The 72,089-nt window shown below is 39.4% G+C and overlaps 1 protein-coding gene, 1 long non-coding RNA gene and 1 pseudogene across 7 annotated transcripts; 2 read left to right on the top strand and 1 right to left on the bottom strand.

Moving 5' to 3' along the window:
- Positions 1 to 31,968: 31,968 nt before the first annotated feature.
- Positions 31,969 to 56,182, top strand: LOC143852508 (pentatricopeptide repeat-containing protein At2g22410, mitochondrial pseudogene; annotated as a pseudogene). 5 transcript variants are annotated; one of them, XR_013236775.1, is made up of 2 exons: positions 31,969 to 33,987; positions 53,499 to 56,182. The product of XR_013236775.1 is annotated as a pentatricopeptide repeat-containing protein At2g22410, mitochondrial pseudogene, transcript variant X4 (transcript). The 5 variants fall into 5 exon arrangements; XR_013236773.1 differs by having other exon boundaries at positions 53,555 to 56,178; XR_013236772.1 differs by lacking the exon at positions 53,499 to 56,182 and adding an exon at positions 41,606 to 41,891.
- LOC143853275 (uncharacterized) lies at positions 39,305 to 39,999 on the bottom strand. The gene is made up of 3 exons (XR_013237066.1): positions 39,976 to 39,999; positions 39,827 to 39,874; positions 39,305 to 39,713 (listed from the first exon to the last, which is right to left on the bottom strand). It is a non-coding gene; the product is annotated as an uncharacterized LOC143853275 (long non-coding RNA).
- A 9,782-nt stretch (positions 56,183 to 65,964) lies between the features above and the next one.
- Positions 65,965 to 68,936, top strand: LOC143853342 (putative ubiquitin-like-specific protease 1B). Its single transcript, XM_077363081.1, has 6 exons — positions 65,965 to 67,716; positions 67,840 to 67,927; positions 68,034 to 68,129; positions 68,211 to 68,429; positions 68,516 to 68,613; positions 68,698 to 68,936. Exons 1-6 carry the CDS (start codon positions 67,610 to 67,612, stop codon positions 68,843 to 68,845), a joined length of 756 nt encoding a protein of 251 aa, XP_077219196.1. The 5' UTR covers positions 65,965 to 67,609; the 3' UTR covers positions 68,846 to 68,936.
- The last annotated feature ends 3,153 nt before the right edge of the window (positions 68,937 to 72,089 follow it).

Here is a 72,089-nt window from a genome sequence, read left to right as displayed (position 1 = left end):
CGAGCCGAGCCGAGCCGAGCCTGGCCTAACTCGGGCTCGGCTCGTTAAGTTTAACGAGCCGGCTCGGCTCGGTTCGTTAAGGATTCGAGCCGAGCTTTTTTTCGAGCTTCCGAGCTCGAGCGAGCTTCCGAGCCTGAGCCAAAATTGACACCCTTAAACCACACTCATAGTATTTTCCTCTAAATTGTGAAAAGAAAAAAAATCTTGAGAAAAAAACTTTTGGTCAGATATTTTTTGAACATGGTCATAGTAGACGCAATTTTGGTTTTTTCCCAAAAATGGCATGATGGGGACTTTGAAATCTTCAACATTTATGGTATGAAACCATGCGTTACACAAATGATTTAATGTGCCAGGTCATGCTGTGTATGAAAGGATTCGCAGTATCTTTAACAGATTGTGGTTTAGGATACGATGGGTGAGGCTCGCGCTTGGCTTTTAGCATCCGTCCTAAAGTTTCAAAGAACTACCCAAATGCCCCTGCTGCACTAAAATAGTCAAAATCAATTTAGAAGTTAAACTTTTAGTTGACAAAATTTCCCTAAGCTTGCTCTTTGCTAAAATGTAAATCTTACAAGGTAAATAATTTATTTTGCTTTAGTTAGCTAAAAATGAGAGTTATTAATTCTAATGAGCCTATTTTGAAAATTTCAATATTCAAACAATTTTAAACTTTTACAAAGAAATAATGGCAGGCCCGTAATTTAGGTAATATTGAAGAGCACTTAGGGATTGATTCGTGTATATAAGAACACAAGAGAAGCCAAAGCCCATATCATTGAATTGGTGTACAACATTTCCTCCTGTTGCTCCTCCTCCTTCTCTCTCTCTCTCTCTCTCTCTCTCTCTCAGAAGAAAAGAATGCAACATGAAGGAGAAAAGGGCAAGACTATTACTAGCAAAAATGGTAGCAGTCTTTTGTCCGTGGACTTTCTCTTTATTTGATTCAGAACAAAGAGAGCTTCGAGAAGAGTGGGAATCCGGTCAAGATCATCTCCTTAGTATTGCATGGCTTCAGGGAGGTTGAATCTCGAAGCACCTTTGTCTTCGCCACCATAGCCCTCAGCTCGCTCTTCCATTGATGCTTTAAAGTGTTGAAGCTCGTTCAACTAAAGTTCATCGATGGTCCCTCAAAAACCCATCCCTCTTCTCAGCCTTCGAGGCCTCTTCAAGCTCGATCCTCCTCTTCTTCTCAGCCTCCACCTGATTTAAAAGCTCTGAACACTTGAACACTGCAGATTAAGCTCACATGAAAAAGGTGATTTGAACCCCTGAGTATAGTTTTATTTCCACGGACCTTTTATTTATAATGATACCCGTAAAATTTATCATTTCCCTTTAGATTATGGAAATATAAAAAAATCTAGGAAAATATTTTCTTCAATAAATGTTTTTCATGCAATCCACTATTACGTACTGGGACAGCATGTAATTTCACCATTTTTAGGAACTCTTGGGTAAGGAAATGATATGATTATGGTTAATTTGGATGGATTTTATCATAAACTTTAAGTCCATCTAAATAAAATTTGAGTAGGGTTGGTTCCAATTATCTTTTTCGTGTGTAAGAACACAGTGGGAAATTTTACTATTAAAAAAAGAACAACAGAGCCATAGGGAAATCATATTTCCACCAATTTCGCACTATTTCCACCGTCTTTTGTTTGTCTTTTCCTTAAAATGATGAAAAAAGACAGAAAACTGGACATGAAAAAAACAGCCATTTTTTGTACAAGACAAAGAAATTGGGGTGGAAATATCATTCCACTTTAATATATATTCTGCAGTATATATGTGGGGGTCAACTTTCAATGCATCAGTAGGTTGTAAATAGCAGAGCAAGAATTGTACGATAGGCTGAGTTTCTAAGGAATGGTCTTACTTAGGGAAGTATATTAGATGAAGGGTAGCGATTACAACAATCGAAAATGGAACCATTTCCCTTTTATTGGTAGGGATTTGCTAGCCTCCATCACGGATGGTCTGTTGCATCTTACAGCAGCCACCTCGTGAATGAAGACAAAATCTGCTGAAAAGTGAGCCTCTGTGGCTGCTGTTAGATGCAACATACCATCCACGAAATGCCTTCTGACACGCTAGCAAATCCCCTATTCATATTATTTTCTGAAGGGAAGTGACATATCCACCCCTGTTGATTACTTGGGACACCCAGTAGCAGTGTATGTGGCAATCAACCCCATTGAATCCTTCTGGCATGAAGTACATCAGCTCCTCTGCAATCATTGATACACTGCTACTGGGTGTCCCAAGTAATCAAAAGGGGGCGGATATATCACTTCCCTTCTTTGAAATAAAATTACATGCACTCATGTCATCATTCCTATTTTAAGGGGAGTTCAATTTAGGGGTGAAAATATCCATTATTATCTATGCGTATATATATATATATATATATATATATATATATATATATATATATATAGAGGAAAGTGAAGCTACACCACCGGTGTAGCTAACTTAGCTACACCGCCGGCTTAAAATACAATGGGCCCACATTGTTTTGGTGATCCAAAGAATTCATTTGATTGGCCCTCACATAGATAGGGTGTCCACCAAAAATCAGCTCCATAGGATCATCCCAACCCTACGATTTGTGGAGGCAAAAATGAACGTGTAAAAACCTTCACAAATTTGTCCATTTTTGCCTCCACAGTTTGAAGGGTTGGGATGATCCTATGGAGCTGATTTTTGGTGGACACCCTATCTATGTGAGGGCCAATCAAATGAATGGTTTGGATCACCAAAACAATGTGGGCCCATTGCATTTTAAGCCGGCGGTGTAGCTAAGTTAGCTACACCGCGGCGGTGTAGCTTCACTTTCCTCATATATATATATATATATATATATATATATATATATATATATATATATATATATAGAGGAAAGTGAAGCTACACCACCGGTGTAGCTAACTTAGCTACACCGCCCGCTTAAAATACAATTGGCCCACATTGTTTTGGTGATCCAAAGAATTCATTTGATTGGCCCTCACATAGATAGGGTGTCCACCAAAAATCAGCTCCATAGCATCATCCCAACCCTACGATTTGTGGAGGCAAAAATGAACGTGTAAAAACCTTCACAAATTTGTCCATTTTTGCCTCCATAGTTTGAAGGGTTAGGATGATTCTATGGAGCTGATTTTTGGTGGACACCCTATCTATGTGAGGGCCAATCAAATGAATGGTTTGGATCACCAAAACAATGTGGGCACATTGTATTTTAAGCGGGTGGTGTAGCTAAGTTAGCTACACCGGTGGTGTAGCTTCACTTTCCTCATATATATATATACCCATTATTATCTATGTAATTCTCTCTCTAGGAGAAAAAATGCAGCAGAAAGGACGAAATGACACGGAGAGTTCTCTTCTTTTGCTTCAGAACAAAGGCTGCTTTGAAAACAGGAGTACTTCTCTCCTTTGGATGAAGAAAATCAATCTTACAACCGGCTTGAAATGATCCATCGCATGGAAAGATATGATCAAGGGGTAAGATTGAGGTAAACATATGTCCACCTCAAGCATGTATCCCTACTCAAACATCAGCCTCAAAAAATTTCCTCTTCTTACCCCCATTTTCTACAGTGTTGGAAGAAGAGGGAGGTGTCCCCATTTCCATTTGCATTAGCATGTACAACAAATTGAGCCCCTTCAATTCGTGTGGGCCATTTTCATTACTATGTAAGATTAGTTCTTGTAAAGCAAGATGTAATATCTAAGAATTATCATTATTAAGTAGGATTTAAACCAGAAATTGAGGAGAATTTCCAGGCCATCATACGATGAGGATGCCCGATTTGTAGATGATGCTCCATTTCAACTACTGACATCACTTGTCACAGATCTAAATACATGTTGCTTGGGGATCCACATGTAAGCTCATTCCTTGATATGAAGGTTCTTAAATAAAATTATGTTCATCTCTATTTTTTGTTCATCCATTTGTATTTTCCAGCATTTTAGTACATTTTTTGTGTTTCCAGCAATTTCAAGCAAGTTACTAGTTTTGGGACTGTTTTGATTAGAATTTCCATATCTTTATTGTTCCTTCACTGATCTGAACTGGTTTTTATCTTAATTGACCAATTGGAAGTAGATCTACATCAAATTTGATATCAAAACTAGATCCGGAAGAAATCCTCATTTCTCCGCAATCCAAAACTCAAATTTCCATTTGATTTCTTCTTATGATTGTGCGAAGAGTACGGGAATCAGTAGGGGTGTCATTACCAATATAGAGAGTGTGAAGAGAGAGGAAAGAGATGAAGAGAGAGAGAGAGAGAGAGCAAAGCACCATTTTTCAAGATTTTTCAACCAAAATTCTCTCTTATATATAGAATTTGCTTTGAAAGTGTTAGAAATTTTAACCAAGTTGAAAAGTCAAGGGCTTCTTTTGCCTTTGTTTTAAAATTTGGAGGGAAAATTCAAAAATGGAAAGTTCCTCTCCTTTTCAAAGCAAGTGCCTTTTGTGTTTATGGGGACGTGAACCCAAGACCTTAGGATGTGTGGAGAAGGCTCTAAATGACTATGCAAAATATTTAGTCCCACATCGGTTAGGTCGAGAGAAAATTGCATCCACATAAGAGGTTGTATTGGAGCAAAGGCTTGAACCTTTCAAGGGGCATTGGAATTTGTTGGGTGACTTGGTATTGTATGAACACAAGTTCATGTGAAAACACACACACACACGCCGGACCGTGGCCGGAGTCCGGGTTTGGGTATGGGTTTGCGTAAAAATAAAATAGCCTTTTAGAGCAAAAAATTTTAATTTTTTCCATTAATATTCCTGTTAGCCCAAGGGTTCCCCATGGGTTCATTCAATCACCTTGTTTTGATGATTAACAAACGCAAATTGATTAGTCTTTTATGGACTAATTATTTGCCTTGAGTGTTGTGCTATGGACAGGAAATTCACAGGTCAATTCGTGCTAGCACACACCAATGATGGCCTATGCTTGAAAATGAACCAAACATGTGTCAAATGAGCTAGAGCATAGAAAGGATCCATTCATGCCTTAGAGGTACCAAGGAGAAGCACATCATCAACCATCTCAAAGAATTGAGCAAACAAAGGAAGATTAATGAAGGCCAAAGCTTGTGGATCAACAACTTGCAAAGGAGCTTGAACCAAATGGTGGCATCATCCTTGGAAGGTGTCAAGCAAAGAAGCTCAACCTTGAAGATGCCAAAGCAAGCCATGCACTCAAAGAGAAGATCAAGCAATGGCTACCTCAAGAGTTCATTCAAGAGAGTGGTAAAAATGGTAGATTGTATCACCTATCTCTCTTGTGTTTTCTCTTTATCAAGGCACATCTTAAAACCTCTTAAAAATATATTTTTCAAAGAGACTAGCACACCCTTTAAGGACTTAAATGGATAAGTGAATGGTCATGGTGGTGTACCAACATGTTGGGACCCATATGGCATTTAACACAACATTGAACAAAACAGAGTTCCGAAGAAATAACCTGGACCAGCAACTAAATCTTATCAAAACTTATTTAAAATATTTTCAAATATTTTTAAAAATATTTGTAACACTTAGCTCTCATTTTTCTCATGTCCGTAGAGTAAAAAATGTCAAAATCCGACAAGAAACGAATGAGATATGAATTTTTCAAGTAGGAAGCAGATTGCTGAAAATCCAGTCTCGGAGCTCCGAGAAAACAACCAGGGATAAAAAAAATATACCCATTGTGGCCCAACGGCTAGTTGACTGTTTGACCTAGTTTTGACTCTTTTGCCCCCCAAACGGTCATATTGAGTTGGGACTTCATATATACCCATTCAAAGGGTTTAAAATCATGAATGAACATGATCCAACTCTACCAAACCCTTGAAAATTATTTGGCCATCATTTTTGGATTTTTATCTCCCACTTCTCTTTGTGCCTTGATTTTGAGAAATCATTTGAGAGTGGTTTAGACTATACTTTGTACATCTATTTCAGATATTTGTAGTGAACTTCAACTTGTATTGTAGCCTACATAGAGGCAAAGCTTTTAACTTCTTCATCATTGTAAATTTGGCGAAAGGAACGCCGTGTAAGTTCTTTGGAGAGTTTGGAATCGGTGGCAAGGGCATCCGTGTTTAATTCCCTTGGGTGAAGCACTTAGAACTCGGTGAAGTAGGAGAGTCGGTGTAAAGGTGGCAAGGACATCCTCATTTAATTCTCTTGGGTTGTAAAAGCTTTGGAGCCGGGCGTGGTGAAGACTTCAATAATGGAAATCCTCAAGTGCGACCTTGAGTAGAGTGGAGTATGTCGTTGGCCGAACCACTATAAATCTTTGTGTCACTTGTGATGGTATTTCTCTATCTGACCCCTCTCTCACTCTCTTATGTGTGCCTTGCATTACATACTTAGAATTGAGTGAGTTAGCATTGGCATTTTACTCAAATACCTCTACAATGCTAATTAGCCCACTAAATCTCCTAATTAAGTGTGCTGTTTAACAAGGGTTTTTAAGCTTATATAAATTTGTGATATTTGATTAAGCTTCACTATTTCAACTTAATTAACAAGGGATAAAACTAGGGTGATTTTAGTAAGAGTTTTCAAAAGGAAAAGTTTTTATAAAGACACCCAATTCACCCCCCTCTTGGGTTGCCTAGTGGGATTTCACTTGGTATCAAAGCTAAAGGCTCTTATATAGAATTTTGAACTTTCAAATTTCTTCAAGAGAAAAGATATATTTTGGCAACCCCTATGGATTTTGAGAGAGGCCAATCCTATCTCGCTAATCTATTCTTTGATGGAACAAGCTATGGATCATGGAAAGTTAAAATGTTATTCTTTCTCAAATTCCTAGATTGTGAAATAATGCATATAATTAAAGAAGACTTCACCTTGCTTAAAAAATGCAACAAGCTTGCTTTGAAAATATTTTCTTTGAATTCTAAAGCTATGATTGCATTGTGTTGTGGAATTTCTAAAGATATATTTGCAAAAATATCTTCATGTGTTAATGCAAAAGAAATTTGGACTACACTTAAGAACATCTATGAGAAAAATGTTTGTCCTAGTGCATCTATTGATGAAAATGTTATTTGTGGACAAAACAAAAAATTTCAAAACTCTTTTGCAAATGAAAATAGTTTCAATAAGTCAATTTCCGATTTGCAAAATCAAATTGAAAATTTAAAAATGGAAGTTGATGAAACCGTTTCCAAAAATAAAAAATTAGGTCAACTGAACAAAATTTTGATAAACAAAAATGTTGACTTAGTTCAAAGATGTAAAGATTTGAAAAATGAGAATATAGAGCTTATTGAAAATTTTAATTATTTTAAGGAAGATGAAGAGGAATTAAGAGAAAATTCATCTCATGAAATTGATCGCTAGGAAGATAAACTTGAGGAGATGAAATTAGAAAAACAAAAACTTGAGTTGGAATATAAGACCGTACAAGAAAAATGTGCTAAACATGTGTGTGATTATAAACATTATTGTTGTTCATCTAGTCCATCTACACATGCTTCTATTTGTTGTGATTATTGTGGAAGAATTGGACATTACAAGTCTAAATGCATGTTTAGATTTGTAAAATCAACCAAATTTGTATGAAAAATAAAGACACATCACATTGAATAAAATTGGTTGGACCCAAAGTCGTTTGGGTTCCTAAACCCCCTACTTGAGTCATTTCATATACTTAGTAGATTTAGGGGATGTGCTTAATTGAAAATCATTTGAAAATTTGCTTGCATAAATACCATGTGCTTATTCTTATTTTGATTCCATGTATCTATGCATGCTTGTGCTTTAATGATAAATCTCTTTTTGGAATTCAAAGTCTATGTGCTTCAACTTGTTTTACAATAAGACTTTGATACTTTGAGCTTAAAATGTAAATATCTTTTAGAGATTTTGATGGAATAGATACCATATACTTATTTGCTTGAAAATCATGGATCCTTATGCTTAATTGTCATATCTATTAGAAAATATTCCCTAGATATTCTATGCTAATATCTAGTTTATATTAGGGCAAAATTGTTAAATCTTTTGTAGTTTTAGATGCTAGATGTTGTATTCCTAAAGTAGATTGATCTCCTTGCATCTAGCCATATGTGCTTCATGTTCACATCTTTTGAGAAGAAATAAATTATAGATACAATAAACCTATCTTGTTTGATTCTTATGTATCTATATGTATTATGCTAAGTGCACACACTATGACTTAAATCTTATTTCACTTTGTACTCATCCACATGACAAGCCACAATAGAATACTTAATGTGAAAACCATAATTGATCTTAAATGAATATCAACCTCTTCTTTGCCCATGAGTTCAAGTTAAACTCATAAGTGTATATCTTTCATAGTTGAACTCTAGTTAGGATAAAATTGGCTTTTGCTATATTATTTTGTATTTAAAGTGATTTATATATCATTTCTAGCAAAACTAAGAAATTAATCATGTCTAGAAAAATGATCACCTCTTAGACATCTTTAATGCTCGACATATTGCTTAGCACTTAGTTGTCCTCTCAATCCCCACACAAGACTTTCTTATTATGTGCTTAATAGTTATCATTAAAAGCAATAAGAAATCTTTGATAGGTTTAAAGCATTTGTATTCCCAAAAGCTTTAATTGGATATACTCTCATGACTGGTATGAACCTTGAAAGTTAGATGATATCATATGTATTTAGTCATGGTAGTTCTCTTTGGAATACATGTGTCCAAGGTGTTATCACTTGATAGGTACTTCCTTAGAGTCCTTAGATTCTTCTCTTAAAGTCATATAAGATCACATTATGTAGGAAAAGTTGACAATGAATCTAGATTCAACATGTAAAACTCACTTAAGTAAAATTTAAAATTTTATTTGAATCTAGTACCTTATTTGGGCATCTACACACTATGGTGGTTGGTACACTATACTTTGTGATGGGAACACTTGTCTCCCATACACTTTGGTTTTCCATGGGATTATGCACTTTGTGCTTAATGCCTTGTCATTACATAGGTGGTTGTGGATGTATGATGTAGATGTTTGGACTATGTACCTCATTTGTCCTGTTCTTATGTCCAAACATGGTAGACTATCCATGGATGTGTTTGATATGGATCATGTCTTTCTCATGAGGTATACTCTCACCTTCATGAGCCATGGATGTCTCTCTAAGACATGGTACTTTATTCACCATTCTTACTATGTCTTAGTCCTATAGAATTGAGCTCAAATTGGTTTATATATATTCTATAGTTATCACCCCTTGTTTGATAGTATCTATATTTATGAGATGTCAAACCTTAAGTTAAAAGTCATTCAATCGGTGCTTATGCCCTCTTAAGGGACGGTACCATCATCATAATTAAAATACTTAACCAAGTGGTCTTGTGCCAACATCTCAAACATGAATAGGTATACATTTATATATGATCTCCCTAGCTAATTATGTATGTTACATACTTAGGAAAGTAAAGCTTGAATTTGAAAAATATGATATCACATTTAGGGGGGAGTATGAGCGAAAGATTGAAAATCCTTTTTGCTATGCTTGTTTATCATGTAGAGCTAGATTATGGCTATAATTTTATTCATGATAAACCGACACATAGAGAGTAGAGTGTTATTGTATCCTAAGGGTTGATCTAAAATTGTTCATTTGAAGATCCCTTGGAGTCTATGTGAGACAACCCTTTGGATTTATGCATTGCATGATCCTTTTTCAAAGGGGGAGCTTGAAAGTTAATCTTGTCATTTATATCTTATCATATGATTCTAAATGTGTATATCATTCCTCATATAATAAGTACACTCATTTGGAGCATGGTTGCTCCATGTGTGTTGTTTTGAGCTTGTCTTGTGTTCTTATTTTGGTATCATTTTCTTTTTGTATAGACAAAACGCCCATAGCCTAAACCTTAGTGTTATACCATTTAGGCCTTTGACTTATCTTGGATGATCATACATATTATCATATATTCTAAGCATAAGTATTCTCATTCTAGAGCTCTATGTTGCATAGTCTCTAGAATTTCTTTCATAGGATCTCTCTTATAGATGATTATCACATTCCCTATGAAAATATCTCCTTATCAAGTGCTTGTAAAGTGATTTATTCTATATATTCATGATAAGTTTTATTTGTTATGTATTCACTTTTATATTTTTTGCCTATTATGCCTTGTCATGCCTTACCTCATAGGTTTCACCTAAAGTCAATGACAAATCTTTAGGGGGAGAGCTAATTATTGCTATCTTTATGTTTGTATGGATCATTGTGAGATGCTTACATTGTCCATTGAAACATATACCCACTAGTTGTGCTCAAACCTGCATATTTTCACAAAAAAATGGAGCTTAAATGATCTATCATTTTAAACAAGAGCTAAAAATTGCATATCTTTCTAGATGTACATTCATAGAAGTAAATCAAACTTGTTTATCTCAATTTCTATGAATTTGAATGCTTATCATGTGTATTTTCACTTGGCTATCCATATACCCATGATAGAGCTCACTGTCATGTCATGAAAGTAGTAAATGGTTATCTTTATGCATGACAAATTTAGAAAAGGTTCTTAACTTGATAATCATCTATTCTTGCTTATCATGATATTTTTTACATCATAATCAATCCATCACCTAATGATAAGATTCTATAAGGAAATCATAAAAATAAAAATAAAAATGAGGGCTTATCATGCTAAGTCTAAAACTTGCTTAATTTTTTTCATGATAAGTAGAATATAAGCTTTAACTTGCTAATCTATTATTGTTTTATGGGTCATAGAGTAGATTTATATTGGATTTATACATATACTAAGATATACCCTAAAAATTTGTGCTAAAATTAGAATGTTTCTTTGTTTTTCTAACATAGGTTTGATTTGTATTAGTTTATTCGTTTCCTATGTTGTTATGCTCTTATCATGCCATATATACTTTGATTTTAATTGGTAAATTATGTTAAGAAGTTAGGGGGAGCATCTAGTCTCACTAAATATCTATGATGCTCTATGTATTGTGCTTAAATGTTTACCTTCCCTTTTTGCCGATGCCAAAAGGAGGAGAATTTATGTAATTGATTAGATCCATAATCATATGCATTCTTGTACTATAATTTGTTAAATATAACTTATGCATATGTTGAGAGGGAGTAGTCACACTCATCTTGCTTATCTAATCCTCATAAGAGGGTCCTCCCACTTCTCTAATCAATTTGGTTTGCCATCATAAAAAATGGGGAGATTGTTAGCCCAGGGGTTCCCCATGGGTTCACTCAATCATATCGCAGCTAACCACAATCAGCTTAGCTAGAAATTAAACGGAAAATACAATACAGAAAGTAAAGGAAACAACAGTTATCCTGATTCTGATCGTATGCAGTAAAACGAGTCCCGAAAGATCTCTCAGCTGACCACAATCAGGTTAACTGGTTTAAAGAAAGGCAAAGGGGTTTATATTACAGGATCTGAGGGCAATGTGAGCTGGAGATCCTATAACGTCACCACGTCGTACCTGACTATGTAATGAAATTACAGAAAGCTGGGAAATGAATGTAAATTTACCAGAATCTATAGAGAAAACGGCGGCGTAACAGCGCTATTCTGACAATGGGGCTATGAGGTTGTCAAGATTTCAACGGCGTAACGGCTCTATTCGGATGAAAGGACTCTGAAATTGTCAAAATTTCGGCTGCGTAACGGCGCTATTCTGACGAAGGGGTTCCGCAGTGAAATTCCACTTAGCAACCCAAGAGGGGGGTGAATTGGGTTTCTTTTTAAATTTTAAGGATTTTGAAAACTTTGTTAGCACTAATTTTAGATTTGAAATTCCAAGGGTAGTCCCGAAATGGCAACTATGAGGAGTGAAAATTATTAGGTTGCTAGCAAGTTTTAACCTTTTGAAAAACTCAAACCTAATTTGAAAATTAAGAGATCAACAATGAAATTCAAGCACATAGGTTAAATCTAAAGGTGCAATGCAAATAAAGAGCAAGAGTTTAAGAGAGAGTGCACCCGAGATTTAAAGTGGTTCGGTCCTCAAAACGCGAGGCCTACTCCACTCCACCAACCAAACCCGTTGATGGCTTCACTATGTGATCTTCTTAACTTCGGTGAAGACCGGTGCCGATTACAAATTCCGATTACCTTTAACCTTGGTGGCAATCTTCACCACGGAGAGTGGGCTACGCTTCTCCGAACACTCGCCCGAATACAATCTTGATAAAGAAAGAAAGAACTAAAAACAATCCCTCACAAGGGTTTACAACTTTGTAGAAGATGTACAAATTTAAGCCTATGATCCAAATCCTAATCTTAGAGGATGAGAGGCATAATCAAGTTTGATTCACTCTTTGGATGTTCAAATGAAGTTTTAGAGTGTTAGGATTGATCATTGGGAAGTTTAGAATGCCCATATATATAGAAAAACCAAATATGACCGTTTGAGGGGCATAGTGGTAATTCTAGCAAAAAACCAAACGGCTATTTTTCTTCCCGTTATAGTGGTCTCGGAGTTCCGAGAAAAAATCTCGGAGTTCCGGGAATACAAACAGAAAATGGAAAAATGCTACTGGACCATTTCTCGGAGCTCCGAGGAATGTCTTGGAGCTCCGAGGAATGTCTCGGAGTTCCAAGCTCGGAGCTCCGAGAATTCTCTCGGAGTTCCGAGAAGCCTATGTCAAGCAGATTTTCATTTCTTGTTTCTTGGGCTTCCAACTCTACACTAAGTTGGGATTGCTATGAGGGTTCCAAGGTGTTGGAACTCCACAAAGACAATCTCTTCTACATTTAGGGTGTGTGAGATTAACTTAATTATGCCTCTAAAATCTAATTTAAGATTGGATCTTTTACAATCTACAATGACTTCGATCTTCAATGCGATTCTTCAAGTCTTCATTCGTCTTGGACTCCGATGACTTTGGCCTTCATGATGTGGTCCAATGAGATCTTCTTGGCCTCAATCCAAGCAATGTTGTCTTAGCACCAATGTGATCTACAACTTAGACAATCAAACACATTACTGATCATAAATCACTTGTGTATTGGAATCATCAAAATAAGATGGGAATGCCAAGGTGGAAACCATTGGGCTTACAATCTCCCCCTTTTTTATGATGACAATCACAAGAGATTTTTCAATAAAAGCATACATATTTTCCTTACACTAGAATTCTCTCCACCTTTGGCATCAATCAAAAAGATTGGAGTAATAGAGAAACAAAGGGATGAAATATACAATTTAAGCTCCCCCTTTTTCAAGGAAAAAGACAAACAAAGAAATCCCCCTATTTGGAAAACAAATTCAATACAAGAGGGTCTATTTAACCATAAAAAGATATTCAATATTAAGCATAAGCCCCTAATCTAAGCACATATGAAGAGGATCATATGGGGGCTTTGGGAACCCAAGATTTCTTGGTTCCACCACAAACCCTAATTTTAGATGCACATTGGAATTGGTAATGACCATTTATTCCACAATAATGGCATCTAACATGAGAGTTAGATAAGCTAGTCCTATCATAATATGCATGAGTAGGATTACGACTAGTTTTCTTTAAGATTATGTCAATTATTTTGTCACCATTTAGGAACACATGGAGACATAATCTTAACCTTTCATTTTCATTATGAAGATGTGTTATTTGATTTAAAGAATCATTAAAATCATCTTCATAAAATTTGGAAGAGCTTGCCGCAATTTGAAATTGTGCTAATTGGCAAGTTTTCTCATCCAAACAACCCTTAAGGGTTTTAATCTCAAGTTTAAAATTTTCAATTTGTGCTTGAGATTTAGATATGGAAGAAGATGATTCATTTTTTAAAACATCAAGTTCATTTTCTAATTTAGAAATAGATTTTTTAAGAACTTTGTTTTTTAAAATTTGAGAATGCAAAGTAGAGCACAATTCATCATAAGATATTCTTTCACTATCACTACTTGATGAATAACAAGAGGGGTTAGAATTTACCTCAACTTCATAAGAGAGAGCCATGAGGCAAAGATCATCCTTCTTTTCTTCCCCTTCACTTGAGCTTTGTCCCTAGGTGCTCAAAGCATCCCAACCGGCGGCAAGAGCCTTGTGCTTCTTCCAATCCTTCTTTCCCTTATATTTTGAGGAAGATGACTTGAGAAGCGGACACTCCGGTCTTTTGTACCCCGTCTTCTTGCAATTGTAGCATCTTATTACTCCCTCAACATCGCTTTCTTCTTTTTTCTTCTTTTTATCCTTTTTATGTTTCTTTCTCCATAAGCTTTTAAATTTTCTTAAAGCTTCTTCTTCATCACTATCCGCCTCACTTGAGGATGATGAGTCCGCTTTTACCTTGGAGACCTTTAGAGCTAGAGATCGGCTTTCTTTTTCCTTCTCTTTTGGCTTCTTGTCCTCTTGTCGGCTAGTGAGGAGCATCTCATGGGTGATGAGAGATCCTACAAGCTCTTCCACGGTTAGCGCCTTGAGATCCTTTGATTCTTGTATCGCGGTGACCTTTGGATCCCAATGTGGAGGAAGTGACCTAAGCAACTTACTCACAAGCTCATCAGTAGGATAAGATTTACCAAGATTAGCTAGTTCATTAGAAATTTTAGAAAATCGGGTATACATTTCGAAAATGCTTTCATTTTGACCCATTCTAAATATTTCATATTTGCTCTTTAACAAGTTAATTTTCGAATCCTTGACTTGTGATGTTCCCTCGTGGGTAATGGCAAGTGTATCCCAAATAACCTTGGCGGAATCAAAAAGAGCTACTCGATTAAACTCCTCCGTAGATAGGGCGCAAAACAAAGAATTTATAGCTTTGTAATTTAAATTTGCATGCCTTTTCTCTACGACATTCCATTCTTCAAATGGTTTGGAAGGCAACATGTATCCATTTTCAATAATGTGCCAAAGCTCCACATCTATCGAAAGAAGATAGATGCGCATCCTTGTCTTCCAATGTCCATAGTTGGACCCATCAAAGAAGGGAGGTCTAGTTGTGGAATGGCCTTCCGGAAGTCCGGTTCCATTTGTATTTGCCATTTCACAAAATAGAAAGTTGCCAAAGATCTTATGATCTTTCCCTTGTTAAAATTTTTAAAGAAAAATTTACCAAAGATTTAAAAAAAAGAAAATCTTTTAAGAGCCAAGGCTCTGATACCAAGTGAAATTCCAAGGGTGGTCCCGAAATGGCAACTATGAGGAGTGAAAATTATTAGGTTGCTAGCAAGTTTTAACCTTTTGAAAAACTCAAACCTAATTTGAAAATTAAGAGATCAACAATGAAATTCAAGCACACGGGTTAAATCTAAAGGTGCAATGCAAATAAAGAGCAAGAGTTTAAGAGAGAGTGCACTCGAGATTTAAAGTGGTTCGGTCCTCAAAACGCGAGGCCTACTCCACTCCACCAACCAAACCCATTGATGGCTTCACTATGTGATCTTCTTAACTTCGGCGAAGACCGGTGCCGATTACAAATTTCGATTACCTTTAACCTTGGTGGCAATCTTCACCACGGAGAGTGGGCTACACTTCTCCGAACACTTGCCCGAATACAATCTTGATAAAGAAAGAAAGAACTAAAAACAATCCCTCACAAGGGTTTACAACTTTGTAGAAGATGTACAAATTTAAGCCTATGATCCAAATCCTAATCTTAGAGGATGAGAGGCATAATCAAGTTTTATTCACTCTTTGGATGTTCAAATGAAGTTTTAGAGTGTTAGGATTGATCATTGGGAAGTTTAGAATGCCCATATATATAGAAAAACCAAATATGACCGTTGGAGGGGGCATAGTGGTAATTCTGGCAAAAAACCAAACGGCTATTTTTCTTCCCGTTATAGTGGTCTCGAAGTTCCGAGAATATTTCTCGGAGTTCCGAGAATACAAACAGAAAATGGAAAAATGCTACTGGACCATTTCTCGGAGCTCCGAGAAATGTCTCGGAGTTCCGAGCTCGGAGCTCCGAGAATTCTCTCTGAGTTCCGAGAAGCCTATGTCAACCAGATTTTCATTTCTTGTTTCTTGGGCTTCCAACTCTACACTAAGTTGGGATTGCTATGAGGGTTCCAAGGTGTTGGAACTCCACAAAGACAATCTGTTATACATTTAGGATGTGTGAGATTAACTTAATTACGCCTCTAAAATCTAATTTAAGATTGGATCTTTTACAATCTACAATGACTTTGATCTTCAATGCGATTCTTCAAGTCTTCATTCGTCTTGGACTCCGATGACTTTGCCCTTCATGATGTGGTCCAATGAGATCTTCTTGGCCTCAATCCAAGCAATGTTGTCTTAGCACCAATGTGATCTACAACTTAGACAATCAAACAAATTAGTGATCATAAATCACTTGTGTATTGGAATCATCAAAATAAGATGGGAATGCCCAGGTGGAAACCATTAGGCTTACAAGATTGAATAGAAAATCACAATTAAGATTCAAGGCAAGAGTTAAAAGGCTTACCACAAGAGAAGACGAGAAGAGATAATATGTAGAGACACAGGGATTTTTATGGTGGTTCAGTCTTCACCAAGACCTACTCCACACTTTTCAAGTTACTTTCCTTAAGGATTCTACTATCTTCTCCAATGAACTTAAATACGGCGTTCCTTCCGCCTTGTACAAACCGAGCTTCGCGCTGAAATTCCAATGATAGGCCCAAGTATTCTTATTGGCAACTTAGAAGGAGGGCGATTAGGTTTTTATAAAAACAAAATTTAACCTTTTGAAAACTTTTTAACCCAATTATTTAAACTCTCCAATTAAGAGACCAAAAATAATTTAAGCAAGCAAGTTAAATCTAAAGTGCAAATTCAAATGAAAAGAGCAAGAGTCAAGAAAGAATGCACCCGAGATTTAAAGTGCTTCGGTCATCAAACACGAGGCCTACTCCACTCCACCAACCAAACAAGTTGATGGCTTCACTATATTGATCTTCTTAATCTTGGCGAAGACCGGCGCCAATTACAATGTCCAAATGCTTTAACCTTGGTGGCAATCCTCACCATGGAGAGAGGGCTTCGCTTCTCCGAACACTCGCCCAAATACACGGTTTATCAAGAAAGAAAGAACAAAGAAAAATCCCTTCACAAGGGTTACAATCTTGAATAGGATGTACAAATGAGAGCCTATTATCCAAATCCTAAATCTAGAGGATGAGATGCATAAACAAGCTTGATTCACTCTTAGGATGTTGCAATATAGTTTTTGAGTGTTAGGCTGCATAATGGTGAAGTTTAGAACACACATATATAGAAAAACCCAAATATGACCGTTTGAGGGCATAGTCGTAATTCTGTGAAAAACCCCAACGGATATAATTTGTTCTCGACATAGTGTTCTCGGAGTTCCGAGACTTTCTCGGAGTTCCAAGAAATTCTCGGAGTTCCGGGAATACAAACAGAAGTTGGAGAATAGTCCCTGGACCATTTCTCGGAGTTCCGAGCTCGGAGCTCGGAGAATTCTCTCGGAGTTCCGAGAAGCCTATTTCCAGCTGGTTTTCAAGATTGATTTGCTTATTTGTTTTAGGCTTCAAGGACTTCCAATTCTATACATAGATGAGATTGTTATGAGGGTTCCAAAGTGTTGGAATAGCACAAGGACAATCACTAAAACATTTTAGTCCATTTAGGGGTGTGTGATTTCTTTATTTATGCTTCTCAAAACCTAAACTATGATTGGATCTTTACAAACTTATAAGACTTCAAATATATGGTCTTCACTTACATTGCTTTAAGTCTTCTTGCTTCTTGGATTTCCAATGACTTTGGCCTTCCGAATGTGGTCCAATAAGAGCTTCTTGGCCTCAATCCAAGCAACTTTTGTATAAAACAATCATGATCTACAACTAAGACATTCAAACACATTAGTGATATCAAATCACTTGAGTTTGGAATCATCAAAAGAATATGGGAATGCCAAGGTGGGGAACCATTGGGTTTACAATCTCCCCCTTTTTTATGATGACAAGCACAAGGGATTTTCCAATAAAAGCAAACATATTTTTCTTACTCTAGATTTTTCTCCCCCTTTGTCATCAACAAAACGATGGGTCAAAAAATCAAAGACATAAAATTTTCAATTTTAAGCTCCCCCTTTTTTTAAAGAAAAAATCAAACATTGAACTCCCCCTATTTTGAATACGAATACAACACAAGAAGGGATTTTAAAAACCATAATTGAATGATATTCAAATTTAAGTGCTAGCCCCTAATCTAAAAATAAATATGAATAGAATCATGTGGGGGCATTGGGAGCCCAAGCCTTCTTGGTCCCACCACAATCCCTAATCTTAGATGCACATTGGAATTGATAGTGACCATCAATTCCATAATAATGGCATCTAACATGAGGGTTAGATAGACTAGTCCTATCATAAAACTCATGCTTAGGTCTATAACTAGCTTTCTTCAAGATTATGTCAATGATTTTATCACCATTTAAAAATCCATGAAGACATAATCTTAATCTTTCATTTTCATTATGAAGATGGGTTATTAGATTCAAAAAATCATTCTTGTCATCTTCATAACATTTGGATGAGCTTGCCACATTTTGGAAATTAATTATTTGGCAAGATTGCTCATCCAAACTACCCTTAAGGGTTTCAATCTCAAGTTTAAGATTTTCAATTTGCACTTGAGCTAGAGATTTGGAAGAAGATGATTCATTTTTCAAATTATCAAGTTCATTTTCTAATTTGGAAATAGATTTCTTAAGAATTTTATTTTTTGAAATTTGGGAATGCAAAGTATTACACAATTCATCATAAGATATGTTTCCACTATCACTACTAGATGAACTATGAGAAAGGTTTGAATTTACCTCATCTTCGTGGGTGAGTGCCATGAAGCATAAATCATCTTTATTTGTTTCCCTTTCACTTGATCTCTTGCTTGACGCGCTTGAAGCATCCCAAGCGGCTACAAGACATTTGTTCTTCTTCCAATCGTTCTTCTTTCCTTTGAACTTCGAGGATGATGACTTGAGAAGTGGACACTCCGGTCTTTTGTGTCCCGTCTTCTTACAATTGTAGCATCTTATTCCACCCTCTAAGTCACTTTATCTTTCTTCTTCTTTTTATCTTTCTTGTGCTTCTTTCTCCATAAGCTTGTGAATTTACTTAACGATTCTCCTTCTTCACTTGAGGAAGATGAGTCCGCCTTGGAAGCTTTGAGTGCTAGGGACTTATTTTCTTTCTCTTTTGACTTCTTCTCCTCTTGTGGGCTAGTGAGGAGCATCTCATGAGTGATAAGAGATCATAAAAGCTCCTCCATAGTGAGCTTAGAGAGATCCTTCGATTCTTGTACGGCGATAACCTTTGGATCCCAATGTGGAGGAAGTGACCTAAGCAACTTACCCAGAAGCTCATCATTCGGATAAGATTTACCAAGATTAGCTAATTCATTTGTGATTTTAGAAAATCGGGTAAACATTTCGGAAATGCTTTCATTTAAACTCATTCTAAACATTTCATATTTGCTCTTTAACAAGTTTACTTTGGAGTCCTTGACTTGAGATGTTCCCTCATGGGTAATGGCAAGGGTATCCCAAATAACCTTAGAGGAATAAAAAAGAGCTACCCTATTAAACTCCTCCGTACATAAGGTACAAAATAAAAAATTAATAGCTTTGTAATTCAAGTTTGCTTGCCTTTTCTCCACAACATTCCATTCTTCAAATGGCTTGGAAGGCAAAGTGTATCCATTATTAACAATATGCCAAAACTCCACATCTATCGAAAGAAGATAGATGCGCATCCTTGTCTTCCAATGTCCATAGTTAGACCCATCAAGAAAGAAGGTCTAGTTGTGGAATGGCCTTCCGGAAGTCCGGTTCCAATCATGTTTGCCATCTCACAAATAGAAAAGTTGCCAACGATCTTTCCCTTGTTAGATTTAGAAAAATCTTACCAAAGTTCAAAAAATCTTTTCTAAGAGCCAAGGCTCTGATACCAAGTGAAATTTCAATGATAGGCCCAAGTATTCTTATTGACAACTTAGGAGGAGGGAGATTAGGTTTTTATAAAAATAAAATTTAACCATATGAAAACTTTTTAACCCAATTATTTAAACTCTCCAATTAAGAGACCAAAAATAATTTAAGCAAGAAAGTTAAATCTAAAGTGCAAATTCAAATGAAAAGAGCAAGAGTCAAGAAAGAATGCACCCGAGATTTAAAGTGGTTCGGTCCTCAAACACGAGGCCTACTCCACTCCACCAACTAAACACGTTTATGGCTTCACTATGTTGATCTTCTTAACCTTGGCGAAGACCGGCGCCAATTACAATGTCTAAATGCTTTAACCTTGGTGGCAATCCTCACCACGGAGAGAGGGCTTCGCTTCTCCGAACACTCGCCAAAATACACGATTTATCAAGAAAGAAAGAACAAAGAAATATCCCTTCACAAGGGTTACAATCTTGAATAGGATATACAAATGAGAGCCTATGATCCAAATCCTAAATCTAGAGGATGAGAAGCATAAACAAGCTTGATTCACTCTTAGGATGTTCCAATATAGTTTTCGAGTGTTAGGATGCATAATGGTGAAGTTTAGAACACACATATATATAGAAAAACTCAAATATGACCGTTTGAGGGCATAGTTGTAATTCTGTAAAAAACCCAACGGATATAATTTGTTCTCGACATAGTGTTCTCGGAGTTCCGAGAGACTTTCTCAGAGTTCGGAGAATTTCTCTCGGAGTTCCGGGAATACAAACAGAAGTTGGAAAATAGTCCCTAGGCCATTTCTCGGAGTTCCGAGCTCGAAGCTCCGAGAATTCTCTCGGAGTTCCGAGAAGCCTATTTCCAGCAGGTTTTCAAGATTGATTTGCTGATTTGTTTTGGGCTTCAAGGACTTCCAATTCTGTACATAGATGGGATTGTTATGAGGGTTCCAAAGTGTCGGAACACCACAAGGACAATCACTAAAACATTTTAGTCCATTTAGGATCATGAGGAATGATTGAATCAATCAATCTGACGAGGGAAAGAGGATTGGCCAAAGGAAGATCAAGACAATCCAGATAGATGGGAGATAGTCATAGTGCCACCCGCTTCTTTGCCCACCCGAAAGCGTGCCAATCCCTATGTTGTGCGGAGCTGAGCATCTTCTATTTGCTGGGATAAAGCTTTTCCTCTGCAGGGGCCTTGTGCAGTAAACCCCCTACGGGCGGTCGTCCGTCGTCGTCGACGGTCCCCCCTCTCTCGGGAACACTTGCCAGGGGGAAGGGTCCCCCCTCCATCTCTGTTTCGGAGAAGGGCTCTAACAAGACCTGCATCTCGATTGAATCATCAATCCACGAGGACGAGCTTGATGGGCCGGAAGGGCCATACTCAACAATGGCTGATCCTGCAGGTTGTCGTTCACCCATGCGCTTAACAAGTTCTTCATTTTGCTTGTCAAATGCAAATAAAGTGAAAGGCTCCCAAAAGGACCAGACGTTAAAAAAAAAGAGGAAATAGATCCATAGGTTCCATACCTTGTTATAGAACTCATGCTTCATAGAAATATCAGATCAGATAGAGTCGACGAATGAAGCAGGTTCTTTCTTCTAAATAAATCTCTAAGATTCTTTTTCTTTATATTTATACATGATTTGATACCTAACGATAGCAGCAAGTCCAACTATTGATTGCTCAAAAGTCGGATTCTCGCTTTGATACCGGTTTCACCCCCCCCCCCCTTGGGCATAGTCAGGGTACCATTATCTCTCGTTATCAATTGAATCAATCAAGAATACAATCAAGCGTTTATCGCCTTTGATCGCTCCCGGCTCGCATTCGGGGCGAGCCTGTGTTCTAACTCCTCGTTAGACAACATCGAATTGAACCGCCATTTTTCCATAGAGCCTTCCTGTCCCCTATTTGAAAATACAATAAAATAACAATAGATGAATAGTCATTCGATGAATAATCATTTTACTATTTTATGTATCTAACATTCATTTACTAGATACAACATGAATACACACTAAGTATAATGTATCTAGCATGCAAGACTATTAGAAATATAATCCTTTAAGCACACAGTGAGTAGATACAAAATGTGAGGTATCTAGTGAACCTTTTCAAAAGATATAACAATTAAGTGCAAATAAGATACAAGGTAATAAACTTCAAATACATATATCTTTTCAACATTTTTCAAAAGATTTGACAATATGAGCACAATCCCTAAATCTACTAAGCATATAAAATGCCTCAAGTAGGGGGTTTTGGAACCCAAACCATCTTGGGCCCAACTAAGTTTGTGTGATGTAATGAGTCTTTTCTAACCCATACAAACTTAGAACTATTTACGAGTCTAATTTGTATTTAGATTTGTAATGTCCAATCCTACCACAATAATTACATAAAATTGAAGAGCAAGTAGATGGATTAAAAGAATATAAAGATGAACTACAAGAGCATTTACAAACATGTTTAGTATTTTCATCTTGTAGTCTCTTATATTCCAACATGAGTTTTTCATTTTCTAATTTCATCTCTTCTATTTTGTTTTCAAGATGATCTATTTGATGAGATGAATTAGTTCTTAGTTGTTCTTCATTTTTACATAAAAGTTTGTTTTCTTTTTCAAAGGCATTACACTTTTGTATTAAGTCATCATTTCTGCTTATATCAAAACTTTGCTTAATTGACTTAATTTTTCATTCATTTTTAAGCTTACATCAATTTCCATTTTCAAGTTATCAATTTGATTTTTCAAATTGGAAATTGAATTTTTAACTCCATCTCTGTTTGCAAAAGATTTTTGAAATGTCTCATTTTGTCAAAGGACAATATTTTTATCGATTGATGTGAAGAGACAATAATTTCTCTCACAAATATTTTTAAGAGTAGTCCAAATATCTTTTACATTTATATATGAAGAAATTTTCTCAAAAGCATTTGGAAATATTCCACAACATAGCACAATCATGGCTTTTCAGTTCAATGAAAACAATTTATTGTGAAATTTACTACATTTCCTTAGTGGAGTACAGCCTTTTTCAATGACATTTAAAATGTCAAAATCTATGGATTTGAGATAGGCTAACATTTGGATTTTCCAAGCTCTATAATTCGTTCCATCAAAATATTGAGGAATTAGAGCGGATCGACCTTCCTCAAAATCCATTAGGGTTGCCATAGATCTTTTCTCTTGTAGATTTTTGAATTAAAAATCTCTTTAAGAGCCTAAGCTCTGATACCAAATGATATGCAAGTGTGGCAACCCAAGAGGGAGGTGAATTGGTTAATTAAAACTTTTGGCTTAATTAGATGTGGTATTAAAAATTAATTTACCAATTAAGCAATTATTAATCTAACCCTAGTTCAAATATCAAGATTATAAAATTAGGGTTCGGATATTACCAATCATTTATATTATCTAACTCTTGTTCAATAATGTATAGACACAAGTAAATGTTAGAATTTACCAATCCCCAAGTGTAAGAGGGAAAGCAAGAGAAGAAGAGAGACACCAAGATTTATAGTTGTTCGGTCTATCAGCAAGACCTACTCCACTCTTCCAAGTTTGACTCCTTGGGTACTCCACTAATGTTGAGATTTTACACTCCTAATCTCCAAGCGTTGCAAACACCTTCTCCGCTTCCGAGGGAACAAACCCTCTAGCTCCGAATTCTCGTTTCTTAATGGGCCAAATCGAAGACCCTCTTACAACCAAGCTTTTCCTTAAGGCCAAGTGAAAACCCCACTCACAACTCCAAGATTCACTTTTCTTATCAGGTCGAATCGGAGACCCTCAATACAAATGAAAAACGAAAAAGAAAAACTCTCTTAGCCTCTTAATAGGCTTGATACAAAGATATAAGCTCACAATCACTCCGAAAGATAAACAAATCAAAGCCCTAAGGAGTTCCTCTTGATAAATGAAAATGCACAAATCGAGGCATGAAGAGGATAAACTAAAAACCTTTTATATGAAAGTGTAAGCTCACAAAGATATGAAAATGAACTTTAGTTAGGTTTGGATAGGGTATAAATAACCCATTTGAAAATATGACTGTTTGGGGGTAAAACCGTAAAAAACTAGGTTGAAAAAGTCAAGCCCCGCAAGCCCCAACGGCTACTTTTCGAGACCGTCACGATCGCCCCCCTATCGGGCGCTCTCTTTTTTATTTTGAAATTTCGATCGCCACAGTCGAACGAGCTTATTGCGGTCTCCGGCCGAGAGCAACCTGGACTTTTTTTTATTTTTCTCCAGATCCCTATCCGCGGTCGCCCGGCCCTATGGCGGTCGACCGGTCCGACCATAGTGGATTTGTTTCTGATTGACAGAAACATATGCGCAGTCGCCCAGGAGATCCCGGTCGACCGGCCCGCTATGTTTTGGCAAGTGCTAGATTTCCACCCACTTTGCCGCGGTCGACCGGCCCTGTTTGAAAATTCAATTTTAAACATAAAAATTTCAGGGCCTTGGGCTATGGTCTTTGGACTTTTGTCCAAAATTTTCAAACACCTTTTGGGGAGTGTTGATGGTTTCTAAAGATATCAAATTTGTTTTACGAAACCATTTTGAAAACCTTTGAAAGTGCAAATACATTTAAAACAAGAGGACTTCAAATACAATCTGAAAAAGATAAAATCTTGAGTCTTCTTGGAGTGCTTGGCTCCTCCGCACTTTCTTGGACATCTTGAACTTGCGAGTGAACTCTTCGACTTGATTTGGCTCTTGTGACTTCCTCCATTCTTCGAACATCTTCTATGTTGCATGAGGTGGTCACCAAGGCTGGTTCATCTTCAAGCTTCTATTGGCACTTTGCTAGGCAACTTGTGGGATCTTTGATTTGAGCTCTTTGACTTGAACATCTTCCACGGATGATGTCTCCAATGTATGTGCAAGCTCTTTGGTCCATTGTGCATGTTGATCCTCAAGCCATGTGTTGTGTTGAGTTGTGTAATGGCGATATGACATGTCAAGTTCCTGTCTAAGACACAACACTCAAAGACAACACATTAGTCCATAAAGACTAATCAATTTAGGTTTGCTATCATCAAAACAAGAAGGTAAAGGTGAATGATTGAACCCATGGGAACCCTCGGGCTTACACTTTTTCTAATAGTTTTCTATGGATCTTTAGTTGTTCCCACCACGCCGAGGTATGCTTTTTTAACTTGATAGCCAAAATCTTTACCTTTTAATGATCCAACATCTTTTTGTAATAAAAAAGACTCGTTCAACCGTGTTGAGCCAATCAATGAACTCATAATGCTGCACTCCTCATCGTTATCATACATTTGGGAATCTTCAGATGTTGCACTATTACCTTCTTTTTTCTTCTTCTTTTACCAAGCACTGATTTTCTCTTTTTCTAATAGTTTTCTACGGATCTTTAGTTGTTCCCACCACGCCGAGGTATGCTTTTTTAACTTGAGAGCCAAAATCTTCACCTTTTAATGATCCAACACCTCTTTGTAATAAAAAAGACTCGTTCAACCATGTTGAGCCAATCAATGAACTCATAATGGTAATCAATCCACCCTTATATCAATGAAACATGGCTCACCCCCCGCGTATATCCACCCTTATAGCCAATCAATCCACCTTTATAGCCAATCAATCCAAGACCTCTTCCCTTCAAACTCCGGTATATCCACTCTTATATCAATATCACGCTAGGGCTAATTAGAACCCATCCGATCTGAAATCCCCTATCACCTGGCTCACCCCCCGCAGAGCACGATTATGAAAAGGGTTAACATCCTCCGATACGAGACTATCGTCATCGCGACAAAGAGTTTCGAAACTTGTTTAAGATTTCATGAGTTGCTGGACTTGCCATCTTAATTCTTCAACTTCATTGGCTTGACGATCCGGATGAGTACGAACACCTTGACCGCGCCCTTGATTGTTTGCCATGGCAGTCGCCTCTTCACTAAAAATGCCAAGAATTAACCTTACCTCTGGTACCAAATTAATGGAGTGAAGAAGAAAGAACCAAAAATCCAAAACAACTAGTACATTTTTTGAAAAAAAAACATAACTAAGAAACATTCCAAGAAGAAGCTACGCTTCTGCTCATCAAAACGTCAAGTTTATTTCATCCAAAAAGTCCCCATTTCCAATATAATTTTCTCCTTTCATACAAAGTTTCAAACTATAGAAAGTGCTAATCAACATAGAATCTTAGAATAGAAAGTATTAATCAAAACAAAGTCCTACCAAATTAGAATTCCCTAATTCAACCATATCTTGCTAACAAAAGTAAAGGAGCTAGGAAATGTATACGAAACGTAATCGTCTAAATGGGGAGGTCTTTTGATGACTCTCCCTTGCTTATTTTTGGTTCCATATTAAATTCATGGGCATCAGTCTTTGCCCAATTTTTTAAACCCATGCTGATTTGATTCGGTCGATTATCATTCTCCAATTTCCACTTGTCTCATCCGCTCCTCAAATGGCTTAAGACAGGGGGACCCCCTTTCTCCCCTGCTCTTTTGTATAGTGATGGAAATGGTCTCCATCACTATAGAGAAAGCCCTCAATAGGGGAAAGATAGGCACTCCATTTTGCAACAATGAAATTACTATCACCCATCTGCTATTTGCAGATGATCTTATGATCTTTGTAAATGGAGATCTAAACTCTGCAAAAGACATTTTAAAATGTCTTAACACTTTCTCTAAGATTACAGGGCTCGAGGCAAACATTGATAAAAGTGAAGTCTTCTTCTCTGGAGTAAAGCCTAGAACTAAAAGAAGAATCATTGATATCCTTCGGATGGCAAAAGGCAATTTTCCCATAAGGTACTTGGGGGTTCCCCTGTTTACCTCGAATCTCAGAGCTCAGAACTGCACTGCTCTATCATCTAAGATCAGGAAAAGAATTTCAGGGTGGAGTTCAAAACAACTTAGTCAAGCAGGAAAAGTGGAATTAATCAGAACCATCATCAACTCTTTCTAAATCTTTTGGGCTTCGCCGTTCAACATTCCAAAGGGAGTAACAGAGGGCATTGAAAAAATGTGCAGGGCATTTCTGTGGGGTCATGATACAAACTCTAAGAAAATTCATTCAATAGGTTGGAATGAATTCTGCAAAACTAAAGCTGAAGGTGTTATGGGTCTCCATCACTTGGATGATATCAACAACGCTCTCCAGGTGACTGTTTTGGAACACCATCCAAAAAAGAGATTCCCCCTGGACCAGGTGGTTCAAAGGCAAATACCTCAAGAAAAACAAAAATATTTGGACTATGGCAATGCCTTCCAGGCCCTCTTGGGGTGTTCGGGGGTTGTTTAAGGCTCGAAAATTAACTAGACCTTTTATCTGCTACAATGTAGCCATTGATGATGAGATCGACCTATGGCACCAACCTTGGCACCCCAAAGGTACCCTCTCTTATCTCTTCACCCGCTCAAGTACTGATTCAACTCTGGCTTCAGCATATGCTCTTGCCCAGATCCATAGCAAACAGGGGTGGATCCCTGCGCTATCCAAGCCTTCCCTCCAAGTTGAATTTGATATTCTTAAATCAGCCATCTTTAATCATGACAATAGGAATCAGGCCATCTGGATGCCCAACCCCAATGGCTCATTTACATCCATCAGGCAACCTAGAACTCAATCAGCTCCCACTCGCCGAGACATTCGTGGTTTGATACAATCTGGTTCAAGGGGCATGTGCCGAGATTTGCGAATATTTATTGGGAGGCAATCCAAAATAGGTTGAGCTCCAAGGACAGTCTTATTCTCAGAGGTTCGGCGTGTGACGCGAGATGTTGCCTTTGTAATTCAGATCCTGAGACCGTAAATCACCTTTTCTTTAGTTGTGGTTATGGTTTAAAATTTCGGTTTCGGTAACCGTTTCGGACCCCACCAAAAACCGAAATTTCGGATTTCGCTGAAATTTTGGTCCGGAATTTGGAAGTCCGAAATTTGGTAATTTGGTTCCAAATTCCGGACCAAAATTTTGTAACACTTTTTCTTTTAATAAATAATGTCATTAAATCGAAATTTCGGACTGAAATTACCGAAATCCGAAATTTGGTAAATGGCGAAAAATTGAATTTCGGAAAATTTCGGTTTCTGTCCCCACCGAAATTTCTGATTTCGGTCGAAATTTAAAACCATGGTTGTGGTTACTCCTCTTGGATTTGGAGATCTTTGCTTTGGAGCGTAGGTTTCAGGCGGAAGCCCGAAAAGGTCCCTGACCGAAGAGATCGGTTGGCTTAGAGAAAAGTTCAGAGGTCGTGGTCAGATTGCTACTACAATTAAGCTCGTCTTCGTAGACGCTATCTACAAGATTTGGCGGGAACGCAACCTTCGCATTTTGGAAATATCAGGAGGCCGAAATCTGCTATTTTGTGTGATATTCTCCTGGAGGTTGGAAACAAAATCAATTCTCTTGATCTTGTTGATTCGGATAATCCTCAGGACCAAAAGTCTGCATCTCTGTTCGGATTCCGCTTAATCCGTTCCTCTAAAATTCAAATATGATGTCATTGGGACCCCCCCATGCTGGATGAGATAAAGATCAATGTGGATGCTTCGCTGGACTCTACTGGTGCTGGAATCGGGGGGCTCCTTAGATCCAATTCCGGAGAGTGTAGTACCCTGTTTTCGCTTAATGAATGTGCTGATGAAGTTATTATGAACTTGAACTAAAAGCAATTGAGAGAGGCATTCGTCTTGCCATAATCCATCGGGCCAAGAAGATCTGGATCGAATCTGATTCTAAAGTAGCTGTGGATATTTTAAATGGTATCACAGATACCCCCTGGAAGCAACTGGAGCGGGTAAGGAATATCAGAGCCTCTATTCAGCGCTTCAGCGAATGTAGAATTTTGCACTCATGGAGGGAGGCGAATTCTGCAGCCGATTACCCATCTAAGTGAAATTGTAGCCTCAAGGGATGGGACATTAGGCCATCTCTGATCCCCACTGAGTTGCATACCAACATTGAAAATGACAGACGAGGAACCCGCTACCTCATAATTTGATTATTCTTTTGTCTCTTCTTTTTTTTTTTGGCTGCTTGCCTTTGTTGCCCTTGTGGCCTCCCTTAACCTCTTGTATTTATCTTTTTTATGCAATATATCTGGCCGGGGTCCGCCTAACCCCAGCTTAATCATCAAAAAAAGAAGACATGTCTTTATTTTTTTTGCTATTGATATTTGCACTACCATGTTTTAATAATTGCACTAACTCACCTTGTCGACGATTTGGCGCATGTAGCACCCTGTTCAATTTGAGAACATTTCGGGACATTAGTTTTAATTCCATCACCTCCCTAGCTACCAGCTACAAAAAAAAATCCATACTGAGTTTCTCACAAAAAATCGCATATCCCTTACTACAATTGATGTATTTGGTGGTAAACAAGAAATCATTGAAACATATAAAGGGAAATGATCGCCCCCCCTCCCCAAGGGTTTATGTGAGAATGGTTGAAGTTTGAGGATAAATTCACCTCCTTTGACATTTTTTTTCGCCTTAAAACTTAACGGATAACGTTAAAGGGGTGATTTTATCCGTCGCGGGGGGGGGGGGGGGGGGAGGGGGAGTATCATTTCCCAAATAGTAAGTGCTCAGACGAACCACGTAATAGTACTTATTTGATTCGAGTAAAGAGTTTAACACTTCTCATTAAGGCCTATTTGCTCACCGAAAAGGATAACTTGAACAACCCCCCCCCCCCCGCCCCGCCCAAAAAAGAAAAAGAAAAAAAAGGAAAAAGAAGAAGCAATTTTTATGTAGAAGAGGACCTCCAATTTACGATGGTATCCCTCTAATTTAATAATAATCATATTATTTTTCTCTAAACTGTGGGAAGGAAAAAAATTCCCCAAGATAAATTTTTGGGAGATGATATTTTCACCACTCTGCAGTACTCATTCACCCCCCTTATAACGTGAACAGTATGCAACTTTAACGTTTTCTGATGTCAAATCATGCTGGCGTGAAAATATCATCACCCTAAATTTTTCATCAGAAATGTTTTTCTTGCAATCCAGACAGAGTCTAAGCAAAATCAATGGCTCTAGGGCAATGCTCTTAGCACACGGGTATGATGTTGAGAAGCCTCCAAGATAACGTGGATCCGTCAAAGTAGTGTGCGCTCACAATTCTTTTATCACACGAACTTGACTCAGTGTTGCCCGGATCAACAAAAATAAGAACGTATACGCAAAAGATAGAACATTAAAACCATTTCAAAAAAAAAAAAAGATAGAACATTAAAAAGTTTAAGATATTTTTGTGTCTAATAGATGTGATCAATTCCTTCAAGATTTCCCATCAAAATAAAAATTTCTTCAACATACACAAAAACTCTATTCGTTGTCCATACAAGCTAACTAGTAAACGGTCCAAAACTGTAACAAATTCACTAATGTAGAAGAATACAAGTACATGATTTCATTGTTTTGTCATTTTGGGTTTTGACATCATTTATACTACATCTACCAGTTTTATATGCGAGCAGGACACGACTATGGAGCACATGTGTAACCGAAAAAATAACAGCCTGTCTACGTAAATGATCTAGTGAAATGATAAATTCACCCTTTTTTTCTTTACTTGGGACAGCCCCGTCTAGTGTAAAATAGTAGTCATAAATAATAAATACACTAGAAGCTGACTGTCCTAAGTAAAAAAAAAGGGGCAAACATATCACATCCTTGATCTAAATGATTTCAATTGTGGTCCTGTAGTAGACAGTTGTGCCCCAAAATTGGGGCAATAGTAGTCATAAATAATAAATACACTAGAAGCTGACTGTCCCGAGTAAAAAAAAGGGGCAAATATATCACATCCCTAATCATTCTATTTGCATAATCAGAGCGCAGATAGAGTCCTTGTATTTGGTGCAAGGCAATACCCCTCAATCATTCTATTTGTAGCCCCCTTTTCATTATTTTAATATTTCCTAATGAGAAAAACGGGCTTCGTTTAATGCATTTCTTGCTCCCCGTTAATGCATGGGGCGCTGATGAAATTGCACAAATAATCCTTGCTTTTTCTTCACGCTTGTCTTCATACGCATCAAAGGAGATAGTGTTGCCGTTATCACGTATAAACGTTGTTTCCCTTATGCAAAGCGCGCACGAATTTTAAAGATTGGAACATTGCCGGTATTCTGTTTGTGTATTAACTCCTTCGGGTCAAGCTATCGGGTACACCGACGGAATCTCAATTATGCTACCGGAATATCAAATACGTCGTCAGAATTTCTGGGTTCAAACACATGTTCAAACATATCAAGTACGCCACCAGAATCTCAAGTACGCCCCTGGAATATCAAGTACGCTGCCAGTATTTTTGGGTTCAAACAAATGTTCAAACATACCGAGTACATCGGCGGAATCTCGAGTACACCACCAGAGTCTCGAGTACGCGGCCGGAATATTAAGTACGCTGTCGGAATTTCTGAGTTCAAACACATGTTCGAACATATTGAGTACGCCACCAAAATCTCTCGAGTACGCCAAAAGATGTTTACTTGTCAATGATCCAACGGTCTCTGCTTATGGGTGACAGCCAAGGTTTAAATGAACTCGAAGTTTTCTGGGTTGAAACACATGTTCAAACCAAACCAAAGCCAGCAGTGAAGAAAGACACGACTGTTCCATCAAAATCTGTCCACGTGTCAAGGATCGACCCGTCTTTGCTTATTGCCGACGGACTAGATTAAAACGAACCAAAAGGGTGACAACCAAGGTGGCCTTATACAACACGCCAGCGTCTCCTGCATTAATGGAGGACGTGAAATGCATTAAATGCAGCCCCCACTTTCTCTCGAAAGACAATAATAAAATAGAAAAAGATGGCTACCAAGAGATTCATGACACGTATGGATTTTATCAGGAATAGCATTAGGGTATTTTGCGGGCCACTTTTTGAAGAATTGTGCGTTTTGTAAATAAGATGAAACGTATCCGCGGTTCATACTATGTTGAAATCATTATTGGCATTCGGTACTTTTCTCAATAATAAAAGATAATATGTGTCAGTGCAATTAACAAAACTTTGTTGTGCTGATATCATTTACCCTCTAAAAATGTCTTTCAAGAAGAGAACTGCCTAAGAATGTCTGAACACCTCTTTTGTAGATGTTGGAATGCAAGAACCTTCCCCCACCAAAACAAGGCACCGAATAAACAAGAACAACAAAGTAGACAACTCTGCTTCTCTCTTAAAAACATGCTCCAACTCTCTCCCACACCTCAAACAAATCCACGCCCACATAGTTCGCGCCCTTCTCCACCAAAACAACTCCTTAGCCTCCACCCTCATCTGCCTCTACGCCTCTCTTTCCCTCACTCGCTACTCTCATCTCATCTACTCCTCCATCTCTCATCCCAACCTTTCCCTCTTCAACCATGCCATCAGAGCCTTCTCAAAGACCCCATCCCTCTGCCCACAATCCCTCAATCTCTACCTCCAAATGACCCACAAACACATCACACCAGATAACTTCACTTACCCTTTTCTTCTTAACTCGTGTTCGGCTCTAGTGTCCCTCAACCATGGAGTTGAGGTTCATGGTCGGGTTTTAAAAACTGGGTTTGGTGCCTTTATTCAAGTTTCCAACGCATTGATTGACATGTATGGGAAATGTGATGAGTTGGGCCGTGCTCATATGGTGTTTGATGAAATGCCTGAGAGAGACACTGTTTCTTATAATGCACTGTTGGGTGCCCATGCGAGGGTCGGTGTGGGCATGGATGCTGCACAAAGTTTGTTTGGACAGATGAGTGTGAGGAATGTGATTTCGTGGAATGCAATGATTGTTGGGTATGTCAATGCCGGGGAGTGTGATTCCGCACGAAGGGTGTTTGATAAAATGCCTGAGAGAAATGTTGTTTCTTGGACAACAATGATCGTGGGTTATACTAAGAATGGGCTTGTAGATATGGCTAGAAAACTATTTGATGAAATGCCTGAGCGGAATTTGGTTTCATGGACAGCGATGATTACTGGGTATGCACAAAATGGGCGGCCAAGGGAAGCTCTTAAGCTCTTTCATAGAATGGAAATGGTAAGGATTAAGCCCGATGCTGTCACGATGACAAGCGTGATCTCTGCAACAGCACAATTAGGAGGTACTGACCTTGCGAATCGTATTGGCTCTTACGTCGAACAACAACGCATTGAAAGGAACCCACGTGTTCTTACAGCGCTTGTGGATATGTATGCTAAGTGTGGAAACATGGAAGAGGCATGCCGCTTGTTCGACGAGATCCCTCAGCCTGATGTCTTCTCCTACAGTGCGCTTATCACGGGTCTTGCTTCTCATGGATACGGAACCAAAGCGCTTGATGTGTTCCACAAAATGAGAGTGGAAGAGATCGAACCGGACCACATCACATTCATTGGAGTCTTGAATGCCTGTAGCTATACAGGGCTTGTTGACAATGGCTTGAAATTTTGGGAGAGCATGGTTAAGGAGCATGGGATCAACCCCGATGCTGATCACTATGCTTGCATAGCTGATATGCTTGGACGTGCTGGGAGACTCGCAGAAGCCCATGAGCTGGTTAAGAGCATGCCAATGGGCCCACATGCTGGTGCATTAGGTGCATTGCTTGCTGCTTGTAGAACATTCGGTAATGTTGAGATTGCAGAAAGGATTGCTGAGCAGCTTTTTGTGTTGGAGCCTGAAAACACTGGGAATTACATGCTTCTCGCTAGTATTTATGCTTCTTGTGAGCAATGGGATGATGCGGCAAGGGTGCGGGAAGCAATGAAGGAGAGGGGTGTTAGTAAGCTCCCCGGATGCAGTTGGGTTGAGATTAACAGCCGGAGTAATGCTTACCAAGATTCAAACTAGCAACCCATTCTAATGAATCATTCATGGACAATGATTTGAATGGATATTACTTAAAGTGCAGAGATTTTCTCATTCGCCTAAGCATCCAATGTTTCACCAAGGCTCTTCCATCCTTCAGAAAACGATGAAGTTTTCAAGACTACCCAAGTAATGGCTACGCGTCTGTAGTCTTGTGAAGCTGAGCAAGTGCTGCAAGCTTTTCATTTGAAGCTCCTTTTTCTTCTACAAGGTACTCACACACATTGCTTTGATGCAATTTACAAAACAAATAATTTGCAATTTCATAAAAACTTCATAGTATACTTTTTCATCTGTAGCATGTCATAAGAGTTATATCTCAAGATGATCATTTCACCTGCATATAACAAGAGAATGGGCTACAAGCCTCACGGTCAGCTCGCTTAGAATGGCATTCTTAAGATAAATTTGACCATGCTTCCATTCCTTGCAAGCGCCCAAGGAGATGGTGGTTATGTTCTCGTCTTTGTAGCAGGTCTGAGAATCTCCTGGTATCAACTCATATTATTGTGAAAACTGTCTTTAAATATCTCCTACGGCATATAGTCCATAGAATAGACCCATCTGCCCTTCTCTCATAATTATAGCAAACTCTCATGCTCTATGCTTTGCTAATTGGTAATTTGATAACACATGGCATAAAGTTTACTCTTCTAACCATATATCCTACCAAAACAAATTTTGTCTTCTCTTCCAACCCTATAACTAATTCTAGACTCATAGAAAGAACGAGAAATACAAAATGACTGCCATGCACCTAAATCTTTTCCTATCGGTCGGTTCCTACACTCCCAATCTCCTAATCCTTTCCCATATTTTCCCAATTATTTTGTGCCATAAGGCCTCTTTTTCTTCTCCATACCTCAACAGCCATCTCGCCAAGAGTGCTTTGTTCTTTAGATTGAGATTACCATTTCTAATTCCACCTTGTTTCTTTGATTTGCACATTCTCCTCACTTCATGAGATGTTTGAGTTTTTTTATATGTTTCTTTTCCTTACCATATAAAGTCATGTTGGAGCTTCTCAAATATATTTTCTACCATTGATGGTATCTTGAATAGAGATAAGATATATATTGGTAGATTGGACAATGCTGCTTTGATTGGTGTGATTTTTCCTCCGAATTATAGTTTATTATTATTTTTTTTCATAAGGCCAACTTTCTCTCCATTCACCTAATTACCTGGTGCCAAAGAGAGAGTGTTGGTATCCCTACACCAAATGGGAGCCCAATATATGCTGTGGATAACCTTTCTTTCTTCTTTGCATCCCATGAAGATTGTCTTCTGGAACATAAGGGGACTGGGAGTTGCATAAAAATAGAAATCTGTAAAAGGATTGGTAATGAGGAGCGGGGTCAACATACTATTGTAATCAATGGCTAAGTTTGTTTTGGAATCTTTAATTGATAATCTCTAGGGGCACTTAACGCAAGGCCGACGCGACGGATTGCTCTGATACCAAATAACGCAGGGGCGTATAGCGGAAGTGATGGGGACATCAACAATGGGCGTGAATTCAAGGTTTACAAGCGTAGACGTGGACGAGACTGATGGCGGGGACTCTAGCATGGGCCACAGACATTGACGTCTTTTTTATTATTATTTACTTTCTATTTTCGTCATTTTATTTGTAGCCTACATTTTAGGCATCAAATCTCATCCGTTTGGCGTGTTTTTTGTATTATTAGAAAGGTTTTTCAATTACCTATCTAACGGGCCCAAGATCACATGATTTGGAGGTGTTTTGAGTAAGTTATGAGTGTTTTTAGGAAGTGGTATAGGTCTATTACGGGATTACTATTTTAGGTAAGTTTTTATCTTTTTTTAGCTTTGCTTTAGATTAGATGAATGATTAAGATTAGTTTTTAACTTTAGATTATCTTCTAGGGTTTCTTTTCTTATAAATACATCTTATGAAAGCAATGTAAAAGACTTTGGAATATTGAATAGAATTGAGAATTTTTTGTGAGAGCTATTGTGGCTTGGATTTCTTCTTCTCATCTCCTCTCTGTGGCTTGGAGCCATTCTTCTCTCATCTCCTCTCTTCTATTATCTTCTATTTTTTCAATCAAATAAACACAAACAAGGTTAGTAAATCAGATTTTCTATTTTCTTTGTTCTTAAATCCTAAAACTAGAAAACCCAAAATCCATAAATCTCCCTTGTTCTCCAAGATCTTGTTATGAGATTTTGAGGGATTGTTTTTATAATTAAAGTCATTAAACCTCAGCCTAAACACCGAAGAACCCTAACTTTAAACCCCTTTTTAGCCTTATTGCAATTTTCACCCATTTTCAAGCTCGGAAACCCTTTTAAAAGATCCATGGCCTAAACCAACCATCAAATCAGAACCTAAACCCTAGAATTACCTTTCTTTTACCTTCTAAACCTTAACCTAAGATTTGAACAGCAATATTAAACCAAGAACCTAAACCCTAGAATTATCTTTCTTTTACCTTCTAAACCTTAACCTAAGATTTGGACTGCAATATTAAACCAAAATCCCAGATCTGCCAAATTATCAAAATACCCCTACAACCCAAAACTGAACCGTTTTGAGCCTTTTACTACTGCTGGACATTTTTGTTTTGTTTTTCTTCATTGGATATTATTATTTTCATGATTGTGTGCCATCTATTTCATTGGTAATTACATTAGCTTTTAGTTCTTTTAATTGGTTGCATGTGTAGGCCTAGTTTCAGACTAATCTTTCTATTATCAATTCATCTAACGAATCCTTATCGCTTTGATTGAGTTGTATAAGGTTTAGTTCATGCTTAATTACAATCTTTACAATTATTTATGCTATTTAAGTCTCATTATTGCTACTGCCCATAGATTAATTAGGCGTTAATTCGGCCCTAGGTAAGTTGTTAAGTGTTCTTTTAGTTTTTCGCGTAAGCCCTAAATTGTCCTAAAGTCTTAATCCCACTAGGAGTGTAGGATTTTCCCTAAATTAGGTATTGTCATGCATCAGGAAGTTTAGGCTCGGATAGGGCAGTATTAGCCGAATAGAGGTAAAAGGAAGACAGAAGGAAAGACTAAGGAAAAGGAAGTGGAATTCTTGGTCATTAGGTAAAGAAAGAAAGATATTAAGATTGTCTTCAAGGAAGAATAGATAGTGGTTTCAAGAGGGTTGTTCTTGGAGGTATTAGGTAGATGGTAATCGGATGAAAATTTCGTAGGTTTATGGGCTGCTGTTTAGGCTTGGGTATATGGGGGTGCATGTTTCTATTAGTTGGGGAAGAGTTGGATGAGCCTGTGAAGGTGTGATGTTAGGCTGGGAAGCAACAAAATATGGGTTAGTTTGATCGGATGGTAAGAGGATTATGGCATGGTGAAAAGATGAAGATGAGGAGGTTTTGGGGCTGAAATTAGGGATGGGAATAGGCTATAGCAGGGTGCTATTAGTAGGTGTAAATAGGATGGTCTTTGAGGGTAAAGAATCAATCGAGCAGCAGGTGGCTCGTTTGTGAGTGAATTTTCTGGTGGCGGCAACGAAACAACAGCAGCAGATGGCTGTGGTATTATGGGACTTGCGTCAACAAACTTCCGAAGGCAACTTAAATTTTATTCCAAAAGATAAAAAAAAACGTTTACATGGCTATATATTTATAGACTTTTGAAAAGACAAAATCCTAATCAAATTAGACTTCCTAATTCTACTCAAACTAAAAACAGGAAAAGGCAAGCAAATCCTACTTTTCCTATCTTAAACATCCTAAAAATCCTCCAACACATGGACGTCCAACCAAGATGGGAATTTCGTCCACAATAAAACTCAATCCTAAAGTATCTCTACAAATTCCTAAAACTTCTCTCCTAGATTAACTCAAACTACTAAAATTTCTCTCAAAATGTTCAATTGAAATTAAAACTCTTGAAGGTCAACGTGGGTCGTTGATCTCCGCAATCCTGAGGGATGCACCTGCATCAGCACTGGAATCCGCAGTAGGCATCCCTGGATGCAAAACAGACCGCAGGTGGAATAATAAGTGTGGAGGGAATACAAATTCACTATAGAACCGATTCGGGCAAAGGAGTATTCTCTATCTATCGCGGGCACTAATCTGCACAACCACCCGAAATGACTGCTATCGGAGGTATATGGGCCTTCCAGAGCAAGGTTGCGAAACCAATTCTGGGCGAAAATCATGGAGGTCTACAATCAAAAGACAGGAACTTGGATAATTGGCAAAGGCTTTAACACTATCAATCTCCCAATGAAAAGAGCGGGCCAACAACGGGGAGTGCACTGTGAGTATAAGGAATCTATCAAAGGTTATTCAATTGTGTGAGCTAGTTTATCTTCCATTAGAAGGTGCCATGTTCACAAGGACAAACAACCAACCCATCCTTTTAGTATGCAGATCGATCAGGTCTTAATCTCCAAAGATTGGAGGATACCTTCTCCATGATACTCCAGAGAACGTTCCTGTGCCTGACCTGCAGCCATTACCCAATTCTCTTAGAAATGAGGCACTATGGAGGCGATCCAAGACTGTTTAAATTGGGTGTGGTGTGGCCCTGTGTGCAATATCCAACTTCAATGAGAAGACTAAAGAATGGTAGCAAGGAAATAAGAATGGCGGGATGGAAAGGTTTCGTTTTTTTTTTTTTCAGAAAATTAAAGTCTTTCAAATAAAAGATCAATGACAGGGAAAAGGGAGATGAACAAAGTAAATTTAAAAAAGAGGAGTCACTACTGAAAATTGAAGCATTAGACAGGAAGGAGGAGAAACTCCATGGTTGGAACAAGAAAGGAATGAAATATCTTTGAATGCGGCGTACTAAGAAATCGTTAGAAGGGAGGAAATAATCTAGTGATAAAAATCCAGGGTACTTTGGCTGGGGAGGGGGGAGACAACAGTATGAAATTTTTTCGTAGAATGACCAGTGTTAGGAGAAGGATTAATGCTATCAATTGTCTGGCTGATGGGGATGAGCTGATAGGAGATAAAGGTCGCATAAAGAACCTTTATAGTTCATAAATTATTCATTTTCAACATATTTTAATTTTCAAAAAAAAAGGAAAAAAAAGAAAAAGAACCTTGATAGTTCAATACTTTTCAAGGTTGTACCCGAAGGATTAGTATTGGAGGCTAAAGGTGGGAAGGTTACCGTATAAGCAGTTGTCACAGGAAAGCAACGATGACCGGAGAGGGAGTTTAGTGAAGAGGTTAGAGAAACCATTTTTACTATGAAGAAAGGCGAAGCACCTGACCTCGACAGCTTCCCCATGTCTTTTTTCTTGTGGTTCTGGGAGGTGATCAAGAAATATGTAATGGAGTTTATGGTGGAGTTCCATAGTAGAGGCATGTAAAGACTACCCTCGTTAAATCTAAAATTATTTAAAAAAAAAAAAACAAAAACTGCATAAAGCCATTCAATATTCATAATTAAGGGAAGTAATTAGGGGCATTTGATGACTAAATTAAAAAGGCTAATAACGTTAAAAAGGAAAAACGGTTGGAAATTATGAGGAAGGAAATCACGATCTCAACATTTTAAGAGAAGAATGGGCAAAAATAAAGATTTCTTTATGGATCGTATTTATTTTGTGGTAACTCCCATCCTTGCTTAGAAAAACTTAAAAGTCTCACTCAAATCAATTACATACCTTATTGTTAAGATCTGAAAATTTCAAGAGAAGAAAAGGGGGAAGAATACAGTGAGAGAGAGGAAGAAAAAGAGAGGCTCGAACGGTTCTTGGCCGGGAAACCCATCGTGCTTCTCCACCTTCGCCATTCACCGCAAACGAGAGGTATGTTGATTTTTAATTTCTTGAAATCCCATGCATCTTCTTCATCAAATTTTTGGAAACCATAGAATTTCATCCCCAAACCGTGTATGCTGGAACTCTTTTTGTGTATTTCTTCAAAACCCATTTCACTTCCTCGATTTTGCCATGCCCAAATCTCACGATTCCAAAACCTGCAAAAAAAAACCCTCATCAACGTTAAAACGAATTTAGGGTTTCTACAACTAAGCAAAGCAAGATGCAAAAAGGAAAAATAAATAAATAAATACAATAATCTATACATTACCCATCTCATTTACACGATTTCTTCATGCTCAATTTCATGTTTCAACACCTGCAAAAACCCAATCAGTGTTAAAAGAAATATATGGATTCAGTAATCAAAGAAAGCAAGATGCAAAAAGAGGAAAATAAATAAAATGATCTATTCATTACCCATTTCAATTTCACGAATTTTCCTTGCCTAAATCTCACGCTCCAAAAACCTACAGAAAACCGACATTTGCGTTAAAATAAATATAGGGTTTATGCTGTATACAAATGAAGCAAGGCAGAAAGGAGAAAATAAATAACGAAATATACTTAGGGAAAGTGATATATCCAGCCCTTTTTCCTCCCCGGGCAACCCTTTAAAGAAATAACGAGTTTATCTCTTTTACTACAGGGGGGCTGCCTCGAGTAACTTATGGGGGAAGTAATATAAATTTTTCCCAAAAAGAAAAGAACAGGGAGGCTGCTGATGTGGGCGTTCCCATGTTTAGCAGCAGTGTATTTTTATGCAGCAGATTTATCAATTTAATGTGTTGATAACCACACAAATATAGCTTGTCTTTTCTTAGGATAGTGTAGCAAACGGCTAATTTTTTAACACTCCAAAACTTTGTAAAAAAATTCACAGGCTCGGTCTGTCTTTCTTGATTAATGAACAGTTGCTGATTTTCAGCCCAATAGCGTTTTGATAACTGCACAAATTAAGATCGTCTTGTCCTATTTTAATGCGAAAACCTTCACAAGCAAGGTAGTCACAATTGTGTTTTGATATATTTCACCTCACGAACAGACCTTCACTAGAGAAATAAATGCATTTAGGCATGTTATCCACAAAAGGTCTATTCGTATACTAAACACTCTGAAAATGACCAGTTTATAGAAGTAAGGAAAAGAATGAAAGGCTTCACAAAGCAATCTTAAGATAAAATGGTAAGCTTATGAGGAACTCAGAATAATGGTATGTGTATGGCCTTACTGCCAGTTTGATCACTCCCTCTTGTTGGGACTTTTCGGTTTCTATCTTCACTCAGAATTTGAAAAGGCAGGTGACAGCTAGACCTTGCTTGTAATGGTTTCCAATATAATTGTCTATGCAATATAGCCGTACTTATAAAATTTTGTCTTATTAATACCTGCTTAGTTTGATTTTACTTGCTTGCCTGGAATAAAATGAATTGAAATGAAAAATAAATTGTTCTAAAATCTTATGTGAAGTAATGCAGGAAGGGAGACAAAGGTAATGTACTTTAATTTCCTAATTGCATATCATACATGGGGGAGAGTGAAGGGGAACTTAAGGGTGTGGTGGTATCATCCTGGGACCTAAGGTCCAAAGGCCAACGCGAGAAGCGTGTACAGCCTTTCGTTGGCAAACCATCCAAAGGGATAGTATTCCCGAAACGGCTCGGCATTAAATGCGAGACCGAAATTCGAGTCCATAACGCCACTACCTGTAGACAGGGGTAGTGGGTAGTCGTGCGGCAAGGACACCGGCAAAAAGAAAAAAAATGGGAAAGTCAGAAAAGAACTGACAGAAAAATAAACTGGGGAAAAGCCGGATGTACCTGGGGAATGTGCTGTCTCAATTTATATAATCGTTGCATACATAGTATAAATTTGGATTATTGTCATTCCTGTTATTTATATTGCAATCAATAGTGTAATTCCTTTCCAGTTTTTATTATTGTTGCTATGCTGAGGATCTGGATTATATTGCCTGTACTTTTTATATTGTCTCTCTTACTCTGCTCGGTCTCTGGAGGACCCTGCTCTGACGTTGTTTACTCCACCACAGGGGTTGAGGCGTTAGATGGTGGAGCGTTTGCAAATGAAGGAACCTTGGGATAAGGGACTGTGTGATCAGTGAGTTCGTTTCTGGGGTTTTTGCATTTTGACGTCTTGCGTCATTTACCATTTTTATTTCTATCAAGACTTTATTTAGTTTGGACTTTGGTAATTTAAAACTTTACTTTTCTTTTGAAGTATGAGTATTGAAATTGTTATGGTAAGACATATTTAATTTGGAATAAGACTTTATCGTGGTTGCTGATTATAAAAAAAAATAAAAATATTTCTATGATTTTTGCGTTCTTTTGCTCGTAGCGACTTGACGGAAATCGGGTCGTTACAGTTGTGGTATCAAAGCTCTAGGTTTTTGTGAAATACCTGGAGTACGTGAGAGTGGGTAGATTATAGGATTGGGGTAGACAATTAAGACTTGTCGATCAAAATATATGCACTCTGATTTCTATACCCTTAAAGGGAAGACACAGTACTAAATTTTAATACTACTCAATCAATGGCAACAAAGTCTTCTATTAGTATGGTACTTCTTAGCAATGAAAAGATTATGTCATTGATATATTTACATATGACTTGGTATTGTTCATTTTACAGATGTATCAGAGGAGGGGAGCTGCTAACCAGGCTAATGTCCCTAATAATGATGGACATGAACCAGCTCAGCCCGGTGCGCATGGCCAGGGTGGACCTGACCTAGCTCAACCCCAAAATCAGGATGGTCTGCAAATGCTGGCAGAGATTCTTAGACAAAATCAGATAGCTAATCAGACCGCCCTTCAGGCCATCGCAGCCAATCTCGGGGCTCGTCAGGAGTCGAGGCCTCGTGAGGATGCCTCTCAGGTTCACCGTCAGTTCCGGGACTACCATCCATCTGAGTTTACTGGTTCAGGTGACCCCTTAGTGGCAGACCATTGGCTTACAGAGGTAGAGGGGATCTTTGCCGTGATGGAGTGCTCTAACATTCAGAAGATTCGTTTTGCTTCCTTCCTACTGAAGGGAGAGGCGGGTGTCTGGTGGCGGACTATGATTCAGAACTATCCCGCAGTTTTGTCTGGAACTTGGGGTCAGTTCAAGTCTCGCTTCAATGAGCAGTTCTTTTCGGAGCGCATAAAAGATCAGTTGGCGGGGCAATTCGCAGAACTAAAGCAGGGGGCGTTGACTGTGGCTCAGTATGGAGCCAAGTTCAGAGAGCTTTCGCGTTTTGCACCTGGATACGCAGCTAGGGGTGGACATGGTTCCGGTTCGAACCGAGGAACCGAACCGAACCGGCACATATGGTTCGGTTCGGTTCGGTTCCATAGTTATATGGTTCGGTTCCGGTTCTAATAACCTGGAACCGATGGAAATTCGGTTCGGTTCTGGGTTTGGATCCCGGAACCGAGAACCGAACCAAGAACCGACCCACCTTAAAACCCTTAGTCAGACTGGAAAACAAGTTTTTTAATCTCAGCACTTGCCCAAATATTTTTAATCTCACCAAACAAGCCTTAATATTTTAATGGCAGGAAAGAAGATGTGGGAATCCTTTTTGTTTTTAATATTAACTTGAAAGTTTTTGTAAGTGTAAGAAGAAAGTGAAAGGCTTTTAAAAATAGTAAAATATTATGAGAGTAGTTTGTATAACGCCCCCACAAAGTCATATTCATCATTTCATTAGAGACTTTTGTGCTCTGCTTTTCCCATAATGATGATGACAAGCTGGAAACAAAAAATTATTCTATCTCAAGAAAAGAAAACCAAACATTCAAACAACTATTGTGAAGAAATTCCGTTGATTTGATGAAGATCGGGTAAACCCAGAACCGAACCGAACCGAACCGATTATATATGGTTCTGGTTCGGTTCGGTTCCAAACTTATATGGTTCTGGTTCGGTTCCAATTTCAGGGAACCGATTATATATGGTTCGGTTCTGGGTATACCCCAAAACCGAACCGAACCGAACCATGTCCACCCCTATACGCAGCGACGGAGGCAGATCGGGTTCGAAAATTTGTTAGCGGTCTTCGTCCTTCCATTAAGGCGAGTATCGTTAACCTTGGTACTAGGACCTTGGCAGAGGCCTGTGAGAAGGCCGAAGTGGCGGAAGACTGCGAGAAATCAGTGCAAGCAGCTAGATCTCAATCATTTATTAGCAGGAATCAGGGACCTTCACTCAAAAAGCAGAGGACAGATGGTGGGTCGCAATCCAAGACCTCGTGCTCTCTTTGCGGAAAATTCCATTCAGGCCAGTGCTGGAAATCTATGAACGTTTGTTTCAATTGTGGGGATCCGAACCACAAGCAGAGGGATTGCCCTAAGAAGAAGCATCAGTAGTATGTCAGGCAGCCATATCAGCAGCGGGCTCTTCCTAGACCTCCACCCCAGCCGCAGCAGCAAATTCAGTGGAGGGGAAACCCAAATCTCATACCGGTCCAAGGAAGAAATGCACCCCAAGCTCCTAGCAATCGGGTCTTTGCCTTGAGTCAGCGCGACGCTGAAGCATCCGATGCAGTTATCGAAGGTCAGCTTCTCGTTAATGGTATATCTGTTCATGTCTTATTTGATTCTGGCTCTACATTATCATTTATATCGCCTGATTTTGTTCGAGAATTAGCTTTATCCCCTGTACCCTTACTACATCCGTTGAGAGTGGTCACACCAGTAGGCGATGTGGTAGTTACTGACTTGGTATGCAAGGGTTGTAAAATTAAAATTGGGGACCGTGAACTTTTGGGAGACCTTGTATTGCTGAATATGAATGACTTCAAGGTCATCCTAGGCATGGACTGGTTGGCATCTTATCACGCTAGTGTGGATTGTTTCCATAAGGTGGTGGTGTTCAGAATACCCGGAGAGGAAGAGTTCATGTTTGAGGGTGTGAAGCGCCCTGGCAAGATCAAAATTATTGCTGCATTAAGGGCCCAGAAATTGTTAAGTAGAGGCTGTGAAGGTTTCTTGGCGTATGTGAAGAAAGAAGATGATGGTGTAGGGTTATCAGCAGCTGATATTTCCGTGGTGAGTGAGTTCCTTGATGTTTTTCCAGAGGATCTCACGGAGTTGCCACCCCATAGGGAGATCGACTTTACCATTGCTCTCGAGCCAGGGACCTTACCCATTTCCAAAGCACCTTATCGGATGGCCCCTGCCGAGTTGAAAGAATTGAAGGAGCAGTTGTCTGAGTTGCTTGAGAAAGGATTTATCAGGCCAAGTTCTTCGCCGTGGGGTGCTCCTGTTTTATTTGTTAAAAAGAAGGATGGCAGCCTCCGTTTGTGCATCGATTATCGGCAGCTGAATAAGGTTACTGTCAAAAATCGTTATCCTCTGCCTAGGATCGACGATCTTTTTGACCAGTTGCATGGAGCTTGTCACTTTTCTAAGATTGACCTCAGATCAGGGTATCATCAGCTTCGTGTCAGAGATGAGGACATATCCAAGACATCTTTCAGGACCCGATACGGTCATTTTGAATTCGTGGTAATGCCATTTGGATTGACTAATGCTCCAGCCATCTTTATGGATGTAATGAACAGGATCTTCAAACCCTTCTTAGATCAGTTCATTGTAGTATTTATTGATGATATACTCATTTATTCTAAGTCCAAAGAAGATCATGCAGAGCATCTGAGGAGAGCACTTGAAACTTTGAGGCAGAATCATTTGGTTGCCAAGTTTTCCAAGTGCGAGTTTTGGTTAGAGAGCGTGACATTCTTAGGTCACGTGGTCTCTAAGGAGGGCATCTCAGTTGACCCAGTTAAAGTAGAGGCGGTGTTGCATTGGAAACAGCCTTCTAACGCAACGGAGGTCAGAAGTTTCTTGGGGCTAGCTGGTTATTATCGAAAATTTGTTGAGGGGTTTTCTGCATTGGCTGGTCCTCTGACCAAGTTGACTAGAAAGAATGTCAAGTTTATTTGGGCGAAAGAGTGTGAGCTCAGTTTCCAAGAATTGAAGAAGAGATTGACTTCGTCGCCTGTTCTTGTCCTCCCTTCTGAAGGAGTGGATTTTGTTATTTATAGCGATGCTTCCATAAAGGGGTTAGGTTGTGTACTTATGCAGGATGGGAAGGTGATTGCATATGGCTCACGGCAGTTGAAGCGGCATGAGGTGAATTACCCCACCCATGACTTAGAATTGGCAGCTGTGGTTTTTGCGCTCAGGATCTGGCGTCATTATTTGTATGGTGTGAAGTTTGAGGTTTTTACGGACCACAAAAGCCTCAAATACCTGTTTGATCAGAAAGAATTAAATATGCGCCAGAGGAGATGGCTTGAGTTCTTAAAGGACTACGATTTTACATTGAGCTACCATCCGGGTAAAGCCAATGTGGTTGCCGATGCTCTCAGTAGGCAAGGATGTGCTAGGCTTGCATGCTTGATGATGGAAGAGTGGAAACTCCTTGAGCAGTTTAGAGATTTGACATTGGGTGTTTGCAAAGTGGGTGAAAAATCAGTCTTAGCAAATTTTCGAGTGCAGTTAGACTTTTTGGAGTCGATAAAGGCAGCTCAAGCAGATGATGCAGAGTTGGTCAAGTTGAAGAAAGAGGTAGATTCCAGACCAGACTTTTCAATTGGGGCAGACGGTTTCTTGTACTTTAAAGGCAGGATATGTGTGCCAGCTAAAGAAGATCTCAGAAGGAGTATCTTGGATGAGGCCCATAAGTCTCGCTATACCATTCACCCGGGTAGCACCAAGATGTATCATGATTTGAAAAGAAACTTCTGGTGGAACGGAATGAAAAGAGAAGTGGCTAGCTATGTTTCGAAATGCTTGACTTGTGAGAAAATAAAGATTGAGCATCAGAAACCTGGAGGCACTCTAAAGCCTTTGGAGATACCCATGTGGAAGTGGGATAGCATTTCTATGAACTTCATCATGGGTTTGCCCAAAACCAAGGGCGGTTGTGATAGCATCTGGGTGATTGTTGATCGTCTCACCAAGTCCGCGCATTTTATTGCCATGAAAAAGACTTGGACTTTGAACAAGTTGGCTGAGGTGTATGTGGCTCAAATTATCAGATTGCATGGAGTACCTGCTTCTATTGTATCAGACAGGGACACCAGGTTCACTTCTGGGTTTTGGCGTGGATTGCAAGAGGCTTTGGGATCGAAGCTAAATTTTAGTACTGCCTATCATCCTCAGACGGATGGTCAGACTGAGAGGGTTAACCAGATTGTGGAGGACCTATTGAGAGCCTGTATTCTCGATTTTGGGGGAGACTGGGAGCGACACTTGCCCCTAGTCGAATTTGCTTATAATAACAGCTATCAGCAGAGTATTCAAATGGCTCCCTTCGAGGCTCTTTATGGTCGTGCTTGCAGATCACCATTGTGTTGGGTTGAAGTTGGTGAGAGGCAGTTGCTTGGGCCAAAATTGGTGGAAGAAACTTCTGAGAAAGTAACCTTGATCAGGGAGAGGTTAAAGGCAGCTCAGAGTAGGCAGAAGAGCTATGCCGATCAGTGGCGTAGAGAGCTCGAGTTTGCTGAGGGAGATATGGTTTTTGTTAAAATCTCGCCTTTCAAAGCAGTTATGCGGTTCGGCAGGAAGGGTAAGTTGAGCCCTCGTTACATCGGGCCTTATCGCATCTCTAAGCGAGTTGGATCTCGAGCTTATGAGTTGGAATTACCTCCAAACCTTGATCGGATGCATAACGTATTTCATGTATCCATGCTCCGTCTATATCATCCCGACTCTTCTCATGTGCTAGAGGAGGACGAGGTGGAGCTTCAGGGTGATTGGTCCTTTTCGGAAGGGCCTGTGCGCATTTTGGAGCGCAAGGATAGGGTTTTGCGGAACAAGTCGATTCCCCTTGTCAGAGTACTTTGGCGTCACCATGGCGTCGAGGAGGCTACTTGGGAGCGAGAATCCGATATCCAGAAAAATTTTCCAGAATTATTTGGAGGTACGCCCTTAGTTATTTAATGATACCGTTTATGTTTGAAATCATTGCTAGCTAGTACCATATCAAGATTTGTTGTGTAACCATTGAATGTAATTACCCTTGTCAAAGATTTGAGAGAGGAATTTCGAGGACGAAATTCTTTTTAAGGGGGGTAGAATGTAAAGACTACCCTCGTTAAATCTAAAATTATTTAAAAAAAAAAAAAAAAAAACTGCATAAAGCCATTCAATATTCATAATTAAGGGAAGTAATTAGGGGCATTTGATGACTAAATTAAAAAGGCTAATAACGTTAAAAAGGAAAAACGGTTGGAAATTATGAGGAAGGAAATCACGATCTCAAAATTTCAAGAGAAGAATGGGCAAAAATAAAGATTTCTTTATGGATCGTATTTATTTTGTGGTAACTCCCATCCTTGCTTAGAAAAACTTAAAAGTCTCACTCAAATCAATTACATACCTTATTGTTAAGATCTGAAAATTTCAAGAGAAGAAAAGGGGGAAGAATACAGTGAGAGAGAGGAAGAAAAAGAGAGGCTCGAACGGTTCTTGGCCGGGAAACCCATCGTGCTTCTCCACCTTCGCCATTCACCGCAAACGAGAGGTATGTTGATTTTTAATTTCTTGAAATCCCATGCATCTTCTTCATCAAATTTTTGGAAACCATAGAATTTCATCCCCAAACCGTGTATGCTGGAACTCTTTTTGTGTATTTCTTCAAAACCCATTTCACTTCCTCGATTTTGCCATGCCCAAATCTCACGATTCCAAAACCTGCAAAAAAAAAACCCTCATCAACGTTAAAACGAATTTAGGGTTTCTGCAACTAAGCAAAGCAAGATGCAAAAAGGAAAAATAAATAAATAAATACAATAATCTATACATTACCCATCTCATTTACACGATTTCTTCATGCTCAATTTCATGTTTCAACACCTGCAAAAACCCAATCAGTGTTAAAAGAAATATATGGATTCAGTAATCAAAGAAAGCAAGATGCAAAAAGAGGAAAATAAATAAAATGATCTATTCATTTTACCCATTTCAATTTCACGAATTTTCCTTGCCCAAATCTCACGCTCCAAAAACCTGCAGAAAACCGACATCTGCGTTAAAATAAATATAGGGTTTATGCTGTAAACAAATGAAGCAAGGCAGAAAGGAGAAAATAAATAACGAAATATACTTAGGGAAAGTGATATATCCAGCCCTTTTTCCTCCCCGGGCAACACTTTAAAGAAATAACGAGTTTATCTCTTTTACTACAGGGGGGCTGCCTCGAGTAACTTATGGGGGGAGTAATATAAATTTTCCCCAAAAAGAAAAGAACAGGGAGGCTGCTGATGTGGGCGTTCCCATGTTTAGCAGCAGTGTATTTTTATGCAGCAGATTTATCAATTTAATGTGTTGATAACCACACAAATATAGCTTGTCTTTTCTTAGGATAGTGTAGCAAACGGCTAATTTTTTAACACTCCAAAACTTTGTAAAAAAATTCACAGGCTCGGTCTGTCTTTCTTGATTAATGAACAGTTGCTGATTTTCAGCCCAATAGCGTTTTGATAACTGCACAAATTAAGATCGTCTTGTCCTATTTTAATGCGAAAACCTTCACAAGCAAGGTAGTCACAATTGTGTTTTGATATATTTCACCTCACGAACAGACCTTCACTAGAGAAATAAATGCATTTTGGCATGTTATCCACAAAAGGTCTATTCGTATACTAAACACTCTTAAAATGACCAGTTTATAGAAGTAAGGAAAAGAATGAAAGGCTTCACAAAGCAATCTTAAGATAAAATGGTAAGCTTATGAGGAACTCAGAATAATGGTATGTGTATGGCCTTACTTCCAGTTTGATCACTCCCTCTTGTTGGGACTTTTCGGTTTCTATCTTCACTCAGAATTTGAAAAGGCAGGTGACAGCTAGACCTTGCTTGTAATGGTTTCCAATATAATTGTCTATGCAATATAGCCGTACTTATAAAATTTTGTCTTATTAATACCTGCTTAGTTTGATTTTACTTGCTTGCCTGGAATAAAATGAATTGAAATGAAAAATAAATTGTTCTAAAATCTTATGCGAAGTAATGCAGGAAGGGAGACAAAGGTAATGTACTTTAATTTCCTAATTGCATATCATACATGGGGGAGAGTGAAGGGGAACTTAAGGGTGTGGTGGTATCATCCTGGGACCTAAGGTCCAAAGGCCAACGCGAGAAGCGTGTACAGCCTTTCGTTGGCAAACCATCCAAAGGGATAGTATCCCCGAAACGGCTCGGCATTAAATGCGAGACCGAAATCCGAGTCCATAACGCCACTACCTGTAGACAGGGGTAGTGGGTAGTCGTGCGGCAAGGACACCGGCAAAAAGAAAAAAAATGGGAAAGTCAGAAAAGAACTGACAGAAAAATAAACTGGGGAAAAGCCGGATGTACCTGGGGAATGTGCTGTCTCAATTTATATAATCGTTGCATACATAGTATAAATTTGGATTATTGACATTCCTGTTATGTATATTGCAATCAATAGCGTAATTCCTTTCCAGTTTTTATTATTGTTGCTATATATTGCTGAGGATCTGGATTATATTGCCTGTACTTTTTATATTGTCTCTCTTACTCTGCTCGGTCTCTGGAGGACCCTGCTCTGACGTTGTTTACTCTACCACAAGGGTTGAGGCGTTAGATGGTGGAGCGTTTGGAAATGAAGGAACCTTGAAATAAGGGACTGTGTGATCAGAGAGTTCGTTTCTGGGGTTTTTGCATTTTGACGTCTTGCGTCATTTACCATTTTTATTTCTATCAAGACTTTATTTAGTTTGGACTTTGGTAATTTAAAACTTTACTTTTCTTTTGAAGTATGAGTATTGAAATTGTTATGGTAAGGCATATTTAATTTGGAATAAGACTTTATCGTGGTTGCTGATTATAAAAAAAATAAAAAATATTTGCATGATTTTTGCGTTCTTTTGCTCGTAGCGACTTGACGGAAATCGGGTCGTTACAAGGCAAGATTGGAAAGGAAATGAATACTACGTTCATAATTCTCATTCCAAAGAAAGAGGGTGCAGTGGACTAAAGGACTTTAGTCCGATTAGCCTGGTGCATTGTTTGTATGAAACCCTAGCGAAAGTCCTTGCAAGAAGATTGAAAGATGTAATGGGAGATAAAACCCTAGCGAAAGTTCTTGCAAGAAGATTGTTAGCAGCAGACAGATTCTAGATGGAATCCTCATTGCAAATGAAGTGATCTATACTTATGCGAGGAATGACGAGAAAGGGTTCTTTCACTTCTTTGTAAGATAGATATCTATCACTTCTTTGACGAGGAGTTTGCTGACTGTGTTTACGAGAATATGGGGCTCGTTGTAAAACTGTTGTGGATTAAGGAATGCGTATAGACTTCATCATTCTCTATCCTCTTAAATGGCATTCCTGTAGGATTCTTCTGCAGTTCGGGAGGCTCAAGGAAGGGTGATCTGCATCTCCATATTTGTTCATAATAGTTGCAGAGGCACTCAGTTTACTTATCACTAGAGCAGAAGAAAAGGTGTTGATGCATGCAACGACGTTACGGTGCAGAAAGGAGAAGTTGCCTATCTCATACTTGGGCCTTCCTCTAGGATACGGAATACTGAACGCATCACTTTCGGACCTAGTAGTGGAAAGAATGGAGAGGAAAATTGTGGCTTGGAAAAAGAAATGCATATCCTTTGGGGTAAGGACAAGTCTCATCAATGCAACCTTAGCAAATCTTCCAGTGTACTTTATTTCACTGTGTATAAAATACCTGCCAAAATTATTTCATAAAAAAAAAAAGATGCCAAGGTGGCCAAGCAGATTGCAAAGGAACTTATTGTGGGAATGAGGTAAATCCAACAGGAAGTTTAGGCATCTCATAAATTGGAAGAAGTCAGCCTAAGAGGAGAGGCATCGGTATTGGTAGACTATAATTAAGGAACAAATCATTACTGGGCAAGTGGTTGTGGAGATATGGAGAGGAGAAAGAGGCATTATGGCACACCATAAATATGGTGATACATATGGACAGGGATCGGGGGATTGGGAGAGTAGGAACCCTTCTCTAGGTAAAGGTTTGATGTATGGAAGTCTATATGCGGTACTAGAACATTGTATGAGTTCTTAGTTAGGTTTAGAGTAGGATTTGGTGAGGGGACAAGGTTTTGGGTAGATCTTTGCCTAGGCAAGTCCCTATTGTGCCAAGCATTTCCAAACTTATTCCGCTTAGCGACCGATAGATAGGCTAGAGTGTCTGACTTAGGGTGATATGAGAGTGGATTGGCTGAATAGGCTTTGGTGTCATCTCAAAGAACACAAAATAGATAAGCCTTGTGTCCCTCCTTGGTTGTCTCAACAATTGGTATGTCTCACCCTCTTGTCAGGGCTCAGGACCATAGAGTTTGGACCCCGAATCCTAAAGCTCTTATTCCGTTTGTGCTTTCTTCTATAGGTTGATTGGAGAGGATCGATCTGCTTCCTGACATGCAAAGATTTGGTACTCTTCGGCACCCCCACGAGTGTCTGTTTTTGCGTGGACGGTTGCGGCAAGAAAGATTAACACTTGTGATCAGCTCAAAAAGAGGGAGTTCCATTTCGCTAGTTGGTGCATCCTTTGCAAAGAGGCGGAGGAATTGTTGGATCATCCTATGATTCATTGCTCTTCCGTCTCACGGTTATGGAGGACCATTATCAAGAGTTTTGGAATCTCCTGGGTATTCTTAAGATCCATCAAAATCATTCTTCTGAATTGGAGCGTTGCTCCATTTGATAAGACAGGTCAAACTCTTTGGAATTTGATTCCTTTTGCGTTGATTAGAATAACCATGCATTTGAGGAAAAGGAGAAAAATATAGGAAGAATACTTGTTGACATCAAGATGGATCTCATCCTATGGGGGAGGAATGTCAACAAGGGTTCTACCTATTCAACACTCGGCATTATTTGAAATTGGAAAACATTATCAAAGAGAAAGGATAGAAGATGAAAGCTAAGCTGAGGTAGCGTCCTCCACTGGTTGAGTGGGTCAAACTCAAATTTGTTGGAAGTTCGAAGGGTAATCCTGGGCACACAGGAATCGGCAGAATTTTTCGGGATTCAGAGAGCCAAACCCTCCTTTTTCTGGTTCACTTGGAATTTATGATGCTAATGCAGCTGAAGCTAGGGATCTTCTCTGGGGATTGCAGAGATGGACAGCACAACTGATGAATACTCCCTTAATGGTAGAGGGTGACTCCTCAAATGTAATCAGTTGGGCCTCTAATAAAGCTGCTGACTCGTGGAAATTAACATGTGTTATAGCAGAAATCAGGACTTTCGCCTCAAGATTGGCCCCCACCTTTAGCACGCTTTACTTTCTTCAAATGGACAGAGTTTACCCTTGTGAAAGATGAGCGGGTATGGATTCAGTGGTGGAAAATTTCAGCTCGGGATTGTTGTAGAGTGGGCTGAGAAGTAATAATCGGGCCACTCTGGCGGGTTTCTTTTGTATTTGGCTTGCTTTGTTGGGACATGCTCGTCCGTAGGCCAGCTACTATGTTTTGTTTTCGGGTTTTAATGAATCAGTTAATTTTAAAAAAAAGGCAATCAATGGATATTAGATTTCCATTAAGAATGAGTTTGCCTTTTACTAACGCCCCTTGGTATGTGGGGATCACCTCTTCTATGACTTTAATCCCCTATCAAGAACCTTTGCTAATGCCCAGTGCGAACGATGTACCAAGCTTATGGGTCTAAAATCTTTTATCTCGATTGCTTCTTCTTCAATATTAGTGTGATGAAAGTGTGTTTCAATAGAATTTTCTAAATGAATGTAACACAACCAATAGGCATCTGTGGTGAATGTAAATCAATATACGGATACCTTGTGAGATTTTTCTCTATCGCTATCATAGCTTGGTATTGTTCATCTAGTTGAACAAAAGATTCCATCCACAAAATTTTGTGTATAGCCTGAATCAATTAATATTGTAATTGGTTGTTTCTTCAGGACATGCATGGTTTGTGGAGATGTGATACCCACTAATGCCTGAGCTATGATCTCAGGTTGTGGACCCAAATTTTGTTTGATAATTTTCTCCATGGGGTTCTCCTCTTCTGCGCTGCTTGAATCCTCCAGCCACTTTCTTTCCAACAACAACAATTGCTGTGATTTGCATCGGTGTCCAGGTGCAAAATGAAAGCTTTTGCTGGCAAAGGGGTTTCTACCTTCTAGACCTCACAAGTTAAGGGCGATCTATCATGTGGGGAGTCTCTACTCACGACTGTGAGGGCCCAAGCCCTTCTCGATCCTCCTTTAGGGCCCAAACCCTTCTCGTTCCCTAGTGTTTCTATTAGTATCTTCTTATTTTCTATGGAAATATGGACAGACAACCGGGATGGTGATCTGAGAAGCAATCAAATCATTCTGGTGGTTTTATAAGTAAACCAAATTTCCTTCCTGGAGACTGGATGTGTAAGGGCTGCTCATATCATAACTTCAGAAAAAGGAATGAATGCCGGAGATTTTCGAAAGGAAAAGAAGAAGTAAAGAACCTGTACTATGCTCCTCCAACGAAGGGGACCTCTGAAGGCCGGAATAAACCAAAAAATGATGAACCACCGGACGATGATATCCGAATGGAGGACAGTCTTAATGTAACAATTGACGTAACTGGTAATCGTGTTCAAGCTAGACCCAAACTTCTAAAAATGTGTCTGATTGGAAGGATAAAAAAAATGGAATGGGAGATTGGGGAGATATGGCGATGGGAGAAATGGTTCTGGGAGTTACCGGCATTATCCGAACCTTTTATTATTAGCAAAAACGAGATCTTATTCGGTTTTGATTCGATTGAACAGGCTGAAAAAGTTTTTGGTATGGGAGGGAATGTTTATGGGGAGTATCTTTTATCGAGACCTTGGCATCCGGCTCATAAAACTGGAGCAAAAGTTGATTTGCATTCGTTTCTTCGGAATCCCTCTTCATGGATGGAGTGAGTCAACGGTTGAAGCACTTGGAAGCTTTTTCGGAACGGTGACTCAGGTAGTATTGGAAGGAGATAATCCTCAAAGCCTTGAATATGCTAAAGCAAAGAAGGTCTTCACTGCCTCTTCTCTCCGATCTGTGGTAAGATTGAAGGTTGAGGATCGCTATTATTCGATAGGTGTTGCTGGGGAATTTGGAGAGGATATTAAAATAGCGGCAAATCCGGTGCTCCGTAACCGGAATTCATATCCATCTGAAGAAGTGGGAGTGGAAGAGCAGATTTCCGGCCGATCTGGGCGTCAGCGGCACTCTGAAACGGGCAAAGAAAAGAAATATCCTGATCTATTGGATCAACCTAGATTGAACGGTTCTGATATTTTGGAAAATATTGGTGCAAAAGAAAATTCGAAAATCAATGGAAAACATTCGGATCAAAGGGGCAATGGCAATACGAAATCTAGGCCGTTGAGTTCAAATTTTGAATTGATCAGACAACCTGCGGGTGTACCAACGCAAAGACACACAGCTCTCATTGATTCATCCGAACGGTATATGTCTCTGTTGGCTCCTTAAAAGGTGGGTGGGGAACCACATCCCTTTAATGCACCGCGTGCCTGGGCGGACCTTTTGAGGGCTGAGCACGTGCCCTCTTCAAAGATGGCGGTTTCACATGCTAAACAGCTGGCAATAGCTACAAAAAATAAAGAAAACCCCGATACTTGTGTTTTTTGACGACAGGATGATTCATAAGAGTTATCGGGTATGGGAGACCGGAAACGCATCCAAACCATTCGATGGGAAAACAAAATGGCCTCGTCAATCTCTAAAGGCGTGGTAAATTAGGATAAGGATAATAGCGGGGAAACAGATGGCAATGCCACTGTTGCATGTGGGACTAACGTGGCTTCATCACGATGTGTCTCAAAAAGAGCGAACAAAAACAAAGTACGATGGCATGGGTATTCTCGTCACAGCAAGAAAGGCTTCCTTATGAACCGTCGCAATCAAAACAGAAGATTTCCTCAACATACAAGCAATTTGCCACGAAAGCAAGTGCTGGCTATGAGGGAGGTGAATAGGATGAACCCGGAAGCTTTTGGTGGAGGAATTAATTCAGAGATCCTTGTTGTTTATTAGGAGATGCTATATCTCCTATGGTCTAATGTTGTCACGATGGCTGGCTCAAGAAAGATGATCCACTGTTCTAACAATGTTGGCAGGTGATGGGAAGAGGCTAACCCTTCTATCACTTTTAATCGGGAGGAGATAGCCGAGGAATATCTTGCTCTAAAGTACAAGAAAATGGAAAATATGGATGCCTTTGATCAAGAAAATATGTCTCGGGATGAAGGGGGTTACAGGCGAAAGGATTGAGGGTGTAGCTTGGTTGAATTAAAAAAGGTTGTAACTCAGTTTGGGTGAGGGAAGGGTGCAACGCGGTTGTGACTTGGTTTAGCTTGCAGGAACGTGACTTGGTTAAAGGGGTCTGACTTGGTAGATTGCACTTGGTTAGACGTGACGTAAGTAGGCCCGATTGGGTTGGGTTCGACTTTGGATAAGGTCAGCTGGGTTTGGGACCAAGAGAATGAGTTGGACAGAGGAAAGGCAAAAGAATCGTGGCTATGGCATGTAGGGTGAGGTGAGATTCTCATGGGGAATGGCCATCTGCGTGTAGGTATAGATGTGATGCTATGGGGAGTTGAGGAGGGTCGTATAGTCTAATGGGATGTTACAGAAATGACGAGGTTGTGTAGGATGTTATGGGTATGGTTAATCGGGATATGGGAATGGGGGGATGGCCTAACGGTATATAGAATTTAATGTGGGTGTATGGGGTGGGGCCATGCACTGTTGGAGGTAGATCTTGTGGGTATAGTGACTCAGATTTGTGTCAAGATGGGTTGGGTCTATCTTGGGTCGGGTTGGCTCGGGCTGAGCCCAGGTTGGCGCATTGGGTTGGGTAGGATAACCATAGGCCAATTGTTGGCCAAGATCACTAGGACGGCAAGTTTGATGGCTAATGGCCATGGGGGTAGGGTGTATAGTCGAATTGGTTGCAACAGGGATGTGGGCTTGATGAAGGAGTGCATGTGCTGTTTAGTTATGGGCGTTCGGTTATATAGGATGGGGGATGATGGGTCATGAACTCCTGGCATTATGCATGATCTAATGGGACAAAAGTATGGGTTATTAAATTATGTGAAGTCGTAGATGTACTGGTGGGGTATAGGGATGTAGTAGCTATGGGAATGGGTTGGTCTACATGGGTTTGGGAGATTGAATTTGGGAAAATTAAGTTTCGGTTAGCTTGGGTTGGGATTGCGGGTTTTGGGTTCGGTGTGTGGGTACGGGTTGGGACCGGGTGGCGGTTTTTGGGTTCGGGGTGTGGGTCCAGGTTGGATTGGGTTGGCGTACGGATTGGGCGAGGCTAGACGGGTTCGAGTTTGTAATTTAGGATCAGGGTTCGATCCGGGTTGAGTAGTGCGGGTCCGGGTTGGACTGGTTAGGGGTGAACCCAAGTTGTGTTGGGAGTGGGGCTGTTGGGCTGTGACGGAGGGGAAGAGCGCTGTTTGTGTGGGTGGGAGAGAGTGAGAGGGCTGTAGGTGTGAGGGTATACGTAGGGGTAAGGGGTTGGGTTGCGTGGGTAAGGGTCCAACATGGGTTGCAAGTTGGGTTGATTTAGTGGCGCAACTTTAGGCGCAGGTTGGACGGAATTGGAGGTGCAGCTGGGCGTGGAAGTTGGGTGGAATTGGAGGTGCAGTTGGGGGGTGCAAGTTGGGTGGAATTGGAGGTGTAGTTGGGGGTGCAAGTTGGGGGGCTGGTCGGGTTCTGGGTCTGGGCAGGTTGCGTAGGGTTGGCTTGATGGGTTAAGTCCGGGTAGGTGGGTTTGTGGTTTAGGGATTGTGTGTTTGGGCTAGATACGAGATGGACCGGGTTGGGTTAGGCTCGAATTAGGTGCGGCTATGCAGGTGAGGCCGGGTTAGGGTGATGCGGCTAGGCAGGTTGAACTTAGGTTGGATCCGGGTTGGCTTGGGCTGAACCGGGTTAGGTTGGGTTCGGTTTGGACTGGTTTGACTCGGGTAAGCTTGGGTTAGATCTGGATCGACCCGGGCTAGCTTGGAATGGCACAGATTGACTCAGTTTGAAGTCGGGTTAAACCGGGTTGGTTCGAGCTGCTTCGGGTTGAGTTGGGTTAGCTTGGGCTGAATCGGATTGGGTCCGGATTGGACCGGGCTGAACCGGGTTGGGTGTAGCATGGTTCAGATGAGACTAGGGGGTAAGATTTGACTCGGCCAAGGCTTGGTCCGGATGGAACCCATGTGGGTTTGACGTGGAATCATCCTGCACAGCATGCTCATGTACATATCACATGTAGATTTAGGTAATACATGACATGCATGTGACCTTTCATGAACATCATGGATGGGAGTAAAAAACAATGCACACAATGCATGATATTGATTGCACAGCACTTTGACACGATGCAAACCAATCACCTGTGTGTATAAAGATGTTATACACAATGGGTTTTATTTTTGGGTACATGCATAAAGTGCATAGGATTAGAGTTTGGGTTCGGGTAAGAGGGTTGTGTTGGGTGAGCCGAGTGGGCTTGGGTTGGACCGAGTTGGATTGGGTTGGACCTGGGCTGACTCGGGTTAGCTTGGATCGGCTCCAAGTTGGACCGAGTTAGCTCGTGCTGAACTCAAATTGAATCGGGTTAGGTGAGTTGGGTTCGGGTTGAGCCGGGCTGACTCGGGTGGGGTCAAGGCCAAAGGAGTCATCGGGTTTGGGTGAAAGCCGGATGGGCCAAGGTTTGGGTCAAGGCCAAGTTGGCCATTGGTTTGGGTAGAATCAGATTGAGTCAATGCCAAGTTGGCCATGAGTTTGGGTTTAGGCCAAGTAGGGTGTGGCTTTAGGGGTTCACCTCGGGTTGAATTAGACCCGGGTGGGTTGGGGCTGAGCCGGATTGGGTCCGGGTTGGACCGGATTGGTCTGATTAAGTGAAAGGGGGCTTGGGTAGGTGCACTCAACAGATACGAACAATACACAGTGCACAAAGGAACGGCTTCACACAGTGCATGTATTGCACACATATGCATGCACATAATAGATTCATTCGGACAATTAGAGGCATGCTTCTGCATGGATATGCATCAATGTACATGGCACATGATGAAGTTGGTTATGCATCAATGTACACAGTACATAAGCAATGAGGTTTTAAGTTGGGTTCGGGTCGAGTCAGGACTGTCTTGGGTTGCAGTTTGTCTAAACAAAAAGACGGGGGAGAAGGCTGGTGTGAAGAAAACTAAAAAATGACAAAGGCCTACCTCTCCGTTGTTTGGTGTCGATCCTCTTTTGTTGATGACCCCGCAATGATTCCTTGCTTTCGACATGAAGTTCCAAAACTGAAGAAATGGAGAGATGGGGGGTTGGACGAACTTATGAGAGGGGAGAGGGAGTGAAATCGTGTCCGGGGTTGAGAGAGAGAGATAGTCTCTTGGTGTCTTTTTTTTTTCTTTTGGGATGGAGCAATGAAAGGGCATTTATAGGAGAATGGGTGAGCAAGGTTACTAAGTTAGGAGGAGAGGAAAATCAAGGGTTGTGATCGAAAGGATCAATTTTTTGAAATAAAGGCAATGGTGGGATGATAAAAAGACTAGAATGTTTCTTTTTATTTTGGGCAACTTCCTTTGATAGCCACACATACATCCAAATTAGGCGTGAGCATTGGAAAATTAGAAAGGATTTGTGTGGCTAGGATTACTTGTAAAAATTGGGGAACAACTTCAAGGTTTATGATGATGTCACTTATCCCACAAAATCTTTCAACTTAGAAACAATTAGAGAGCAAAAGGAAATGTCCCATATGAAGAGATATGCTGAAATTCTAGTAATAATTTCTCCTAATAGGATGAGAACAATTGTCATTTTCAATTTTGGGCAATGCTTTGAACTAATGAGCTTTCAACACATGTCTCTTCTAATTTGCAACATATTTTCACAAAATCTTCAAAATCCTCCCAATCTCTAAAAAAATATGGATGATGTCAGCAAGAACACATTTTCCCATGCATAAAGGAGAGAAAATGGGAATAGAAAATGTAGAAAATGCGAATTTTCGGAAGATTTTGGTATCTGTTTTCAATAATTTTTTTGCCTTTGGAATCCTTGATTTTTCCTCTTTTGTTTAAGCCCAATATTGCCATAGAAATACTAATTTCAAATTTTTTGACCAATGAGGGCCCTCGATCTCCATCGACAGATCGTTTTTTCGAAAATTGGGCAAATCGGTGATCCAAACGAACCAACCGATTCGATCAATTTTGGATCAACGGTTAAAACTATTAAACTAAGATATCAACGCTATTAAAAAGCTCGATTATCGATGATTTAATGGGACCATTTTGTCGGATCTCTGCCTTGATTCGTGACTTTTCACTGGATTTTTGCTCAATTAAGTGACCCGGTGTTTAATCCGAATTTGATATCAACCTTGATTGATATTATTTTGACTAAATGATCACAAATCCTTGATAAAGAAAGATACCAAGGTCAAGATCTGCCCTCGATCTGACAATTTACGGAAATCGGGTCTCGGAATGTAATCAGGGCCCGAGCTGTGAAGTGACCCTAGCTTATTTTATCCCGATTGATGATCCGTAAAGTTAGATCGAGATATTAATGACCTAAAACATATAAATCCATGATAGAGGGACTCTCACATGGATTTAAAATGCTAAAGTCACCAATCAGGGTATGTTTCTAATTTTTCGGATCAAATCATCTTACAAGGTCCTTCTCTTTATTATTTTGCTTTCCTTACTGGTGAAATTCCATGGATCAATATATTAGGCTATTGTTGATTAAAATGTAGCAAAATGAGGGTGTCTACAAGCTCTCATCTAACAACCCTTTTGATAGCAATAACCAAGGTTACACAAATTTCACCCATCTACAGTGACTATACAGTAACAACATGAACGAAGACATGAACAAATCAAGTAATATAATGCGTACTTAATTCACAAAACACATCATATAGTCATGACTATATTCTTTATATCTTATTATCATATGGTATCTGTCAACAATTCATTATGATTTTATTTTATTTTAATAATCTGTGAAATACAAAACATCTTTCAATTACAACAAGATATGAGACTCTTTTTTGTAAAACTGTAACTTTTTCATTGTGACTTGAAAATCATTATCCTGCCACCCAAAATATTTGAATCCAAATAGAGGTAAAACCTTTTTAAACCATGTTTTATACATTACCCAAATACTCATTCACCTATACCTTTTACAACCTTATATCAAAGACAACCTGTGTTGTGCTTTACAAGGTTCAAATAATAAAATCAAAAGACACTTTTATTCAAGCATACATGGGAAGATTAATATCCAGATTTGTATTTCTAGACAACTACTTATCATTTATCGGGAACAGGTAGATGAGCAATTCAATCCACTCTAGCATTGAAATGTAATAAGATTGAAAATATCTACCCCCATATGACTATTGGATCTTGTTCAAAAGCAACCAAGTATTTAAATAAAATATAAGTTCAGCCAAACTGAAGTCATTTTTACTGTGTGGATCACTCTATTCAAGAAACAAGTAATCAAAATTTAAAAATATTGCGGTCACACCTCCATGCTCAATAACCAGAGAACTTCGACTCCTCAAACTTTCTTTCAAACAAACACTTTGCCAATATTAATAACCCCATGAGAGCAATAATAAAGAGAACAACAAACTTTTAATTTCCCATTACACTCGGTTTTAACCAAATCAATAACATTTTTTTTTTCTCTTTTTTTTTTTCATTCAGAATAAGTTACAAAAAAATTTAACCTTAAGAGCTCATTGGTTTTTCATACTTTCAACATGTACTCATCATTTAGTCAAAGCCATACAAAATTCTCGCAAATCTGTTCAAGAAAGAAAAAGGAAAAAGAAGCTGAAAGAATAACATTATCAACATATGACTGATCCCCTACCAAAGCAATTTTGAAAAAATTGTTTGGCTAAAATGGACAGCATAACTGTATTAATTTTAACTTCTAAACCAGTCAGTCTGAGCTTCAAAAACTCGAGCCAAACAAAAAATCAATTCAAACTACCAAAATTCTGAGAAAGTGGAAACACCCTAACTGTGTGTCACATTGTTCAACAAAAATCAAGGAGATCATGATACCTAGAAAATACATTATATCTTCAAATTAAGGTAAACCGGACAAAATGAGCAAATGAGAGATTAAAAGCATAAACCTCATATCTTTTACCCTGCTATAGCTAAAAAAATCAACACAGGCTAACTCATACTGTTGATTTTCAAAAGGAAAGAAAACACTACATCATCATCTTTTCTTAAAAAATGAAATATAAACTGTGATTTACACTAAATATATAAAAGAAAAAGAAAAACGATTGCAAAAGAAGATAAACTTTCAATCAACAGCAGCAATCTCATGTAAAGATCTGATTAACAAAACGATATAGGAAAGTACCTGAATTTCAGCAAAGCAAAATGATGAAAATGACATAGATCTGAACTTCTTCTCCTTTATGATCAAGCTACCAAAATCTTCTTCACTGAACTATTATAGAGATTAACTAAGGCTCACTAAAAGTTTTCAAGAAACAACAAAATTTCACAGGAAATGCCAGAAAAGAAAGAGATAAAACTCGAATTTCTGAAATTAACAAACAGTCTTCAGAATTTTGAGAAATTTGAGTTGGATTTAGCAAAGATAAGGACTGATCCAGTCATATTCCAACAGAAAATGTTAGAGAAGATGAATCATGGAAGGAAAATTAGATCGGAAAAACTTTTCTTTGCTAGGGTTTCAAATTATGAAAAATAGAGTTTGGATATTGCAACGAACATGAAAATGAGGAGATCTAATGGCTGATAAAGGAAGAACTAACGCTCAAAGAAGATTAGAAGCCGACCGGAGTTTATCAGAACTCGCCGGAGCTCAGGCGAGATTAATCAGAGAAGAAGAATTAGGGTTGTGAAGAAAAAGAAAAGAGGAATTTTTCTCTTTTGTAAGAGCTCTACTAGGATTGCTAAGAAAACTTCCTAATTAGAGAAAAGGGAAAATTGTTAGAAAAATGCAAAGTTTTGGTTGAATTGGTTGGAGAAATTGTCAAAGAGGGGTTGTCAGGTACGGTCAGACATTGAATTTGATGAAAATACCCCTCTTTAGTTTTTAACTTTTAACCCATTATTTTTCACCGTTTCTCACTTCTACCATTCTCTCTTCCCAAACGAGAGTTTCATCTCGCCGGAGAAACTCGCCGTCGACCTCGTATGTCGCTCCCGAAGCCCGTTCTACTCGCCGGAAGCACGACCTACTCGGCGAAAACCATCCCCTCTCGCCCGAAATCAGTTTCCTCCCCTATACGAAGGTAATTTTCAAACATTTCATCTAGGGTTTTGTTTATTTTGGGTTTTTTTCTTGAGGGGTTGGATCTCACACACTTCTAACAATGTATGTTGCTCTCTGAACCTCTTTTAAGTGCCTCTTTACTAGTGTGTGAAACGGATTTGCTTTAGTATGTATTTTTTAAGGCTTTGAAATGCTTTGGAAGGGGTTTCGTTTGGATGGTTTTCGAATTTTTAGGGTTTCAATGGGCTGGAACCATTAATTGTTAGAAACAAAATATTTTGATATAGGGTTTCTAGGTTTTCAATGTTGGGCTTTGATTTTTGATTTGAAAGGGCTTCATTTAGGGCTTTAAATGGTTTCAATGCTCTCATTAAGGGTTTCAATGGGTTTGAATGGTTTAGGGTTTCATGTAGGGTTTTTCAATGCTTTAATTTAGGGTTTCAATGGTTTCAGTGGTTTGAATGGGTTAATTTAGGGTTTGGTTTTCAATGGTTTCAATGGTTTCAAAGGGTTTCATTTAGGGTTTCAATAGTTTTATTTAGGGTTTGAAACAACATTTTGGGATTGAAAGGGTTTCATGTAGGGTTTCATTATTTTCATTTAGGGTTTCAAAGTATTTTAATGGTTTAGGGTTTAATTTAGGGTTTATTTAGGATTTCAATAGTTATCAATGGTTTCAGTTAGGGTTTATTTTGGAACCAGTATTCCATGGAAGTTGGATCCATGGAACCACATATTAGAAAGTTGGAAGCAGTATTCGATGGATCCTCTATCTAGTAATATTGGTTCCAACTGTCTAATTTAAGGTTCTCTGGATCCTCTAATCAGTAATCTGTTCCAACAGTCTAATATGTGGTTCAAACTGTCGAAATTGTTGTTCCAAAGGGTTTCATTTTACTTGGTATTTCAGCATTTTTCATTTTCGGTGTGAAAGAGTTTCATTCAATGCTTTGAAGGCTTTCACTTGGGGTTTCAATGGTTTTGAGTGGTTTCAATGGTATAAATGGATCATCTCTACAGTAAATACTAATTCTAATTTCGTAATATGTGATTCCAAACGTTGTTTTAGTGGTTCCGAGGATCCTGTGACAGTGGTTTGAAGTGGCTCGGAGTCTGTAAAGAGTGGTTTTGTTTGAAGTCTGTAAATGTTTTTAAATTCAAGTATCTATATAGTGTTCCATGTGTCTAATATTAATTAAATGTGGTTTGAAGTGTGTTATACTGCATCGTAGTTTTGTGAATGGAATAATAGTGTGTTTGAAGTTTCTTTTCGTTCATCTTGTCCTGGAAGTGGTTTCCTTTTTCGTATTTGTAACCCCCTAAAAACCTAAGCCAAAATCCCATATAGAGATCATGCCGCGCACGAAGAACGCGAAGAAGATTGCCACTGTGCCCGAAGGCTCTTCTAGCCGCAAACGGAATGGGAAGGTTGTCCGTGAGCCCTCCCCTCCCACACCTCCCTCCGAGGAAGCTGAATATATGGGCGAAGGAGAGGAGGATGTCGAGGTCGGCTCCGTAAAGGCGGCATCCTCCGCCCGTCGTATAGAAAGGAAGGGCATATTGCGAGGTAGGAAAATCGTCTTTGAAGATCTTGCCGCATATGATGTTCGATCCCTTTTTGTGGCCTTTGGATGGGTCAATTTTCTCGGAGTACACTGCGATTCATACCCGACTCTTGTCAAACAATTCTATGCCAATTATAGAGTCGACGAAGATTATAAGTTCTTCCACTCCACAGTCAATAATAAAACCTTTCGCATGACCATGGAGAAGTTTTGTGAAGTCGCCTCTCTTCTCACCACAGGTGACGAGATTTTCTTCTGGCCCGGTACCATGGATGACTTTGATCGTTATATGGTTGATCCTGTCACCGCTTATGGGGAACCTTGGTTGCAGACCCCCACCTAATGATGGGTCAACCAACGTGTCCTACAATTCCCTTAGTCGTAGGTGCAAAGTCCTACACAAGATTCTGATCAGCAATATCACCCCTCGCGGAGGCAATAGTGACATGGTCCGGCCTTTTGAGGCGTTTATTATGTATCGACTTCTAAAGGGCCAGCCCCTTCACCTTGGCTATATCATACTTAGCTTCATGGAGGACACGAGGACAAAGGCCTTGGCTAGTCTACCATTTGGGATGCTTCTGACACGTATTTTCCAACATGAGAAGCTGATCCAAGGTAGCGAAGAACGCGTTCGTCCTTCTAATCCAATGAATCGTACAACTATAAAGGCAATGCAACTTGATGAGCATAGGCCCGCTCCACCACCTCGTCCGCAGGCTCAGCGTGTATCGGCAGAGGAGCTCGTTGCACATCGTCAGTACTTTGACGAGAAGTTCACTGCGCTTTCTCAGCTCCTTGCATCTCATCATGAGGACCATGTCGCGACACAGCAGGCCGTGAGCGCCCTACGCACCGAGGTCTCCACCCTCCGGCAGGAGTGTGGGACGTCATTCACCTCCCTCACTGAGCAGGTTTCTTCACTCAGCGAGTTGGTCCGCCGCCTGCTGCCCCCAGATCATTAGGTTGTTGCTGCCAATGAGAGCTGTACATGATCCCTATGCAGTTATTTACTTTTTGGTTTAGTGTTTCTGGCATGTATATGGATGGTATGTTATTATGGTTGTTATGAAGTGATATGTTATTATGGTTGATATTATGGATGGATGTATGGTATGTTATATTTGGGTTTGATATGTTATTATGGATGGATGAATGGATGATATGTTATTATGGTTGTTCTATTTCTCTGTCTTGGATGGATGGTATGTTTTCATGGTTGTTATGAATATCAATGGTCCTACTAATCCAATGAATGGTACAACTCTAAAGTGAGTTGGGGATATTTGTCAAGCCTTTATGGATAATTTTGATTCTCTTTAGCTGTGCATGGGACTAACACTGTGTTTCAAGTGGTTGTCGCTGCTTTCTACAGATTGTGTTTAAGTTAAGGATACAAAGGTTCCCATTTCCTTTGTTGCGGCTTCGTCATGGTGATTAACTTCTCCATTTCCATTTGCATCTCCTTAAGTTTCTACCTCAACTGTTTCCTAATAGCTTTTTTTGCAGGCAAAATATGTCTTATCTAGATGCTGTCCTTCCCACTTCCAGGAGTCCTTAAAAAACGTTTCGGTTACATGATGCGCATAAGAATTTGATAAATGAGACCCCATTCAGAGATTTGCTACTACACAAGAACCTCGAGGATGTCAAGTTGCGCAAGAAGATTTTGACGACATTGATGAGAAAGTGGGATCCGAAGCGGAAAGCATTTAGATTGGGGAGCATTGTAGTTCCTTTTCTAGTTAGTGATGCAGCCAAAATATTGGGCTTAACTATGAGAGGGGAGAGGCTGCAACTAGATTGGGATAGCATGACAAGGGTGGATGGTTGGAGGTTTGGGCTTCCAACAGCCACCTTCGAAGAGGTCGTAAATGTTATTCATCGAAAATGGATTCAAATGAAGAAGAGTCGATAAAGTCGACAGTGAAACATGTGATCTTGTTATTCTGCAGTACTGTCTTGTTCGCATAGAGGGATCACAAGGCATGTTCTTGCCTATTCCCTTATATTGATTTGGGGACTATAGGAGATGTTGTGTGGGCTTATCTCGTTCATGAATTCTTGGTCCTGTCCTTAAATTCACATGCTGCACTTCGTGGGAAGGGGCATTTATTGAGTTGCTCTATCATTTTACAGGTAATTTTCCATTCATGCCTTATAGTTACTTGTTTCTAAATTATAGGAGTGCGTAAATAATGTAGTGTGATTTCAGGTATGGCTATTTGAGCATAAAACGTTCTGGGTACCTGATTACCCTGATGCTTATCCACGTCTATTTAAGTGGATCAGTGAGGATACCAAGAAGATGGAGCATAGAAAGTTGATTGACTGTGTTGGTGATGGGATGGTGAAAGAAACAGACTGTCTTGCGTGTTATTTTCTTACATTCGTATTTGTAATAAAAAAATATGACATTTATTTCAGGTGGTTCTGATGGTTGAAGCTATGGCGAGGGAGGAAGCCCTACTGCTCGCCCAGGTTCAGGACGACGTTGTTGGTGTTGTAGAGGATTCAGTGGGGGATTCGATTGGGGCAATTGTGCCTACAGTGGGGGATGTGATCGGGCCAATTGTGGCATGTAAGGGGAGAGAACGAAGAAGGAGAGGGATGAAAGTAAGAGAGGGACTTCTGAAAGAAGTAAAGGAATCCGCATCTCATAGTTCTTTGTTGGAGAGGATAGTGAAACTTGAACGTGAAGTGAGGGAGCTAAAAAGTCAGTTGAAAGGGACAGATTCATTGAAGAAGAAAGGTGTACAGTTATCGGGTGAGGAGGAGAAGGTAGTGAAGGATAAAAAGAAAGATACTCGAACAAAGAAGAAGCAAACAAAGGAAGATGAACAAGTGGATAAAACATGACATATTGAAAAGAAAGATGGGGACGTTGGGATAGAGAGTGATAAGGGACATTGGGAGGGTGGATTAGTAGAAGATCCGAAGACGATGGATATTGTAGAGTTTGGGTATGATGTTGGGAAAGATGTGGTTGTTGATCCAATAGACCAGATCTATATTAATAGTCAAATTACAGAGGATGACTGGGAGGCTGCAGCTAATATAGTTGCTATCTTGCTTGACACTCCCGAAATGAAGAGTAAATAATGGAGCATTGAAAACAATGTAAAGCAACGTCGAAGGCGAACAAGACCTAGTAGAGCAATGAGATCACCATATTACATAGGCCAGCGGAAATTCAAGGATGCTCTTGGCAAAGTCACCAGGCTTGCAGCGAGCAAGGTGGATGCATTGGTAGCGCTACAACCTTGGTAAATTCCCGTTTTATTTTTTGGAACTCTATCTTGTCCGATTAAATTCATAGATATGTTATTTTAGTAGAATGATCTGAGCTAAGGTCCATAGAGGGAGATGACTTTTTACTGGATTTGCAGTGACAAAGTCATTGAAAGTGATGGGTACTACATGTGTAAAGAAGACTTGCTTCTACTAAGCGATCGTAGAGGGTGGTTATCATCTCCGGTAAGATTTTATGTTATTTGTTAGATATGGTTCATTGAGTAACGTAAATAGTGAGCGCACATTTCTTATTAAGTTCCTTCTCGTTGACCAATGGTCTATTTTGTAGATCGTTAATGTATATACCGACTACTTGAACTTGCGGGACGAATGTTTGCGAAAAGAACAAAAGGGAGCATGCATTTGCCTTACTACCCATCTAGCTGTGAGATTAAAGTGACTTACAAGTAATGATTTGTGTATTTGAAGCTGCCGGCAATTCTAACATTTGTTTTCGTGGTTGCAGCAACTTATAATATCCGATAGATGTGAAAATCCCGAAGCATGTTCCCGATTCGTAAAGCGTCTAGAGAATATCTCACTTAAAGAGCTAAGAAAAGTACTCATTCCAATCAACATAGATTTGGTTCATTGGGTTCTTCTACTCTTGGATATGGGTCAGTGTACCTTCGCTCTTTACGACTCTCTAGTCGCTCGCACGGATCATAGAAGGGTGCAACCCCTTGTGAGTACTACCCTAAACTTGTTTCGTAGGCAAAATATTAATTTATGCTGAATACTGGCATAACGTACTGAATTATTGATTTGTAGGTTGATTACCTTGTTCAATGGTTCAAAAGGGTGATAGACATTGATATAAGTGCATTCCCCATTGATGAAGTGGTTGTTCGGCCCATACAAAATAACGGGTGATGTAACTTCCAATTACTTGAGTTAGGGAAACCTACGTAAACGATTAATTCTTATTGTTGCATATTCTTCATATTTTGCAGCCACGATTGTGGGCTGTTCGTTTTGAAAGAGATGGAATACCTCAGCCGTGACGCTAGTTTGGATTTCACCCAGAAAGATATTACGGCTATGCGAAATTCTCTATTTTCTGAAATATTAAATGGGGTGTATGAGAAAGTATCCATTTAACTTTTGGGAGGAAGTGATGTTGTAACTTTGTAATGTAATTGTTGTTTTGTTTCGTGGGCATGATTTGTAATGTAATTGTTGTTTCAGTTATTTTGTGCTTATTTTGTGCTTGATACATAGCGATGAATTGTTTTCCAGGACTTGATAATTGAGAAACACCCAAATAGCGTCCTCATTCTCACCATCTATGCAACAGGCTTAAAATCACAGTCGAATCATATGGTGTACCCCCGAGCCGCCAATTGAATCTTCGGAGTTCCGAAACGGATTTCTGAACTTTTCATTCCGACTCCCGAATGATGCCCAGAGGGGAACCCCCGAATATTGACAAGTAAGAACCCAAAACCTGGGCATCATTCGGGAGTCCGAATCAATCGTCGGACTTCCGAATCGGAATTCTGAAGGTTTCATTCGGACTCCCGAATGATGCCCAGGGGGAACCCAAACTAGTGGCCATCCTTCGGGAGTCCGAATGAACCTTCGGAATTCCGATTCGGAAGTCCGAAGATTCATTCGGACTCCCGATGGATGGCCAGTAGGAACCCAAAACTACTGGAAGTCCATCGGGAGTCCGAATGAACCTTCAGAATTCTGATTCGGGAGTTCGAAGCGTCCTTCGGACTCCCGATGATGCCCAGATTGGAGGCCAATTCTACTGGCATTAATTCGGGAGTCTGAATTAATCGTCGGACTTCCGGATAAGACTTCCGAAGGTTCTTTTGGACTCCCGAATAAACCTAGATTGGAGACCAACTCTACACACACACACACACACACACACACACACAGAGAGGATAGAGAGATAGAGATAGTTAGAGAGAGAGAGGTCAAGATAAACATGGCAATAACGAAACAAAAGTGTTGAAACAGTTGTTCCAATATGAACAGGGTGTATCCAATAGCAATTAAAATTGTGGTTCCAAAAAATGTACAGTTCCGGCCAACTAGTGGCTACAACAACGTTTAATTTTTACAATTTCCGTGTGAGTAAGTATCATGTGTAGTAACAAGGTTCCCAAAATCATTGCCACTGTGTACAGAAAAACCAACAACTCCATCCCTAAGTAAAGAAAGGAGGTGCGAAGGACACTCCGGACCTACAAGAGAAAGTTGCTACAATCAATAAAATGATGGGTTTAATATGAAAATCATATCGAGTGCGTAATAATGAAACATACCTGTTCTGTGTAGGTGCGGATGGACCGATGAGAGTCATATTTAACTAACGATTTACGAGGGGAGGATTTTTACACGTTCTTTTGTTATGTCCAGGTTCCCCACATGATTTGCAGTTGTGATGTTGTCCAAATTGCAGCCCTCTCTCTATTCGTACTTTTTTGGGTTGTCCGGGCTGTCGTCTTACTCGCAGTGGCAATAGTACTAGTAAATCATAGGATGGCTAGGGCCATTGTGTTCGATCTAAAGTTGGATGAATCACCTCCTCATACGTACTCCGATATGTTGAAGCCAAAAACCAATCCTGGCAGTACTTATATCGGTCAACCTTATTTAATCCCATAGCTGCTATGGCATGCCCACATGACAATCCCATCATTTGGAAAAGACCACACGTTCATGTTTTCTTCTCTAAATCCACACTATCCGTATGAGTGGATGAGAGCACTTCATATTCATTCCAACTACACGTGCGGGGTAGAAACTTACTGCCAAACGAACATGATTTATCCAACCACTTTTCTGCTCTATGAGTTAAATGCGTTTTCCATGTAGCCCCAGCTTTCCGGCGAAAGTGGAAAAAGTCTTGTACTTTCCATCTAGTGTGATCGACTAGAGCAGCAATCGGCAACTCCCTTGCGCCCTTCAATACGTTGTTGAAGCACTCTGCAGCATTAGTGGTGAGCACATTCTACCTGGCCCCTTTAAAATGTACAATAGCCCGATTTTCTTTAGGAATCTCAGATATCCATTTCTCTGTTTTTTCATTCTTTGCTTTTATGAGTTCCATCGCCTCCTTATGGTCACTCTTCCTTAAGGCATATGCCGCTCTTGAAAATAGTTTACAAAGTTTTTGACTCTTAAAGGTCTTCAATAGATTGGCATTGAGGTGACGAATACAGTAGTGTGGGACCCCGATCCCGCGAGAGGGTTGCGGCGCGCGAGGCGTTACACTCTCTCTTGGTCTCTCGTACCCACGCGAATGGCGTGTGCTTTTTATTATTGATTTTAATTACCCAACGAAGCAGGCAGCAACCAAGCCATAGGGTGCAAACAAACGTGCAACCCAGTACCCATAAGGGCAGGGGTAAGCCGCCGAGCGTGGCAAGGTGCGATTTAATTCATCTTTTCTGTGAACTTGGGATCACTAAGGCAATCCGAATTCCACACAAAGAGAGTGACAGAGTCGCCACCTAGATGAGGAATCTAGGACCCATAATTGACCAGAAATCTAGACTCGTTACCTGGTTACGAGAATGGAAGGTATGCGGAGTTACCACCACATGCACCATTCCTGCCCGATAATCGGTCTTCAATTCCAAAAGTTAACTCTTTTGAATTTCTTTTAAATGGCTCATTTAACTCTATATTAATATGCGAACTACGTGACATGCATCCTAAGATCTAATTTCAATGTAATTCCTAAATGTGTATCTTGATTTTCTTAACTTGTTTGAATTCAATCTAAGTGAAAGTTCTCATAAATTCTAATTTCATGGAAAGTCCTAAGTGATTTCATTACTTTTAATTTAAGGATTAATGTATAAAACCCCACCACTTATGTGTGGAGCCGACTCGGGCTTGGTATGCCACTCAAGTATCCCCAAGTTGCCTACGTATCCCAGCCTCACTAGAATCAGAGTTGATCGTAGTTTGGTGCACCTAAACTAAGCTACTTACTTATGCCTAACTCATCTAGGACATCGATCTAGACTGGATTGACTGTTTCAAAAGTTTTAAGAGAAATTATTTAGTTCAAGTTGAAGATTTTATTATCCTATGACTTCATCTAAGATGCTATATGGTCATAGCTAAGTGCAAGTTGTCCCTTAGACTAATGCAGGTTAACCTACATCCTAGGTAACTAGGCTTGTCCTATGGGAAAAAGAGATAAGTAGTGTAACTAGATCTATGACTCAATTGCTAATAATAGCAATCGGTCGTGATAAGGCTGAACTCCCTAACTCTAGGACACCCTAAAACCTATAATACAACATGACACAAGTGTTCCTAAATGGGGCTCTAATGGTTCCTACGATGGGAAGCCGTAATCCAACGGTTCGAAAGA

This window comes from Tasmannia lanceolata, unplaced genomic scaffold (genome assembly GCF_043159265.1).
Source record: "Tasmannia lanceolata isolate RefF3 unplaced genomic scaffold, GAP_Taslan_0.1 ptg000019l, whole genome shotgun sequence".
Classification (NCBI taxonomy): Eukaryota; Viridiplantae; Streptophyta; class Magnoliopsida; order Canellales; family Winteraceae; genus Tasmannia; species Tasmannia lanceolata.
Note: the sequence above shows the minus strand (reverse complement) of the source record. Positions and strands in the feature narration are given on the sequence as shown.

Coding starts and splice junctions, on each gene's coding strand:
- LOC143853342 (XM_077363081.1), top strand. CDS start 67,610: ATGAGATCACCATATTACATAGGCCAGCGGAAATTCAAGGATGCTCTT. Junction 67,928..68,033: donor GAGGGTGGTTATCATCTCCG/GTAAGATTTTAT, acceptor TCTATTTTGTAG/ATCGTTAATGTATATACCGA. Junction 68,130..68,210: donor GCCTTACTACCCATCTAGCT/GTGAGATTAAAG, acceptor TCGTGGTTGCAG/CAACTTATAATATCCGATAG.